Genomic DNA, 72,089 nt, shown 5'->3' with positions numbered 1-72,089 from the left:
ATAATATGGTTATGTAAGATAAATATTAGGGGAAACTCAGTGAAGGGTATATGGGAACTCTTTATTCTATCTTTGTAACACTTCTATAAATCTAAAATTCATTCAAAGTAGAAAGCTTACATATAAAAAAGTAAAATAAATTTCCCTTGACTTCACATCTGACTCTGTTATTATATTTCTCTCCTTTTCTTAGCAAAAATCTCTGGAGAAAACTTTCTAATCTTGAATTTTTTTCTAACGTCTCCGTTGATAGTTTGTGTGTGTGTGTGTGTGTGTGTGTGTGTGGTACACGGGCCTCTCACTGTTGTGGCCTCTCCCATTGCGGAGCACAGGCTCTGGACGTGCAGGCCCAGCGCCCATGGCTCACGGGTCTAGCCGCTCCGCGGCATGTGGGATCTTCCCGGACCGGGGCACAAACCCATGTACCCTGCATCGGCAGGCGGACTCTCAACCACTGCACCACCAGGGGAGCCCCCATACATAACATTTTTTAAAACTATATTTTCCTCCCAATAGTAAGAAGAGTGGCATTGTTTTGTATTTTTGTAAACCTCTCTAATTTTAGACTTAATATAAGATAGCTGGATCCTTTTATCTGCTTCTGCATTCAGTCCGTTACAGTCACATGTCACAGAGCCTCTGGAAAACTTCACTACATACTGTGAGAAAATGAGAATGAAAAAGGCAAATAATGTAGGAATTTTGTTGTGGTATTTTTATGAAGATAGCTTTGATCCTGCAGACCCCTGGAAAGGGTTTGGGGACTTTCAAGGATTCCCCAGACCATACTTTGAGAAGCCCTACACTATATTATTCCTTGTATTCTGATGTCTTTTATTTTTTAATTTATTTTGTATTCTTTGTTCTTTTTATAAATTATTTTGGTTATTCTAGGTCCTTGGACTTTCCAATAAAATTCTAGAATAAGTTTGTCACTTTCTATACAAAAACCTACTGGAATTTTTATTAGGATTGCATTTAACCTATAGATCAATTTAGGAAGTACAGACATCTTAACAATATTGTGTCTTCCAATCCATGAGCATGGTATATGCCTCCAATTATTTAAGTCTTCTTTAGCTTATCTCCAGAATATTTTTATTATTTTATAGTCTTCAACATATAGGTCTTATACCTATTTTATTTATAAGTAAGTATTCATCTTTTTGATGCTATTATAAATGGTTCCCTTTTTAAAAATATTTAATTTCTAGTTGTTTGTCACTAACATGGAAATATAATTGATTTTCCTATTGGCCTTGTACCCTCACTTATTAATTCTAGTAAACTCATGTAGTCCTCTTTTTATATATTATGTGGAATTTTCAACTAGACGATCATGATATCATGAATAAAGTAACTTCTGATCTGTATACTTTTTCTTATCTTGTTGCACTGGGTAGGATCTCCAATACAATGTTGAATATAAGTGATTATAGTGGACATACTTGTCTTGTTCCTGTTCTTAGAGGACATGGTAGGCAGAATTCTAAAAATGTCCCCCAAGATTCCCATCCCCTGATTATTCAATCAAATACAAGCATACCTTGGTTTATTGTGCCTCATTTTATCACCCTTTGCAGATATCGCACTTTTTACAAATTGAAGGTTTGTGGCAACACTGTGTTGAGCAAGTCTATTGGTGTCATTTTTCTAACAGCCTTGCTCACTTCATGTCTCTATGTCACATTTTGATAATTCTTGCAATATTTCAAACTTTTCATTATTATTATATTTGTTATGGTGATGTGTAATCAGTGATCTTTGATGTCACTACAACTTGCTGAGGGCTCAGATGATGGCTGGAATTTTTTAGCAATGAAGTATTTTTTAATTAAGGTATGCACATTTTTTAAGATGTAGTGCTATTGCACACTTACTAGACTATAGTATAGTGTAAATATAACTTTTACATACACTGGGAAACCAAAAAAATTTGTGTGACTTGCTTTATTGTGATATTCACTTTATTGCAGTGGTCTGGGACCAACCCTACAATATCTCCAAGGTATGTATGCATGTCTATACTAACCTAGGTACTGCTGTGTAGGACTCTGAAGATGGAATTAAGGTTACTAATCAGCTTAACCTTAAATTAGGAAGATTATTCTGTTGGGCCCAATGTAATTACATATGCCTTTAAAAGTAGAAGAAGGCAGAAAAGTCAGTCAGAGAGATGTTGAAGGAGCAGTAGATGAAAGACGAAGAAGAATGGGTGGTCAAAGAGATTCAAAGCATAAGAAGGACTTGACTTGCCATTGCTGGTTTTGAAGATGGAGAAAGGGAGCCATGAGCCAAGGAACACAAGTGACCTCTACAAGCTGAGAACAATCTCCATCTGACAGCCATCAAAGAAATAGGGACTCCAGTACTAAAACTGCATAGAACTGAATTCTGCCAACTGAATGAGCCTGGAAGAGGATTCATCCTTAGAGCCTCCAGAAAAAAACACAGCTCTGCTGAAACCTTGAATTTGGCCTGCTAAAATCCAGAGAAAAAACTGTGCAGAGCCACACTGTGCATGTACTTCTGATGTACAGAACTGTATGATTTTAAAATGGGTGTTATTTTAGGGCACTAAATTTGTGGCAATTTGTTACTGCACAATAGAAAAGAAATACAGAGAGAATACATTCAGTCTTTCACCGTTGAATATGATGTTAGTTGTCCACCCCCACCCCACAGGTGTCCTTTATTGGGTTGAAGAAGTTCCTTTACATTTTTAGTTTGCTGTTTCTTTCAGGAAAGGGTATTGAATTTTGTCAAATGCTTTTTCTGCATCCATTAAGATAAGCATATGTTTTTCAACATTTTTCTGTTAATTTGGTTAATTATATTGATTTTTTTCTATGCCCTTTTTATTAATATTCAGGAAAGTCATGATAATAAATGGAGTTTTTCATGTTAGGCATACAAAGGAGTAGGCTTACAAAAGGACCCTCACTATGGTATGGCAAAATTATTTATGCTGAGTGGATGAGTATTAATCCCTACTTTTTATCTTTTCTTAAGTAACAGCTTTATTGAGGTATAATTCATATACCATTTAATTCCCCCTTTAAAGTATACCATTCAGTGATTTTTAGTATATTCAGAGTTGTACAACCATCATATTATCTATTTTCAGTACATTTTCATCACCCCAAAGGAAACCCTGTGCCTATTAGCATTCATTTCTCATTCTCCCCTCCACCCAGGCCCTGGCAACCACTAATCTATTGTCTGATTCTATGTATTTGCCTATTCTAGGCATTTCACATAAATGAAGTCATTCAATATGGAGCCTTTGTGGCTGGCTTTTTTTCATGTAGCAAATCTTTAAGGCTTATCCACATTTACTATTTATATTGGGTTGATCAAAAAGTTCCTTCTTTTTAAGTAAAAATAAAAGACATATTTTTCATTTTCACCAGGAAGTTTATGGAACAAAATATTCACCATTTTGTTCCACTACCTTCTGCCATTTTTCAGGCAACTTCATAATTCCATCTTCCCAAAACTTTGTATCTTTTTGAGCAAAGAACTGTGCCAGGTGCTTTTTTACAGCTTCCAGGGAATTGAAATTTTTTCCATCAAGAGAATTTGGTAAAGACCAAAATAAATGGAAATCCGAAGGTGCAATGTCTGGTGAATACAGCAGATGAATCAGAACTTCCCAGCCAAGCTGTAACAGTTTTTGCCTGGTCATCAAAGAAACATTGGGTCTTGCGTTACAGTGATGGAAGATTATGCATTTTCTGTTGACTAATTGTGGACGTTTTTCATCAAGTGCTGCCTTCAGTTGGTCTAACTGGGAGCAGTACTTGTTGGAATTAATCATTTGGTTTTCCAGAAGGAGCTCATAATAGACGACTCCCTTCCAATCCCACCATATACACAACATTACCTTCTTTAGATGAAGACCAGCCTTTGGTGTGGTTGGTGGTGGTTCTCTTCCATTCCACAGCATTGTACAGTATCCACTTTTCACTGCCCATCACAATTTGTTTTAAAAATGGAACGTTTTCGTTACGTTTAAGTAGAAAATCGCATGTGGAAATACGGTCAAGAAGGTTTCTTTTGTTTAACTTATGTGGAACCCAAACATCAAAGCAATTAATATAACCAAGCTGGTGCAAACAATTTTCAATGCTCGATTTGGATATTTTGAGTATGTTGGCTATCTCCTACATGGTATAACGCTGATTGTTCTCAGTTAATGTCTTGATTTGATCACTATCAACTTCACCTTGTCTACCTGACAGTGGAGCATCATCCAGTGAGAAATCTCCAGCACAAAACTTCTCAAACAACTTTTGACACGTTCGATCAGTCACAGCACCTTCTCCCCACACTGCACAAATCTTTTTTTGCGTTTCAGTTGCATTTTTACCTTTCTTAAAATAATAAAGCACAATATGCTGAAAATATTGCTTTTTTTCTTCCATCTTCAATATTAAAATGGCTACTCAAAAATTCACCAATTTTCTTCAGTTTTTTTTTTTAATGCATGCTGATATGACAGCTGTCACAATACAGTCTAACAAAATTGTTTCAAATGAAGTTAAAGACAACTAAGTGCTACTAGAGCCATCTTATGGAAAAAAACTGAACGAACGTTTTGGCCAACCAATACTTCATTCCTTTTTTATTGTTGAATACTCCATTATATATAATAGCATATTTTGCTTATCCATTCATCAGCTGATGAACAATTAAGTTGTTTCCAGTTTTTACTATGATGAATAATGCTGTTATGAACATTAACGTACAAGTTTTTGGGGGGCAATGTACATTTTCAATTCTCTTGGGGATATAACTAGATGTAGAACTGTTAGGTCACATGCTGTCTCTATGTTTGATATTTTGAGAAACTGCCAAACTGTTTTCCAAAGCAGCTGCGCTACTTTACTATCCCACCAGCAATGTATGACGGTTCCAATTTTTCTACATCTTTGCCAACAATTGGTATTGTCTGCATTTTTATTTCAGCCATCCTAGTGGGTATAAAGTGGTATCTCATTGTGGTTTTGATATGCATTTCCCTAATAAATAGTGATGTTGATAATCTTTTTATGTGCTTAATGGCCATTTCTATATCTTTTTTTTTTTGCGGTATGCGGGCCTCTCACTGTTGTGGCCTCTCCCATTGCGGGGCACGGGCTCCGGACGCGCAGGCTCAGCGGCCATGGCTCAAAGGCCCAGCCGCTCCGCGGCATGTGGGATCTTCCCGGACCGGGGCACGAACCCGCGTCCCCTGCATCGGCAGGGGGACTCTCAACCACTGCGCCACCAGGGAAGCCCTCTATATCTTCTTTGGAGAAATATTTTGTCAATTTTTAAAATTGGGTTATTTGTCTGTTTATTTTTGAGTTGTAAGTGATCTTTATATATTCCATATACAAATCCCTTATCAAATATATGATTTGCAAATATTTTCTCCCATTGCATGGTTTTCTTTTCACTTTCTTGATGGTGTCCTTTGAAGTACAAATGTTTTTAATACTGATGAAGTCCAATTTATCTGTCTCTTTTTCTTTTATTCCTTGTGCTGTTGGTGCCACATCTAAGAAACCATCACCTAATTCAATGTCATGAAAATCCATTTTACTCCTACATTTGTTGAGTTTTAAATGTTGAACAGCCTTTGCATTCCCAAAGTGAAACCCTCTTGACTTCTTGATCATGATGTTATTACCCTTTCGTATATATATGGTGAATTCAACTTGCTAATATTTTGTTAAGGATTTTGACATCTATTTTCATAAGGAATATTAGATTATAATTTTCTTGTAATTGTCAGGAGTTGGAAACAGGATTATGCTGGCCTCAAAAAATGATTTGTGGAATGTACTTTTCTCTAATATCTAAAAGAGTTTGTGTGAAATTGGTGCTATTTCTTTCTTAAAATTTTGATAGAATTCAGCAGAAAACGTCTGGATTTCTTTCTGGAAATATTTTTGATGATGAGTTCAATTTTTAAAAATAGACGTAGGGTTATTCTGATTTTCTGTTTCACCTTGCATCCATGTTGCATTGTTTTAAGGATGTGTTCATTTCACCTAATTTGTTAAAATTATTGCCATAAGTTGTTCATTGTACTTCTATATTACCCATTTATTTTGAAGAATCTATGGCACTAGCCCTTCTTTCATTCCTGATGTTGGTCATTTGTGTATTCTCTTTTTTTGCTGTTTAGAACTCTATCTAGGGTTCAGCATTGGCTATTTTCTCTATTTTTAAAGTACCTCATTGATCCTGTGTTTGTATTTATTCTTTCCTGCCTTTTACTTACTCTAGATCATGGATTTGTGAACTACAACCCACAGGACAAATCTAGCCAACCTCTCACAAATTGCTGTGAGAGGTATTTAAAAATACCCAACTGTGATTGTGAACCTGTCTATGTTTCCATTTAGTTCTATTAGTTTTTGCTTCATGGATTTTTAAGCTCTGTTATTAGGCATATACACACTTAAATTACAGATTTTCCTAAAGATTCAATCCTTTTATCATTATGAAATGTCTCTTTTCCTTTGGTAATACTTTTTGTCTTGAGGTCTACTTTATCTGATATCAATATAGTCACTCCTACATTTTAATGCTAACTGTCTGAATGGCATCTAGTTTTTCATCCCTTTACATTCACCTGTATGTGTCTTTATTTTTAAATAGAGCATTTCTTTTTTTTTTTTTTTTTTTAGATGTTGGGGGTAGGAGTTTATTAATTAATTAATTTATTTTTGGCTGTGTTGGGTCTTCGTTGCTGTGCGAGGGCTTTCTCTAGTTGTGGCGAGCCGGGGCCACTCTTCATCGCGGTGTGCGGGCCTCTTCCTATCGCAGCCTCTCTTGTTGCAGAGCACAGGCTCCAGACGCACAGGCTCAGTAGTTGTGGCTCACGGGCCTAGTTGCTCCGCGGCATGTGGGATCCTCCCAGACCAGGGCTTGAACCCGTGTCCCCTGCATAAGCAGGTAGATTCTCAACCACTGCACCACCAGGGAAGCCCTGTGTCTTTATTTTTAACGTATTTCTTGTAGATGGCATGTATTTTGTGATTCTCCAGTCTGACAATCTCTGCCTTTTAACTGGAATATTTAATCCATTTATATTTAATGTCGTTAGCATGTATTGTGTGATTCTCCAGTCTTACAATCGCTGCCTTTTAACTGGAATGTTTAATCCATTTATATTTAATGTCATCATTGATAAGGTTAAATTTAGTTCTCTCTTTTTGCTATTTGTTTTCTATTTGCCCTAATTATTTGACACTGATAATATATTTTTAATCTAACATATCTAAAATATCATTTCAACATGTAATCAGTATAAGAAATTATTAATGAGATATTTTACATTCTTCTAAAAACTTTAAATTGAGGTATAATTGACAAAGTTGTAAGAAAATTAAAGTGTCCATCATGACGATTTGATACATGTATATGTTGTGAGAAGATTCCCTTCATCTAGTTAATTGGCACATCCATCATGTCATACGTCATACATTTATCTTTTTTTTTTTAATATTCCATGTATAATGAAACCTAAATGCAGTAGTTTTCTTTCTACATCTGGCTTATTTCACTTAGCATGATGCCCTCAAGGTTTATCTATGTGTCAAAAGTGGCAGGATATCCTTCTTTTGCATGACTGAATAATATTTTATTCATTATCCATTCACCCACTGACAAACACTTAGGTTATTTCCATACCTTGAATATGCGAATAATACTGCAATGAACATGGGAGTGCAGATATCTCTTCAGTATCCTGTTTTCATTTCCTTTGGGTATATCCACAAAAGTGGGATTACTAGATCACATGGTAGTTCCATTTTTAATTTTTTGTGGCACCTCCATGATGTTTTCCACAGCAGCTGCACCATTTTACATTCCCCAAAACTGTGCACAAAGGTTCCCTTTTCTCCACATCCTGCTAACACTCGTTATCTCTTGTCTTTTTTATGATGGCCATTTTAACAAGTGTGAGGTGATACTCTAGTGATTCTGACTTGCATTTCGCTGATGATCAGTGATGTTAAGAACCTTTTTATGTACTTGTGGGCCATCTGTATGTATTCTTTGGAAAAGTGTCTATTCTGTTCCTCTGCCTATTTTAAAATCAGTTAGTTTGTTTGTTTGTTTGTTTTGCTATGGAATTGTGTGGATTCTTTATATATTTTGGATACTAACCCCTTAACAGATGTATGATTTGCATACATATTTTTTCCATCCCACACGTTGTCTATTCTGTTCCTCTGCCTATTTTAAAATCAGATTGTTTGGGTTTTTTGCTATTGAATTGTGTGGATTCTTTATATATTTTGGATACTAACCCCTTATCAGATGTACAATTTGCATACATATTTTCTTCCATCCCACAGGTTGTCTTTTCATGTTGTTGATGGTTTCCTTTGCTGTCCAGAAGCTTTTTAGGTTGATGTAGTCCTACTTGTTTATTTTTTCTTTTGTTATTTTTGCTTTTGATGAAATATGCAAAAACAATCATTGCCAAGACCAACTTCAAGAAGCTTACCCCTTATGTTTTCTTCTAGGAGTTTTATGGTTTTGGGTCTTATGTTGACATCTTTAATCTATTTTGAGTTGATTTTTGTGTATGGTATAAGATAGGGGTCTAATTCCATTCTTTTGCATCTGGCTATCCAGTTTTTTCAACATCATTTATTGAAGAGACTATCCTTTCCCCATTGTACATTCCTGGCTCCTCTGTCATAACTTAATTGGCCATATAGCATGGGTTATTTTCTGGGCTACTTTTCTAGTCCATTGATCTATGTGTCTGTTTTTGTACCAATACCATACCGTTTGGATTACTATAGCTTTGTAATATGGTTTGAAATCAGGAAACATGATGTCTCTGGCTTTGTTCTTCTTTCTTTAGATTATTTTGGCTATTTGGGATATTTCCACACAAATTTTAGGATTTTCTATTTATGTGAAAAATGCCATTGGAATTTTAACAGGAACTGTATTGAATCTGCAGATTGGTTTGGGTAGTATGGACATTTTAACAATATTAATTCTTCCAATCCAGGAGCATGGAAAATATTTTATCTGTGTCTTCTTCAATTTCAAAGTCTTAAGAGTTTTCCATGTATATGTCTTTCATCTCCTTGGTTAAATATATTCCTTAGAATTTTATTCTTTTTGATGCAATTATAAATGGGATTGTTTTATTATTTTATTAAAGTATAGCTGATTTACACTATTATGTTAGTTTCAGGTGTACAGCACAGATTCAGTATTTTGGCAGATTATACTCCATTATAGATTATTACAGGTAATGGGTATAATTCCCTGTGCTATATAGTATATCCTTGCTGCTTATCTATTTTATGTACAGTAGTTTTTAATCTGTTAATCCCATACCCCAAATTTGTCCCTTCCCCACCACTTTGATAACCACAAGTTTGTTTTCTATATGTGAGTCTGTTTCTGTTTTGCATATACATTAATTTGTATTATTTTTTTAGATTCCATATACAAGTGATATTATACAGTATTTGTCTTCCTCTGTCTGACTTATTTCAATAAGCATTAATATTCTCTAGGTCCATCCATATTGCTGCAAATAGCAGTATTTCATTTTTATAGCTGTGTAACATTCCAGTGTGTGTGTGTGTGTGTGTGTGTGTGTGTGTGTGTGTGTGTGTGTGTGTAATGCCATATTGTCTCAATTCAACCACCTGTTGACAGACACTGGGTTGCTTTGGAGATTGTTGTTTTAGTTTCCCTTTTTGATAGTCCATTGTTAGAGTGTGGAAACACAACTGTTTTTGAATATGCATCCTGCAACTTTATTGAATTTGTCTACTAGTACTAACAGTTTTTTTGGTGGAGTTTAGGGTTTTCTCCATGTAATATAATGCCACCTGCAAATAGAGACAATTTTACTTCTTCCTTTTCAATTTGAATGTCTTTTATTTCTATTTCTTGCCTAATTTCTCTGGTTAGAACTTCCAGTACTATGTCGAATAAAAGTAGCAAGAGTGGGCATCCTTGTCTCGTTCCTGATCTTAGAGGAAAAGCTTGTAGCTTTTTACCATTGAGTATAATGTTAACTGTGGGTTTGTCATATGTGGCCTTTATTATATTGAGGTACATTCCCACTATAAACAGTTTGTTGAGAGTTTTTATCATGATGGATGTTGAATTTTGTCAAATGCTTTCTCTGTGCCTATTGAGATGATCACATGATTTTTATCTTTCATTTTGTTAATGTGATGTATCACATAGATTGATTTGCAGATGTTGAACCATCCTTGCACCCCTGGAATAGATCTTTCTAATGTACTGAATTCATCTTGCTAATATTTTTGTGGAGGATTTTTGCACTATGTTATTTTCCTTTCTTGTAGTGTCCTTGTCTGGTTTTGGTTATCAGAGTAATGCAGGCCTCATAAAATGAGTCTAGATGTGATCCCTCCTCTTCAATATGTTGGGAAAGTTTATGAAGAATTGGTATTAATTCTTCTTAAATGTTTGGTATACTTCACCAGTGGAGCCATCTGGTTCTGGACTTTTCTTTGTTGGGAGGTTTTGATTACTGATTTAATCTCCTTGCTAGTAATTGATCTGTTCAGATTTTCTATTTTTCATGATTCAGTCTTGGTAGGTTGTATGTTTCCAGTAATTCATCCATTTTTTTCTAGGTTGCCCAATTTGTTGGCATACAACTGTTCATAGTAGTCTCTCATGATCCTTTGTATTTCTGTGGTATCAGTTGTAATGTCTCCTCTTTTGCTTATAATTTTGAGTTTTATCTCTCTTTTTCTTGGTAAGTGTAGCTAAAGCTTTGTCTATATTGTTCATCTTCTTTAAAAAACCTGCTTATTTTCACTGACCTTTTCTATTGTCCTTCTACCCTCTGTTTCATTTATTTCTGCTCTAATCTGTTATTTCCTCCCTCTAGTAACTTTAGGGGTTTTTTTCTGGATTCTTGAGGTGTAAACTTAGGCTGTTTACTTGGGATCTTCTTTTCTTCTTAATTAAGGCACTTATCAGTATAACTTCCTTCCTAGGACTACACTTGTGGCATGACATAAGTTTGGGTATGTTGTGTTTCCATTTTCATTTGCCTCAAGATATTTGTTATTTTTCTTTCGATTTCTTCTGTGATCCATTGGTTGTTCAGTAGCATGTTTAATCTCCACATACTTGTGAATTTTCCAGTTTTACTGCAATTGATTTCTAGTTTCATACCACTGTGGTTGGAAATGTTGCTTGATATAATTTCAATTTTAAATTTATTAAGATTTGTTTTGTGGCCTTTGATGGATATGTTTATCCATCCTGAGGAATGGTCCACGTGTTCTTGAGAAGAATGTGTTTTCTGCTGCTATCAGGTGGAATGTTTTGTAACTGTTAAGTCCATCGGGTCCAACATGTAGTTTTTTTTTGTTTTTGTTTTGTTTTTTTTGTGGTACATGGGCCTCTCACTGTTGTGGCCTCTCCCGTTGCGGAGCACAGGCTCCGGATGCGCAGGCTCAGCGGCCATGGCCCACGGGCCCAGCCGCTCCGCGGCATGTGGGATCCTCCTGGACCGGGTCACGAACCTGCGTCCCCTGCATCGACAGGCAGAGTCTCAACCACTGCGCCACCAGGGAAGCCCCAAACGTGTAGTTTTAGTCCAATGTTTCCTTATTTGTTTTCTGTCTGGATCATCTATCCACTGTGAAAGTGGGATATTGAAGTCCCCTACTATTATTGTATTGCTGTCTACTCCTCCCTTTAGGTCTGTTAATATTTGTCTTATATATTTAGGTGCTCCCATGCTGGGTGCATAAATATTTACCAACATTAATCCATTTTCTGGGATTGACTCTGATATCCTTATATGACTTTCTTTTCCTCTTATTACAGTCTTCGTCTTAAAGTCTATTTTGTCTAAGTACAGCTACCCCAGATTTATTTTGGTTTCCATTTTCATGGAATATCTTTCTCCATCCCTTCACTTTCAGTCTGTGTCCTTAAAGCTGTGAGTCTCTTGCTTTAGCATTAATCACCATCTATATACTGATGATTCACATACGTCCATCTCTATTTAACATATAACTCTCTCCCACAGGAACCTTAAACTTGATCTACCTAAAAGTGAACTCAATTTTCCCTGGAAACTTGTTTTTTCTCTTATATTTTCTATCTCAACAAATGGTGCCACCATCTTTCCAGTTTTTAATTTGACTCTTTCCTCTTCTTCACATCCTGTGTCTCCCTTCCCTTTTGACCCTCAACATTCAATTAATTATGACATTCTTTCCATTTTCTCTTACAATTCTCTTGAATCTGTCTTCTCTATATTCTCATAGCCACCACCTTTGTTCACCAACATTAACTATTTCTTCCTAATTGGTTTCATATTTCCAATATTTTCTCCCCCTTAAAAATTCACCTTATCACAACCAGAATGGTCTTTCTAAATAAAAAATATGTTCTTGTCATTTTCTTATGTACCATTTCACTGTTTCTCTATTGCCTTTGGGAGAAAATCCAAATTCACCCATTTCTTTTTAGAGTACACACCAGTCACACTAAACCACATGCAGTCCAGGATGATGCCACAATTCTGACACCTATAGGCCTTTGTACTCCCAATCCTTTTGCCTAAAATGACATTTCCAAACTCCTCCTCATTGCTTTCACTCATTTTTCAGATCTCAAATTAAGGTATCACCCCCAGAGAAGTAATCTTTAAATCTTCTAGACCTGTGATGTTCGATATGGTAGCCACCAGTCACACATAGCTATTGTGCACTTGAATATGGCTAGTCTTAATTGAGATGTAATCTATAGCAGATTTTGAAGGCTTAGTATAAGAAATGTAAAATTATCTTATTAATAATTTTTATATTGGTGATATGTGAAATAATATTTTGAATGTATTGGCTTAAATAAAATATATTATTGAAATTAATTTCACCTTTTATACTTTTTTATGTGGCTACAATAAAACTCAAAATTACATGTTGCTTGCATTATACTTCAATTGGACAATACCTAGACCAGATGAGGATGACCAAGCCCTTTATTCCAGCACCCTGTAGTTATTTCTTTAGCAGTATTCTATCTGTTAAAATTGCTAGATGGTATCGTGCACTGGTTGGCAAGCATCTAATGAACAAGGGGCTATCTTGGTCCACAGAGTAATTCCAGTGCTGAGAGCGCTAAGATAAAAAGTCAATCCTCATTTTTCATAGATTCCATATTTGTGAATATGCCTAGTCACTAAAATTTACTTGTAACCCCAAAATCAATACTCACTGTGCTTTCGTGGTCATTTGTGGACATTCACAGAATAGCAGAAGATTTGAGTCATCCAATACACATTTTCCTAGCCAGGTCAAACAAGGCAATGCTCTGCCTTCTTGTTTGAGCTATCAAACTGTAAACAAGTGCTCTTTTCACAGTCTATTAGTGCCACTTTTCACATTTTTGTGACTTCTGTTGATGACTTGGCTATATAAAATGGTCCCCAAGCATAGTACTGAAGTGCTGTCTAGTGTTTCTAAGCACGTGAAGGCTGTGATGTGCCTTACAAAGAACAAATATGTGTTAGATAAGCTTCCTTTCGGTATGAATTACAGTGCTGTTGGCTGCAAGTTAAATGTTAATGAACCAATATATATTAAATAAAGTGTCTTCAAACAGAAACACACATAAAGCAAGATTATATATTAGCTGACCAAAATGTTGTCATGCTCACAGGAACGTACTATGTACTTCCTCTAGTAGCAATAGTGCAGTATTTGCTAATTCAATGTTCCAGCAACTTTACTAGAATCAGCTATATTGAATGAATGACGCTGGATCATTCGACCAAATCCAAATCTTGTGTGAATGCAATATATGGTGGTATATAGGCAGCAAGTGGTAGTATACGGTGGTAGCAGTGATTGTGGAGCCAAACTGCCTTAGAGTTCAATCCTGGCTCTCTGACTCGCTAGCTGTGTAATTTGGGGCAAATTACTCAACTTTTCTCTGCCTTTTTCCACAACTGAAAATGTAGACTAAAGAGTAGTTGCTAATGGTTGCCAGGGGCTGGGTGTGGCGGGAGGGGACTGACCACAAAGAGGCACAAAGAAACTTCTGAAATGAGGGAAATATCCTATATCTTGTTTATAGGATTATAGTGGTAGTTACTTATGCCTATGTTTTTCAAAACTCATAGAACTAAAAAGGGTAAATTCCACTTTGTATAAGTTATAACTTAGTAAATTTGAAGTTAAAAAAGGAGTAACAGTCAAAATTAAAGCAATAATGCACTACCTGCTTACATAAATACTCTTTAAATATTTGTAACTGTCCTAATAATAATAGGGAAAGGTTAGGTGGTGTAAGGAAAAGCAGAGTGGACTCATGAACCAGGGTTCTAATCTGGCTCTTTCACATATTAGGTAAAGGCTGAGCTCAGTTTAGAGAGTTCACTTACTTATTGTAAAGGTTAGATTAGACAACATGTGTGAAATACCTGTGAAAAAACTTAGAGCCACATAGGAAAGTGAGAAATGGGATTTTTCATGAGACAGCAATACAAAGTCACAGGGCCACATAAACTGGGGTAAAGGTCACCTCTCCAAGGTAGGAGAATGTGGTGGGTTGTGAAACCACTGAGAAAAGGAGAACGCATCTCTTTCTAAGAATCTCGATCCTGATCCTATTCAAGTCGCTATTGGCTCCACATTGATTCCAAGACAACCCAACTGGTCTCATGAGGTACGGACATACCTCAAACTCAAAGGAATGCCAATGCCAGGAGGAAGGAAGAGCTGCGTCTGGCAGAACATCTTTTGTCTGGACAATGCAGTAGGAGTCAGACACCCATTCGCCTCCAAAACTCCATAACAGCCTCTGATGTGAAGAGTGAGTTAGGTCATTTCACCGCTGCTTTTTAGGTCGTGGACGTCTCAGGAGTTCCCACCCCTGGGAGCGCGGTGGATCGTGGCGGAGCGGCAGCGGCAGTGGCTGCTGGAATCTCATCATGGGTGGCTAGGGTCCCCCGCAAAACCCACAGCAGGAGCCACGTAATAAAATACTGCACTCGCGCTCTTCCTCGAGGAACAAGCATGGTTTTCAATGCCAAGTATGGCTGCAAGTTGGGCCAGAAGTTGGAACACAAAGTTCCCTCCACAGTCACGAGGCACAACCGTTGAAGGCCCATGCGTCGCGAGTTCTGGCAGCCGTCACATGACAACCGCCACGCACCTGACGTCAAGGGCCACCGAGTGCGTGGCTTGGTTCCCATTAACTTCGACTGGGACCCGAACGTAACGAACCTAAAAGTTTGAGGGAGCAAGTTTCCTTGCCGGCTAGTTTACCCTCAGCAACCGAACTCCAGAAAGTGCTCTTCACGCCGGAAGTGCACTAATCCGCAGCACGTGGGGTTGCCAGGGCGCTCTTCACGTGACTGGGAGGGGCCTCGGGAACCTTGTAGCCAATGGTAGCGCGAGAGGGCGGTGCCTATGACGCGCCGGGACCTATCCCGGAAGTAGGGCTGATGTGGGGGCGGGAAAGGGCGGGGAGGCCGGGGTGTGGGAAGTGTGGCGGCCCCGCCCCGTGTCTTGGAACTGCCGAGGTCGCCACCGCTGCCGCCGCGGCAGCTGTGGGAGACTGGCGCGGTTACGCAGGCGAAAGGCGCTCTTTCCCTGCTGAAAGGTGAAGACTCTGGGAAAAGGTGGTGGGGCTGCGACCGGAGCGAGGCAGGGCCGGGGAAGGCGGCCGGAGCCGAGCCCCGACCGTGGAGAGGAGGAAGGATGGAAGGGGGACCGAGGCGAGCGCGGGACCCGCCAAGGCTCAGGCCCGTGAGGCGCCGGGCCGGGCCGGGGATGCCGGCAGGACAGGGGGCGTCTGAGAGGTCGAAGTGACGGCGCTGCGGGCTGGGGGGAGAAGTGCTCTCCCGCTGCCCGAGGGCCAGGTGCTGCTGGCCAGGTCCTGTTATCTCCATCCTTCGTGGGGACATGAGGCCTGGGCTGGGCCCCCCGCAGTGAGGATCCGGGCGGCGGCGGAGGGCCGGGAGGCGCGGCGCGGTGCGGGAAAGTCACCGGCTCCTCCTGCAGTGGGACGGTGGGGCCGGGATTTGCTGCCCCCAGCGCGGGTGAGCGCCCTGGGCGGGTATTCCCCCCCCTTCAACGAGCTCTTCTGCGACTTCCCTCCCACCTCCCCACCGAAGGATGGAAAAGTTTGTAAGGCCGGAGTTAGAAAGTCCCCACTATTCTGGGTGGGTGTTCTATAAATGCAAAAATAATAGATCCATGATGCGTGGCTCGTAACCTCTCCGAAATGAGGCGTTTCCCTGCCTGCATGCCAGTTGTTAAAAAGCAAACAAACTTTTTGCATAGTACCCTCAGAAAAGCAACCATCTCCCCAGCCCACCATGGCGGACGAAATTGATTTCACTACTGGAGATGCTGGGGCTTCCAGCACTTACCCTATGCAGTGTTCGGCCCTGCGCAAAAACGGCTTCGTGGTGCTCAAAGGACGACCATGCAAAATAGTGGAGATGTCAACTTCCAAAACTGGAAAGCACGGTCATGCGAAGGTAAATGCCCTTCCAGGTCTTTCTTGGTGTTGGGATTTTGATCATTTGTATTCCATTACAGAACATGAGGTTTCTGTAGTTATAAGAGTGTATAATGACACTTTTTTTTTTCTTCCCACAATTACTGGGTGATCAGCTATTTGAATACTGAAAGGTAACATTTCCTTCTTGGGCCCTTATAATGTTTCATTAACTGGGAACTGAAACTTTCCTGAATCCTAGTGACTTAGACAATCTATTCAGTTTACAAATGAGAAAACCTGTTCTAACATTCTAACGAACCTAAATTCATTGTTCTTAATCACTCTTATGATTGAATTACTAGACTATATGATATTGGGTCTTGATATGTCATGATACTGTTTAGTTGTTCACTGCTTCTCAGTTGTATGACCACTACATTTTTTTTTTAAGAAAGTAAAATTAGATGACCTTGGAAGGAGAAAGAATCTGTCATAATCAGCTTTAGTATTATGCGTCTGTGTATGTAATGAGTGATATCTTGGCAAAGATTAAACAGTTTCCTGTTCTCTCGTCTCTGTTAGGTTCACCTTGTTGGAATTGATATTTTCACGGGCAAAAAATATGAAGATATTTGCCCTTCTACTCACAACATGGATGTTCCAAATATTAAGAGAAATGATTATCAAGTAAGTACTAATTTCCTTTAGAATGCTGCTTGTTTCCTGAAGGTGCAAATACTTTCTACTGTCCATTGTAATTTAATAAAACCCACAAGTAGTTTTGTAGGTTTTTCTAACCAATTGTTAAGTACCACTTATTTTAGAAATTGGAGAAATAGATAGTGCTATTTAACACTTGGTACCTTATCTAGGATGACTGCTAGTTTGCCACTTTTTAACATTCTTGCATTTTAAAAAATTTGAACACTTATTATTTCTCAAATCAAGTGACTCCATATTGTGAGTCCAATGTTTAGTAAAATTACTATTTTCCATGTTGTAAATTATTTCTCTTTGTTGTAAATACTTTCCAGGTATTTCTTTTCCCTTACCAGACCTAAGACTCAAGAAATTGTTGGAATTCATGTTCCACCAACCAAATTTGTATTAGTGAATGTGTGTCAGAATTTGGTATTCTTAAATAGGGAAATAAGTTGAAAGCCATAAATACAAAGGATAAAGTGTATGGTCACTGAATATGGTGAAGAAGATACAAAAACTTCGTAATTGTTTTATTTGTATTCAGTGACCATGCTGTGACCTTTTGTTAAATTATAGATATAAACTGCAAGTTTTAGTTCCAATTATGCATTTGGATAAGTCATGTTTAATGATAGCGTTTTCTTGTTTGGAGTATTGATGGTAACCAAACCACTGACCTCATAGAATGTGGGAGCTCAGATTAATCATAACTAAAGTCTTTCTTGAAAGTCTGCAATTTCTTTATCAAGCATATTATATATAGAACTCTTTTCATTTTACATAGTGAAAAATACAAGTGTGACACTCGAATTCGTTTTACCCAATTTAAACTTGTTCCTTTCTATACCTCATATTGTGTTGTATAATTTTTAAAGAATGTCACCATTAACTGCAATTATCCAATGATTTCCTTTTACTTTTTGTCCATATGTAAACATATTTTTGCACAGTTTTAATCTAGTAAGCAGTTTTATGTTTTCATTTTCCCACTTACAAATGTTTTCTAGGTTGCTTTGAAGTCTTCATAGAAATTTGAATTGTCTTAGTATAATAATAGCAAGATTTTTTTTAAGTCAGGCAGACCTGAGTTTTGATCTAGTTCTGCCACTTTCAAGCTGGGTGATGTTGGACAAATTACGCAACCTCTCTGAGCCTCAGTCTTCTCATCTACAAAGGAGGGATAATATGAAGATTAATGAGAAAATGTACTCCATAATTCCCTCAAAGTAGTTTTTTTTTCTGCTTCCCCTTTTTCTGTATAAAAACTTCACTTAATCATTCCATTATTCTTGGAGCACCTAATTTAGACATGGCATATAGTGGATGCTCAATAAACATTTGTTAAATGAATACATGATTACTCAATGAGGTAAAGATAGTACAGCCAACTAAAGCTAAGCATAGAATTTTCTTTTGCCAAAAATAGATTTCTGTTTTCATTCTTAACGTGTGAATGCTTTGAATATTCAATATTCATTAATATTCATTCAATATACAAAGCTTTTACCCTTGAGTGTTTCAGAAAGATGGTATAAGTAGTTCAGATGACTACTACAGTGATCAAATTAGCCAGTCATTGATTGGAGCTCAAGATTTAACATAAAGGAAAATTTTGGTTTGGGTTTTATTTTGAGATAAAGCAGGACCTGGACTAGGATGAGGGGTATAAGATGAGTGAGGCCCTTGCCTCAAGCATAAAATTTTAAATAAAGACAGTACCAGAAACAATGCCAAGCCACACAGGGGCCTGATCCTGTCTGATATTTTGTTCATTATAGAATTTATGCATTAATTCTAATTTTTAAAAATATTACATTAACCTGATCACTGAGGGGGGTGTGTGTGTGTGTGCGCGTGCCACCTTAAATTTTGCACCCAAGACAAGTGCCTCACTTGCCTCGCCGTAGTCCCAGCCTTTGGTATGTAGTCTGTGTTCCAGAGCGGATCAGAGAATGACTCAAGCCTAACAGTCTGGGTCCAGATCCTTGCTTTGGCACTTACTAACTGCATGACCTTGGTTGGCAAGTTATTTAATCTCTCACCTGCCTTTCTTTATAAAATAAGGATAAGAATAATAAACTCCTCATGGAATCACTGTGAGGTTTAATTAGTTAATTCTTAGAATAGTGCCTTGCAGAGTGAGCACTCAGTGATCACATCCCTTCATTATCAAGTCACCATAGAATACTTATTTCTGTTCATTAAAAAAAATTAGCCTTTTTTTAGCCATGAGCCTTTCCAGTTATATTTATTGTCCTATGGTGGTCTTCACTCACCTTTCCAAGTGCCTTGATTAAATTTCTACTTATTATTTAGCTACATGTAGTCCTTTGTATTTGCTGAATTCAGTATTTCAAGTGCCAGTTTGACAGCTAAAGTGAAATATATATATCTGTTCATTATAATAATTAAAAAGTAAGTCTTTGTTTAGGAAAAGAAATGTATCAATATTTACAATTTTAATTTTACATATTTTAACATAAGTTCAGAATGAAAGGAAAATTGTCTCCTGAATTCCATTCCAAGATGTAGCTTGGATTGGAATTGCTAATTTCCATCACTTCTCCCAAAAGTAGTTATGGTTATCTGGGGCTCACTGATGGTGTAAAATACAAATACACCCAGATACCTTTGGGAATCCCAAGACTCTTAAATATAGAAACACTTGTTCAAACTCTGGTACACACTTGAGTCATATTTCTTTAGAAAGTTCTGTGTTCCTGTGCACTACACCACAAGTTGAATGCCTTTTCTGCATTTACTAAAGTTTAACCTGTCATTTAAAGACCACTTTTCAGAAGGAAAACTAATCACTACAGGACATGTTGAAGTGTATATTGTGCATCTTTGGATTATTGATGAATTGCCAAAACTGTGAATATTAAATCCTAGTATATTCTTCAAATAAGTGGTATGTCTTTTGGATATGGAGTTGAATTTTGTTGTTGCAACTAAAATAGAACAACAAAGAAAATAATGATGCTATGAATTCCTTGTGCCTAAAGTCTTTTTATAATTTATACCTGTTCTGTGCAATCTTTGTGTTCCCTGGTAAAAGCAGTCTTTCTTTGGAGTAGAAAACCTCTAAACCAGCAGATCCCAGTACTGCAGGGACAAGAAACAGATATTTTGCTACAGTATCATTGAGGGTAATAGTGAGAAGAGTCTCCTACCTTTGGTTCCTAGACCTATATATTCTACCTATGGGAGAAATAGTACCATATATTGGAATATATTTAACCTGTAAAATAGCACCCAGGCCCAGAGTGTGTCATTCAGCAGGAGGCAAAGATGAGTCTTCAATAGGCAAATGCACACAGGCAAACTGTCTTAGAATGATGGAGGACATGGACCACCAGTGAATTCTCTGAGCATTGTCCTGTTGTCTTTTTATTTTGCCTGTTAAATGAATTTTTTAGCCAGAAATGATACTATGTGAGGTACTGACAGTAATGTGACAGTTTACAAATCCACACATGAGATTTTAGCAGAAGCACTGCAGGCAGCAGAGGCAAGTTTATATGTGGAGTAAGGATCTATTACAGTGAGCACAAACTGCTGCCTCTTCCATGAGGGAGGGAGTACAATGTTACCAGGTAGCTGGCTCTTCCCCTGGGGAAATGGTGCCATATCAGGGACTCTGTATTGGTCTCTGCTATGAGGTACCAGCAGTGGCTGTAGTCAGATCAGCCTTGGTGAGAGAAAACCGGTGTCATTGAGCCCATGCCACTGTGGCCAATTGTTCGTGAGCCAATTGAACAAGGACTGGGAAGACTACAAAAAGAAGCTGAATGACATTCACAGGTAGAATCATCTTGTCACCTAATTGTCTGCCTCCTCGGTAGCATGTCCCCTTGGTAAGCATTTATATGGACACATTCTCTAACTATTTGGAGAGGACCCTCCGCGTACCACTTTCCCAGACCTTATTGTCAGCAATTTTCCCATCTTTTTCTTTCAGTTTTGTTGACCTTCCATCCATACTCTTAGCCCTTGCCCATAATCAGTGTAAATCCAAACCTTTGGTTCTCTCCTCTTTCAAGTCCAGTACATGAAGTTCTCATCCCCACTGTCTTTCAGGGCCACCTCTGAATAGTTTCATCAGACTACGCATAACCATCTAGAAACCATTCTGAATTTTGTTTTTCAGTCAGGTGGTAATAGGGAACTCCCCACAAAGTCATCGGTACAAGTTGAGGGAGAAATTGTGGATGTTGCAGAAGAAGGTGCTTCCAAGTCTCATACAACTTGTTGGTGCTTTCAGGAGCTGCTCAAGTTGATCTCACATATGCAGCTTCTACTTAATGATGGAGTGCTGCTGTGCATACCCAACTTTATGGCTTGGTGTGTCAGATAACACTCTAGTTGATGATAGTGTTATTTCCTTGTGTTGTCTGATAACAATGATCAAACATTCAGTTCTCCCCAGGGACCAGCAGCTCTAAAGAAGTAGTTTGAGAGTGCTGCCGGAAGAGGAAAAGGAAGAAGGAGAAAGGAGGAGGTCTCACCTAAAAGTCTGACTGTTTTGAAATAGATTGAGAAATAAAATTAAATTCAGAAATTAGGGCTAAGCCACCTGTAATGATGCTATTCCTTCTCCAGCCTTCTTCTGTTGTATACCAGTAATACAAATACAAGCAAAAAAGTTCCCCCATAATTCTCCTTTTTCATGTTCTTTCTTACCAGACCACATCATGGATAGAATCTGCAGTCACTTACTCTCCCCATATCCTTCCTTTCAGTTCATGCTTTGCTTCCTCAGCTCCCTGTACCCCCCACTATTTAGTGGTTACAGTGCTCTTTCTAGAATTCTGATATACTATAGCATTTTTCTTTTTTACTTTTTATTGTGAACATTTTCAAAATCTGATGAACCTCACGTACCCATCATCCACCTTCCACAATTATCAGTACATAACCAATCTTGTTTCATCTGTACCCCACCATCTATTTTTATTTGCTGTACCCTTTACCTCTTGGTTATTTTGATGCTAATCCCAGATGTTATATCATTTATCATTTCATCTGCAAATATTTTGCTACACATTTTTAAAAGGTATGGGCTGTAAAAAACAGCATACTGTGGCACCCCCAAAATTAGTAATTCCTTAATATCTTCAAATATCCAATCAATATCTACATTTTCCTAATTGTCTTTGTTCTTTTGTTTGCGTTTTGCTTTTTCAGATGTGATAGTTACTGTTTTTGTTTTACAGTTTTTCTAAATCAGGACCTAAATAAAAGTCCACGCATTGAAATTGGTTGAGGTAACTCTTAAATCTACTTTATAGGTTCTCCTCTCTCAGACATGCATTTGAGCCTCTCTTCCCTCTCTTTCCTCCCTTCTTTCTCCCTCTCTCTCTCTCTCTTCCCCTCCATTTTTGATGAAGAAACTAGATAAGTTGTTCTGTAGACTTTCACGCAGTCTGTATTTTGCTAATTGCATTTCCTTTGTCCCACGTATTTCCTGAAAATTGATAATTAGATGTACAGACTTGATCAGATCCAGTTTAGATTTTTATTTTCTTCTTCTTTTCTTTAACAAAAATTACTCCGTAGGTGATATTCTGTGCAACCATCAAGTAAATGAGTCTGATGGTGTCTTTTTTTTTTTTTAATTTTTTTAAATTTATTTTTGGCTGCATTGAGTCTTCGTTGCTGTGTGTGGGCTTTCTCTAGTTGTGGTGAGCGGAGGCTACTCTGCGTTGCTGTGCGCAGGCTTCTCGTTGTGGCTGCTCTTGTTGCAGAGCACAGGCTCTAGGCACACGGGCATCAGTAGTTGTGGCACGTGGGCTCAGTAGTTGTGGCTTGTGGGCTCTAAAGCGCAGGCTCAGTAGTTGTGGCACAAGGGCTTAGTTGCTCTGCAGCATGTGAGACCTTCCTGGACCAGGGCTCAAACCCATGTCCCCTGCACTGGCAGGCAGATTCTTAACCACTGCCCCATGAGGGAAGCCCCTGATGGGTTTTTTTTTTTGTGATGTTATTAGATATATAATTGCCTTAATCCATTAATTTATTAAAGGAGACAAAGTAATCATCTGTTACTTTTTTTTTCTTTAAAAGCCAGAACACTTCTATAAGAGAAGGTTTCCTTCAGCTTTTTTGTTTACCCTGTGGTACAGTGTATAATAGGAAAGCCAATATAAATACTTGATTCTTTCCCTTTAAGTACCAGTTTTCAAAATTAGTTGGTTTCCTGGTATCTACTGAAGATGACCAGTGAAATTTTTTTTTCACTATGAACTCAAGCATTTAAACACATTTATGTTTCAATCCATTGTAGTTATTATCATTATTGATTATCAAATTGTTCTTTCTTTATTCCAGACCTTATTCTGGTTAGCTCCTGAATCCCTTTGATATGGACCTAGTGGTCTTTAATAGCACCATGCTTTCTGATCTTGTATACTTCCTACTGTGGACCTGGAATTATCCATTTTCCCAGGAGCCCTATGGAGAGAAATAGCACCATACATTGGATTCTTTTAGTAGGAAATGACAGATACCACATTCTGGTACTACTATTTTGGGTGTATGGTATAATTTCAAATGTCATTCAGCAGCTTGCTACACCACTGCATGCCTGAATCCTCTATTACAAGTTTTCTGACTCTGCCCTCTCCTGTCTCCTTGCTTTCTATTAGCAAAATGATTACTCTCTCTACCAAAAAAAAAATTGTTCATAAACATCTCAAAGTTATCAAATAAGTAGATTGCTTACAGGTGAAGAATCAGAAGGAAATATTTAGAATTGACTTATAACTGTTTTCTTACCATCCTCTCCTTCCAGCTCTACAGCGTCAGAGAGGGCTTTGAGGGAAGATTGAAAAAGTTGCACAAAAATATGCTTGAAACAAAAAAATGACACCGTTAGCTTTTTTTTTCAAGATTGAAAATTACAAAAGGGGAAGTGATACCTTGAGAGAGGAAAAATCTTGCAGATACTACCTTAGCCAGGTGATCAAAGTTAATATCACCAGTAATAGGACATAGTGACATAATTTGTCTCTTGATGTGATACTCTGAGGACACATCATATATGTAGTAATCCTTCCAAAAATGCGCTAGCTGACTCATTAGAAAACAAACTCAAACTGAGCAACATTCTATAATACAGTAAACCTGTACTCGTCAAAAATGTCAATGTCATGCAACACAAAGGGTCAGGAACTGTTCCAAATTAAGAGACTAAACTGACATGACAGCCAAATAAATACAAGGCATGATCCTGGAGTTGAAAGGGAAAAATTGTTATCGAAGACAATATTGGGACAATTGGCAAATTTGAATATGGACTATATATTGAATAATATGTTAGCAATATTGAATTTCCTGATTTTGAAAAATAAACTGTGGCTATGTAAGAATATGTCCTTGTTCTTGGGAAAAACACACTGAAGTATTATTGCTGAAGAGTCATGATGTTTGAAACTTACTCTCAAATGGTTCAGCAAAAATAAGAAAAGAATAAGAATGTGTATGGTATGCATTTTATATATTCCATATATACAGAGAGGGAAAAACAGCACATGTGGTTAAATGTTAACAAAGAGTAAATCTAGGTAAAAGATAAAGGATTTTATTGCATTATTTTTGCAACTTTTCTCAATATCTGAAAAATTTTAAATTTATTTAAGATCAAATAATTCATTTTTATTATTTAATTTTACTTTTCTGTAGCTTAGCTTATTTTTGAAATTTTATTTCTTATAGCAATTTATTTTAATATTTAATATTTATAAATATATATTTTAGATGTTTTATAATATGTCTGTATCTTTTTGTATTTGAAATGCTTTATATTTCATCCCATGGCTTATTTTATTAATTCCCTTTAAAAAATAAAATACCATATAAATACCAAAATATCAGTATTATTATTTGGTTTATGTGGTTCAGTCACTAGTGGAGTGGGAACCTTTAACTCTTGAAATTGACAAGTTCTACTTCAGGGAATTGTTAAAAGAGCTGAAATAAAAAAAGATGAGCCTGTGGTTAATTGTTTAAAAATTACACTTCTGTCTCAACTCAACCTCCTTGCTTCCCGCTTTTCTGCCAACTACCTCACAAATGTTTGAGTGACCAAAAGATTAATTAAAAGTGTTTGTGGTGGCTCAGTAGGATGGTTTTTTGTTTTTGAGATTGTAGACATGTGTAAAAACTGAAATCTCCGGTGGTAGGTGGGGTTTCTGTGGAAAGCCATTGCCAGAGTTGGTAGTGCCATAGAGGAGAGCTTTGAAACTCTACCTCTGTGGTATGCCTGTGTTATGTCATAGGGGCTAAAGGGGACCAGGGACCATGTCTTTAACTCTTTTTGTGTATGTCAATGGTAGCATCTGGTATGCTGGGTGATTGCCTTTTATAAAACCTGTTAGACAAATGGGACCTAATGAAACTTAAAAGCTTCTGCACAGCAAAGGAAACCATAAACAAGACAAAAAAACAACTCCCAGAAAAAAAAAAAAAAAAAGACCACTCCCAGAATGGGAGAAAATAATTGCAAACGAATCAACAGACAAAGGATTAATCTCCAAAATATACAAACAGCTCATGCAGCTCAATATCACAAAAACAAACAATGCAATCAAAAAATGGGCAGAAGACCTAAATAGACATTTCTCCAAAGAAGACATACAGATGGCCAAGAGGCACATGAAAAGATGCTCAACATCGCTAATTATTAGAGAAAAGCAAATCAAAACTACAGTGAGGTATCACCTCACACTGGTCAAAATGGCCATCATCACAAAATCTACAAACAATAAATGCCAGAGAGGGTGTGGAGAAAGGGGAACCCTCTTGCACTGTTGGTGGGAGTGTAAATTGATACAGCCACTATGGAGAACAGTATGGAGGTTCCTTAAAAAACTAAAAATAGAATTACCATATGACCCAGCAATCCCACTACTGGGCATATACCCAGAGAAAACTATAACTCAAAAAGACACATGCACCCCAATGTTCATTGCAGCCCTATTTACAATAGCCAGGTCATGGAAGCAACCTAAAGGCCCATTGACAGACGAATGGATGAAGAAGATGTGGTACATATATACAATGGAATATTACTCAGCCACAGAAAGGAATGAAATTGGGTCATTTGTAGAGATGTGGATGGACCTAGAGACTGTCATACAGAGTGAAATAAGTCAGAAAGAGAAAACTAAATATCATATATTAACGCATATACGTGGAATCTAGAAAAATGGTACAGATGAACCTGTTTGCAAGACAGAAATAGAGACACAGATGTAGAGAACAAATGTACGGACACCAAGTGGGGAAAGGGCAGGTGGGATGAATTGGGAGATTGGGATTGACATACATACACTAACTAATATGTATAAAATAGGTAACTACTGAGAACCTGCTGTATAGCACAGGGAACTCCACTTCGTTGTGTAGTAGAAACTAACACAACATTGTAAAGCAATAATACCCCAATTTTAAAAAAAAACCTTAAAATTCTAGGCACACTGATGGTGTACATGCTTTTAGAATAAATTAATGTGGCCTGGCTGTTTCCTCATACCTGTAATGAAAGAAATTCAATGATATCAATACTGTGCTTTTTTGCAGGTTAGGTTGATGACTGGTTTTGTTTCATTAATGTCATCAGCAAGCTAATGTTTTTCTTTTTTAAAAAATCTAGTGTTGTTAGCAGTGAGCTGGAGACCAAAAATTTTCCACTTCAGTTTGTTCATAATCAAATTATAAAACACATTGTTTGTAATCATGAAAAACTGAAAATAACTTTTATGCCCACTAATACAAAAAATGGTTAAATCAGTTACAGTATAACTTTGCAGTTGTGAAGTGATTAGAGAGACTAAGGTAGGTCCATATTTTCCAAAACGGAAAGATTTCTAAGATATATTAAGTGAAAACAACTTGCTGAAAAATACTTGTAATATCTCATTTATTTTTTAAAGCAACTATATATTGTGTACGTAACTTCAGGATACTCTATAAAAAAGCCTAAACTGTTTAATAACCTAGAGATTTGCGGGAGGGGAGAGTGCAGGAAGGAATGAACTTATATTTTTTGTCTGTACCTATTTTATGCTTTTGTATGTGTAGCATTCTTAAGCACCAAAATGTATTACTGTGTACTGATAAAAATTAATATAATTGGCAATTTATGTAAAAATTACAAAGGAGTGGGTGTAATCTAATCAGTGCAAATGATATAATTTCTTTCAATAGCTGATATGCATTCAGGATGGTTACCTTTCCCTGCTGACAGAAACTGGTGAAGTTCGTGAGGATCTTAAGCTGCCAGAAGGTGAACTAGGCAAAGAAATAGAAGGAAAATATAATGCAGGTGAAGATGTACAGGTAAAGACTTATGGAGAGATTGTTTTTTTAAATCATTTTATAAAAACTTTGACCTAAACTAGTTAGCATAAAATACTATATGTGAAATACAGCTTTTAAATACTGCTGAAATGTTGAAAATGATCTCTAGAACTAGGCAGTTTTCCCATGATACCTTTTACCATGGCCATTACCAAAGAAAGTATCAAAGTTCATTTTTTACTACATAGACACTGTCAATTCCAAATTTGTTTTGAAGATCAGCCTGAACTATTCTTAAGGATGAGAAAGGATGTTATGGGAATACTAAAGAGTGAAGGTGGCTTACTTTATCTTGTTGTAACTCTCAGAAGTATAACGTCTAATAAGTATTGAAACATTTATAGTTCTTATTCTCCTGTTCCCTGAAAGTTTTCTTAAAAACCACAATTTGAGAAATTTAGCTTTAGAAAACTGTAAAAAAAGGTAGATTATTTGATCTTGGAATACCTCTTTACAAAATCAGTATGTATAAAATATCCACAAATATCCAATGTATGATGAATTAACTATATCTTATATATGTATTGCCTTTTGAATACATTTTTGCCTGCATTTTTTTCCTTCTAGGTGTCTGTCATGTGTGCAATGAGTGAAGAATGTGCTGTAGCCATAAAGCCCTGCAAATAAACGGGAACATCAGGCATGAGCAAAATGTTTAGGTCTGGATCAACTGCAGATCTAAAGTTTGGTTCTAAGTTGTCACCAAAGCTATGGCGTTCATAAGCAACCTCATTTCTTTTTTAATTGTTTTGAAATTGTGCTGAGTTAGTTTTGCAGGCAATTCGTAATTTAAAAAAATGATCAAGATGTATAATTCTTTTTTTTAAATTTTGTAGGTGTCTTTCCTATAACTTTCTTCTGGTTTTCAGTATGTAAGTCTAAGAAACAGACAAGATAGCTTCAGCAGATGTGATTTGTCTGAGCAAATCGTTCCTAAATTTTAGTTAAATGATAAATAAACCAGGGTTTTAAATCAAACAATGTAGCATCTAGTGGTATTGAAGCACCACATTTAAGTTAAATTGCTCTGCATTAATTTCGAACTTAATATCATAGAATAAGTAGATTATGGATTGGAATTGTCAGTTTCAGCATGGGTGTGGCAAGTACAGATCCTTAAACAAAAATCATGTTATCAAAGAGTGCCAGTTATCTTAGTAACCATGTGCAGCCCACCTGTATTACCTCAGTCATTCTGTTCTTTGCCAAATTGCTGGTAGACTTAATATAACCTATATTATGGGGATTTTAGTACTTTCTTGTGGTTGACAGAGGCATTAAACTGTTTTGTGATAGTTAGCAAGTCATATTGTAAGGAAGACACAAAGGACAGTGGCAAAGGAGGTTGGTTAAAACTATAGGTTTTTATTTGTGGCCTTTGTATTCAACATAAAAATAGGAAGTTTCCATTTGTGTTTTTGCCTTTAACTCTTGTTTTCTCTCTTTATTAAAGGGAGTGACCTGCTTTACAGGATACTATGTAGCACTTTTTATCAATTATGTTGAATAAATGTTGGTATTTGTAGTAGTCACTCCTTTTCAGCCATTTTTAAGTAGACTTTTTTGACATCAAAATATTTGTTAGACAAAACTGGAAATTCTTACTTTAAATTGATTTGGAACATTTGTTAAATTTATGTATATTTTTTCTAACATGAAAGTGAATCATAGAAGAAAAGTCACTTTATGTGATGATTATTATTTAACTTAAGAAGTATATGTATTTTATCTGATTGTCTTGTGACTTGATTCAGTTACTGGTGTGAAATATATCTAGGAAAGAATTCTATAAACAATTATTTTAAAAAGTATTTTAGGTGATTCTGCTACATTTCTGTTTAGTCTTTTGGATCATATATCTATATTTCCAGAATTCTAGGCATTGTCACAGGGTTTGTGAGGACCTTTGACTCAATACCAGTCATTATATTGCAGTGAAACTTAGAACAAAATCACCATTTCAGTAATAACTTCATTCTCTAAGACTCATTATGAGACCTCTCCCATCATACTTTGACTTCTAAAAGGCCTTTGTACCTATCATCTAGAGGAAAATATGTATGATGCTGTAACTGGTCTACTCAGTGACTGGAAATAGCATTAGGAACAGAAGATCCCAAAGTTTTAGTTACTTAGTTTGCACACACTTTTAAATCTTGTATTGGCCTCAGCAAACCCATTTGGAGAAGAAGCAAGATACTTTAAGGAAATGCAAGAGGAATTCTAAAGCACAAGAAATATTGAGGTTGTAGTTAATCATTTTTAGTGTAACATTTTAGTTTTTCCCATCCAAAGCACAGTTAGTAACTAGACTAAATTCTTTCCAGTATTCCATTTAAGTATCTACTACATACTGCTCTAGTTTTTTAGTACTCTGTAATATGTATCTTACTTGGGACTGGTTGGCATTGTTACCCACAGGAGCTCCAAAAAGTTATCAGTCTGTGTTACTTGCTGGTCATTCATATGACCTCAGTTAACCACACTGATGTTCTGGTTTAGTATTAATTCTGGATTGGCATGCCCTTGTTCTTCATAATTTGTCAAACTTCACATAAACATATTTTCAATTGTGAGGTAAGTGTATATAAATTATAATAATGCATCTGTACCTTCATATCTTGAATGGCAAAAGCTATTTATGCTTAAATATTTCATTTTAATTACTATAATGAGTATAAATACTCTTCTGTCATATAATTAATTATAAGTATAGATTTTAAAGATATGGGACTGTTTATTTTCACATAAGTCAGTACATGTTTCTCTAGAACAATATATTTCATTTAGAAAAGCTTTATAAATTGTATTAAAAGGAAGCAGGAAACATATTTTTTAACAGAACAGAAGTGACTTCATTCTTTTTTGACATCAGAAATGTTAAAAGTTGATTCCTAGTATTTGTTGTACTTTTTTGTAGCAAATGTGTTAAATGTCAAAGTTACCATATATAGAATGTAGACTGTCACATTGATAGATTATACAGTGACACCTTTTTGTCTGTAGGCATTTCACCAATTTATATACAATATTATAGTAACAAGTGGAATATTTGTTTCTTTCTAGAACAACATATTTTATTTCTACTGTGAAGACTTTGTTTTACCTTATTTGCTACAAAGTTGTATACCCTCTGAAATAGATCAAATTATTGCTACTTTGACTTAGCATTTGCATCATAAACATAATTATGATGTTTCTTTTATGCTCCCCTCCAAGGGCTGTCAGTCACTTGAAATTATTGCTAACCAAGCTCTTGAATACGTTTCCATTTATGGTACAAAATTCTGTACCAATGCTTTATAACAATTATCAGAACTCTCCTGCAGCCAGAGCATGAAATCTTTAATAGGAGATGCTGCAATAAAATGTTTAGGCTATAAAATTTGGGGACACAACTTTTCATTATAGCACAATTAGTGTGCATGTGCACACATAGCTTTGTATGTTTGTTCTTTTTACAACGTCATTCCAACTCTTAAAAGTACTGTAGTCTGGTAGTGCCTCAAATGTTGGTAACTGTTTTTTTTTTTTAATTTACAGCTTTTCCAGAATTTGTTTTTGTACTTTAAAGTTTCTCAATTAGATTATTTCTAGTTGAACTGTAATTTGAATGCATTGTTCTCAGGGCTCTTTGTGCTAAGTGCTGAAGTTTCATTATTTCAAAGCTAACTGCCTGAAAGTATATTACAAATTTTTCCCAAATTATAATAGAGTGATACATACAAACAAAAATCCATAATATCAACATACTTAAACCATATACTAAATATTCAAGAAAAAAATGAGAACATTAGTAACATCTATACTGGAATCTTGCCATATTTTTTTTCATTTTAGAAAATAATTTGGTAGTCTTATCTTAGACCCTTATCCTTAATGATATATCTGAAAGCATTCCTTTGGCCCAGAACCCAGAGATAGTTTTAGAGCCAAACTTTGATGTGATTCTCAAACATATTTAGGGACAACAGAACAAAAATTCATAGTACTTTTTTGGGTACACTAAAATGTTTACATATTGAATTCTGTAATACGAACTAGGAACAAATTTATTATGAGAAAATATGGCTCTTAAGCAGAAAATGTGTGAACTATAAGCATATTTCCATAAACAGTATATTATATTGAACTGGTCAACAGTTTAAAATTTTCTGATATCATCTAAGCAGAGTACTTTATAGTTTTCAAGCCTTTTTTTTTCCCTACCATTCAGGCAAGTAACAGGCAACAAAAGCTTAAGAAAAATTTATTGTGGAAAATCTTAAAATTGAGAAAATTCAATCTATTAACTTTATTAAATTTTTTTCTCTGAATTGGGTATATGGCATTATTTGATTTTAGCAGGGAACATTTGGATTTAGCTTACGGAACACAGATGTTCTGTGGGAACATGACTTGAAGTTCTATATAATGTTTTTTCATTAAATAACCATCTGAACATCAAGGTAACTACCAAGTGAGGTCAAGTGCCTGAAAAGTGCTGTATACATCTAATTAGCATGTTTTCCTTTCATGAAAGATGCATCTTATAGCAATGCATATCAGGCTTTCACCTTCTAAAAACATACTTGCCAAACTTTACCATCCACCACTATCTCTGTCTCCTTAGAACAGGTCGAAACCTATTTTACAATTGAGAGAGATTGCTTTATTTATATAAAGTCCCTAAAACTGTGTCTTGATATTGGTAGACTTAAGTTTATCTTAGTTCAAGATTGCACATTTTTAAAGCTCTGGATATAAACTTTATTCAGTGATGACTATACAGCTTGTCATAAGTCATAGTTGTGACCATTCTTGAAAGGAATTCTTTATTGTGGTTAATATCTACTATAAATAAGCACTCTTGTGCTTGTTACAAAGTATAGTGCAAATTACTAGCTCTATACTGTTTTTGTCCTCCTCTCCAAAAAGAAAATAGTTGAAATGGCATTGTCTAATCCAGTGGCACTTTATTAGTAATACATTTTATTTGTCATAGGTATAAGAGAACTTATGCTTTTACCTGCAGAGACTTATATGTTTTAGCTAAAACTTTAAAACTGTAAGATATGTAGTATGGGTATTATTATAATCATGTATTTTACATTTCAAAAATGGGTAAAATTAAAATATTAAGCCTTTGTCTATATTAAAATAATTGTGAAATCCTTTAAAATATAGATGGTAAACTTAGCAATTATAATTTTTGTTACATTAAAATATATTTGTCTGTTAACATCATCAGTTATATTAAATAAAAATAAAGTTAATTTAACAGCTTACACTATTCTTGTATATATACATTCCTAGAAACATTTTCATACTAGAAATTAATTTGTATATTACTGTTAAAAGAAAATCTAACTTGTATTTTTATTTTTTTTATATTTTAGGTTCTTACTATACAGCACCCTAGCTTTACAGCTGGGAATGTTAATTTCTAGATTTTAGTTCCAGATTTAGGTACACTTCTTTTAATCTTTAAATTTTTAATAGTTTTTAAGAATACATAAAATACATGGTTCAAAATTCTATAGGTACAAGAATAAATGCATCTTCCCATCTTCGTCCTCTTTCTGTGCATTCTTCCAGAGATACACAATGCAAGAGAGTTTAGTGGTCCCTTCCCCACCCCTGATCTCCCAGGATCTGAAGTGTTCCTTCTTTACGAGAGTTGCTGTTCTCTTTCCACAGCGATGTGAATGGTGTGATGAGTCCCTGAAGCAAACTCTTCACCCTTTTCCCAATCCTCACCATATCTAATCAACACCATCTGGACAGATTCATCCTCAGGGGCTCAGCAGTTTCTTCCTTTTACACACTGTACTATTCTAGAACATCTCTGTCACTTCCTGACTTGTGGACCATACCAAGACTTCCAGTGTAGTTGTCACCTCGTATCCATGATCAGTATCACTGTTACCCATAATCTTCCATATCCAGCAAGCATAATTGGGCAGTGGGAGAAGCACCAAATTAAAGTCTTCCACCCGTCAGCCCCACTCTTTTTTGCCACTTGCAAATACCAGTAGCTTGTTTCCCAGAAGTAGGCATGAGAAGGGTAAAAGAAGAGTGAAAAGGGACTAATTGTATGTTATGTATCAGCCTGTCTGAGTTTCTTCTTCCCACCACCCCAACCTCATATTTAAACATTCTATCCAAACAGGAGGTGTCCTATGGAATTGCCACTTTAAAAACCCTACTGCTTGTCTAAAGTGTGTGTTCCACTGGGAGCTTAAAGTATCCATTGCCACAGTACATTCAGCAGGATCAGTTACAATCACTGGATGTGTATCAGCTCAAAAGAACCCACCTACAAGGTTTTATCAATCCATTTTCCAATTTGAGAGTTATTTCTGAGTCCATTCAAAATAATTTCCCGCCACCCACGGGTACTACCTGGCATCACAATGACTTGTGTTCCAGTGTTTAGGAGGGCCCCAAAGGCTCGGCAACCACATTTGCTATCAGATTCGCAACAAAGATCCTAACTGGGAGAATGGAGGTTTATCTACCTAATAATGATAGTGTGTCTGCCTTTTTTGGTTCACAGTTTATGTGTGTGTTTCACTTAAATTATTGTCACTCTAGTTCGTTGTAATTCCTATACATTCAGTGAGGTAAATCTTGGAGAAAAAAATATATACATGGAACCTTCGGAAAAAAAAGGACATTTAGGACACAAAACAGTTTCTATAAAGTGGAAATATTAAAAATAACACCCTGATACCAGTCCTAAGTGAAATTAAAAACAAAACTAGATGTAGGTTTTGTACCTTGTTAAATTTATTTCAAAATATTTTAAAGTAAAAAAAAACTAGAAAATAAAAAGACTCTTCTACCTGGAAATTTTAAAACCTATTATGTAATTCTATGATGAAAGGGGTACTACAAACAAAGAATTCCTGAAAGATAATGAAAACACTATATATCAGAATCCATGTAAAGCAGTATAGATGAAAATTTGTAGCCTTAACACCTATATCAATAAAAATGAAAGAATGAACATAAATGAATTAAATTCCTAAATCAAATAACTAGGAAAAAAAACAGCAAAATAAACCAAAAGGGAGCACAAGGGAAGAAATGATAAAAACAGAATTAGGTGAATAGAAAAACAGCAAATTAAAAAAATAAAATTCTGGTTTCTTGAAAAATTAACAAACCACTGGCTAATTTAAGGTAAATAAAGGAAGAAAACACAAATGTAAAAAATGAGAAATGACAAGGAGTGACTAATGCAGAGAAAATAAAAAATTCTATGCAGATAAATTTGAAAACCTAAATGATATAATTTTTAAGGAAAATATGGTTATTAGAATCAACCTCAGTAGAAACAAAATTTAAACAGAACAATTTTAATAAAAGAAATAGAGAAACTGTTCACAAAAAACAAACCAACAGCCAAAAACCAAAACCAGGCAAATTGTTTCACTGGAGAATTTTACCAAACTTTTGGAGACCAGATGGTTTCAAAGTTACATAGATTGTTTTAGAGCATAGAAAATCAGAACTTCTAAATTATTTTTACAAAACAAATATAACATTGATACCTAAACTTGATAAAGTTAACCAAAATAAATACGAATGCTTATGCAAATATCCTAATATACTATACTAGTAGTGATAGACTCAAACCCCACATGAAGAAAATGATACCCATGCCCACATGGAGTTTATATCAGAGATGCAAGAATAACTCAATATTATGAAATCTATTAATTCACTCCCGTAGAAACAGGTTAATATCTAGGAAATCTCTCTTAATAGTATTCACTATATTATGAGTCTACAGAGATAGGTCATATTATTTTCTCCATAGATACTGAAAAAAACTGGACAAAACAATACCCATCCTTAAAACATCTCTCGGAAAACAAGGAACAAAAAACAACAGGTGGGGTTTCCCTGGTGGTGCAGTGGTTGAGAGTCCGCCTGCCGATGCAGGGGACACGGGTTCGTGCCCCGGTCCGGGAAGATCCCACATGCCGCGGAGCGGCTAGGCCCGTGAGCCATGGCCGCTGAGCCTGCACGTCCGGAGCCTGTGCTCCGCAATGGGAGAGGCCACAACAGTGAGAGGCCCGCGTACCGCAAAAAAAAAAAAAAAAAAAGCAGGTGGATGAATAACATAAATATATCTACGTTTATACATGATAATATGGTATATATAACATTTTATGTGTGTATGTGTGTGCATGCCCACGTGTGTGTGTGTTTGTAAAATTGTAAAAGCTAGCCTTTTACCTAATGGAAAAACACTAAAGGCATTCTCAGTAAGGTCAAGAACTAGCTAGGCAAGAATGCCCACTATCTTGACCACTATTATATTGTTCTGAAAGTATTAGCCAATACTATCGGACAGTTAAGAAAACAGTAATAGAAAACTAATAGAAAACAGTTAAGACACATTAGACTTGTAAAAGTAAGAGAAAAAACTTCTATTTTCAGATGATCTGATAGTATACCTGGAAAATCCCAGGTAATCAATGATAAACTCAAAAAATAAAATTATTCATTAAAGTAGCAGGATATAAGATTAACATGCAAAAATCAATAGTTTTTATAAACAAAAATAACCAATTAGAAGATAAAATGGAAGGAAAACCTCATTTACAGTAGCAACAAAAAGATGAAATATAATGAAGAAACATACAAAGAAATGTTCAAAACGTATATGAGGAAAACTATAAAACACTCCTGAAAGACACAAAGTTGACTTAAACAAATGGAAAGACATTCCTTATTCTTGGCTGATATTTCAACGTTATTGAGATGGTAGTTCTACCTCTTTTGATTTATAAATTTAATGCAGCCCCCTCAAAAATACAAGCTTTTTTATGGAGTTAAGCAAGTTGCTAAAAAGTTCTTATGGAAATATAAACATGCAAGAAATAGCTAAGAAAATACTGAAAAGAAAGAGCTATGAGTGGGGACTAGCATTACCAGAAATTAAAACTACTACAAAGTCTCTATAATGCAAAGAGTGAGGTACTGGCAAATGAACAGGCAAACCAATAGAGTGGAATATAAAGTCTAGAAATAGACCCAAATACATACAGAAATTTAGTATTTGATAAAAGTGGTATTGCAAACCACTGGACAAATGTTGATTTAGCTAAATTGTGCTGGGACAATTGGGAAAAAATAAATTTGGAAAAAATAAAATGAATTCCATACAACATACACAAGAATAAACTCCAAATGAAGCAGTGGTCCAAATGGAGACAATAAACTAAGTCCTAGAAGGCAGTATGGGTGAATTTCTCTATAACTTGACTTCTTTTCAACTATGACTGAAATTGCAGATATAATAAAAAGATTTATAGATATATAGATATACTGTAAAGAAAAAATAATAAATGGAGCAAAATGCTAACAATAGGTAAAAATCTAAAGGATATATAGACACACACATATATATTTATATATTCTTTATCCAGATTTTTATGCATTTATAGTTATATGTTTATAATGTATGTGTGTGCGTTTTGAACTATTTTTACAGTTTTCAGTAAGTTTGAAATAATTTATAAATAAAAAGTTTTTTAAATTTCAAAAAACTGTGTATAGTACCAACCAATATTTACAAATGTATGTAATTACTTGTGTAATCCAAATGATATAGATATACAAATACACATTCATAAACATTCAAGCCCCAAAGCATTAAATAGCTATTTCTAAGCAGGTGGGATTTTAGATATTTTTATGCATTATCTTTTTTGCTTCTCTATATTTCCTTTCATGAGCATTTCTTTCGGCATAAGAGGATAATAATTTTGTTATTTACAAGTTCCTCAAGCATTGTCTATAGTAGTGAAAAGTGGAAATACTCCAAATGGACACAAACAGGTGAATGACTAAGCTAAAAATGACAAGTAATAAAATTAAGCAATGAAAAAAGATACTTGCTCTCATTTTAAAGGCTGATCAACTATTCAGAATTCCTGTGGCACTGTGTAACGAGAAAATCTTACTTCTGAAACTGCAATTGTTAAAAATAATTTAAAAATTACTTAGGTTTTTCTAAATACATACTGAGAGAAGAGATGAATTGAAGCAAGTATACATTTTTTTAATCATAGGTTTTCATGCTTTCCTATCAAATTAGTAAAGGGCAAGCAGCGACTTCAGTTCCTATTTCCCCTGCCTGATACCCTTAACTTTCATTTATGAGTATCTAACGAAGAACATTCTTAAGTTGGAGGAGTTAGAAGCAATATTCTTCAGTAGTAATAAGTTTCTCCTCAGCACTTGACTGTTGTTTGCACAGAAGGGCTATAGCACATCCTTTGTCAAAGCTGTGCAGTTTACTTCCATAGGACTGTTTGTCTGCAATGTCATTTGAGGATTCTTTTTGGAGATGGGTAGTGCAATGCCTCATGACACTCAACATGCTCCATTTTGTAGCACATGGTGCAGAAAGAAAAAATTCCATAAAAAAAACAATGAAATGGTATTTTTCCTACATATACAAAATCTTTTTTTTTTTTAATACAATGCTTGAATGGTGGTAACATTGAATACTGGTAGGTTTGGATAAAGGGAAATTTACAGATTCCAGTTTCATAAATAAGCTTCTAGCAAATAAAGTGAGTTTTAATAATAAGTAAATTTCAGATATGCAGAATACTGTCTACTTTCTATGTTACAGTGTGATCCTTTGTGATGTTAACAGTCCTGAGGTCTTCCAAAAGAGAACGCTGTAAGACTGAGGTACACCATCTGATCCTGTAAGATATTTTGTGTGATGCCCAAACCCAGTACAGACACAGAGCTGCAGGAAAAGCAGATGTATGAAATACTAATGCACCATGACAGAAAACTCTGTTCAGAGCCTGTTTGCCTAAATGTCATAACATTGTGTGTGTGTGTGTGTGTGTGTGTGTGTGTGTGTGTGTGGTTCAAAATACATATTGGTACTTACATGGATAAATGTTTATTAGACTATTACAAACATTCATTAAAATATCTAAAATCTTTCCAGTACAAAATATTAGGGTGGATTTTAAAGTTTTACGTTGACTGCAAGGTTTATGTTTTTGCAGGTGTACATGGATTTGCATATTAGAAAAATAATTAGAAAAAAAATGATGGTTGTGAGAACTTTTTCCCCACTGTTCTTAAGTGCCATTTTGTCATAAATGGCAAAAACACACATTTGTGTGTGCTTATTTCTGGGCTCTCTATTTTATTGGTCTGTAAGTCTAACCATGAAACAATATCCAATTGTTTTAATTATAGTATCCTTAAAATAATCTTAATCTATAGAGCAAGTCCTCCCACTTTATTTTTCCTTCTTCAAGTATATTCTGGCTATTCTGGTATCTGTGTTTCCATACAAATTTTCAAATTGGTTTCAAGAGAGAGGGAAGGAAGGATGGATAGATGGATGGATGGAAAGAAGGGGAAAAAGGAGAGAGAAAGAGGAGGGAGGGAGGAAGGAAGGAAGGAAGGAAGGAAGGAAGGAAGGAAGGAAGGAAGGAAGGAAGGAAGGAAAGAAACATCTGTTAAGCTACTGTTTGTGATCACATTGAACCTATAATTCAGTTTGGAGAGAATTGACATCTTTATTATATTGGTTCTTCCAGTCAAGGCACAATGAATGTCTACTTATTTAGTCTTCTTTAATTTTTCTCAATTATATTTTATAGTTCTGTGTAGAGGTCTTGTACATTTTTTATTTTTTCATAGGTATTTGATATATTTATGTTATTGAAAATATCTTCTTTACTTTTCATCTTCTAATGTATTGCTGGTTTATAGATATGCAATTGAGTTTTATACCTAAACTTTGTATCCAGCAATCCTGATAAATTCACATATTAATTCTGATAATTTATCTGCAGATTATTTTAAATTTTGTACATATGCAATTGCATATCCACTAGAAATAATGGCCCAACTTGCTGCATAAAAGATTGCTAGATATGGTTTTATTAATAATATATCTGTGATTATAGTATATTAAAATAAATATTTCTACTAATATAAACAAGTTGATGACTTAAAGAGTTTGTGTAAACTTGGTGTCTTAGCCTTCATACATTTGGTTTATTTGGGGAAATGATCCCAGGTAACAGAAATAAGGAACCAGGAAGTGGGAAAGAGCAAAAGCAAAAAGGAATGTGCTGGGGACAAGTGAGGCTTAATCCTGCTGGGATCTTCCATGCAATGATGTAGAATGTACTTCTTTTTTTTTTTTTTAATTAATTAATTTATTTATTTATTTATTTATTTTTGGCTGCGTTGGGTCTTCGTTTCTGAACGCAGGCTTTCTCCAGTTGCGGCGAGCGGGGCCTACTCTTCGTTGCGGTGCGTGGGCTTCTCAACGCGGTGGCTTCGCTTCGCCTGTTGTGGAGCATGGGTTCTAGGGTGTGCGGGCTTCAGTAGTTGTGGCTCACGGGCTCCAGAGCGCAGACTCAGTAGTTGTGGCACACGGGCTTAGTTGCTCCGCGGCATGTGGGATCTTCTGGGACCAGGGCTTGAACCCGTGTGCCCTGCATTGGCAGGTGGGTTCTTAACCACTGCACCACCAGGGAAGCCCTAGAATGTACTTCTGAACTGTCCACTCAAGAGAAAGAAGAAGGGAGCGGCAATTTGGGGCAGGTGTAACTTGGCAGTGTCTCCCCATATATTTTCCACCTTTTATCTCTATGGCTTCTCTGAGGAGAGGCGTGGGAATCTCCCTACTAACACTCATTTACACATGTACAACCTGGAAATACAAGGCAGTTAACACCCCATGTATAACCATTGACCAGTGGGGGACAGGAAACTGTGGATAAATGCTCCCCTCTTCTGGATTAAAAGGGAAGCTGCCATTGTAAAGCAATTATACCCCAATAAAGATGTTAAAAAAAAAAAAAAAAGGGAAGCTGACCAAATGTGAGTTTGGGCATAAAAGGTGTCTATTAAAATTAGCATCATTTTTTCCTCAGATGTGTGGTAGCACTCACTGGTGAAGCTATATGGGTGTTTTTCTTGTGGGAAGGTTTTAATTACAAATTCAATTTAGTTAAAAGATAGAGGACTATCAGATAGTGTGTTTTTTCTTGTGTAAATTCTAAGTTGTATTTTTCAGTATTCATTTCTTCTAATTGGGCATACAGTAATTTAAACTATTCTCATTTTTAATTGTAATGTAAAATATACATATATAGAAAAGCACACAGATTATAAATTTACAGCTTGATGAATTTTCACAAACTACACACACTCATATAACCGCCACCAAGATCAAGAAACAGAACATTACTAGCACCCTAAGCCCACAAAATAAACATGTTATTTTTTTATACAGTAGGTGTTTGTTTAGATTCACTCACAAGTTAGCCATTTTCTTTGCTCACTATTTCTTTTGGCCCATAGGCCTTCTTTCTAGGATTCTTTTCCTTTATCCTGAAGTATATTTCTCAGAGTTCCTTTCCTGGGGGTCTGCTGATAGCAGATTTTCCGTTGTGTTATCTAAAAATGTCTTAAATGCATCTTTACTCTTGAAAGATAGTTTTATACTTTTTAGTTCTAGGGAGACAGCTATTTTCTCTTAGCACTTTGAAGATAATAATCCTCTGCTTCTGGCTTCCATTATTGCTTATGTGAAGTCAGCTGTTTATATAACCCCTGTTAGTAAATACTTTGGTTTTACTTTCGGGATGCTTTCAAAATAATTTTGCATTTGTGTTTTGAAGTTTCACTACAATGTGTTTAGGTGTGCGTTTCTTTTCAGTCATCCTGCTTGAGGTCTATTGCGCTTCCTGAATCTAAGAATTCAGCTGTTATTTCTCTAAATTTTCCCTTTCCCCCATTTTCTCTATTGTGTCCTTTTAGATCTCCCATTTGACATAACTGGAACATTCTTACTCTGACATCCTTGTCTCTTAACCTGCCTGTTATATTTTCTATCTCTTTGGTTTTCTATGTTTTATTCTAAGTAATTTCCCATTCACTAATTTTTTCTGCAGTTGTTGTCTACTCTCCTGTTTAACTCATCCACTTTTCTAATTAAAGATCTTCTATTTTTAATTTCTAGAAGTTCTACTTTGTTCTTTTTTTAAAAAGAAAATTCCTGGCCAATTTCGACTGTCCCTGGTTCCCTTATCGTATTTTAAATAGTTTTAGCTTTTAAATATATTAAAGATACTTATTTGCATTTGCTTCTGCCTGGCACTACCAAGCCAAGCATACTTTTAAACTGCATTTTTAGGCTGGAGCTTTCTCATGCTAGTTGAGCAGACCTAATTCTAGCCCTAAACTTGTATGAGCATGAGGACTGGTCATTTCTGTCTCCAAAAAAATTCTTTTACTTTTCCACCAACTTAACCATACATTAGAAATTATTGATAAAACTATATGTTAGCCAGTTTTTTAAGGTGGCTACATATGGGAGGGTTTCCCTGTGAATCTAATCTGCCATATCCTTCTATGTTTTATTTTACTGCTCTATTCAGGCTCCATTATCATAGAGATCCAATGACTGAAGTTTATAATATATCAGAAATGTATCTATCATATATTACAGGATCTTATATTTGAATTGCAGAAAAGACAACTTCCCTTCATTGTTCTAAATTGTCTTGGCTCTTTTTAGACACCTATTATTTCATATGTTTTAGAATCTATTGTCAAAATAAAAAATATCTATGGGGTGTTGACAGGCATTGTATATACATATATACATACATATATATACATGGAGAGAGAGAGAAAAAGAGAGAGAGAGACAGGGAGAGAGACCCTGTGTAAAATTTGGTTATTTACAATATTTAACCTTACTATCTTATCTGCATATTTCCGGTTAATATATTTTTTAGGTTTTTTTATTTCTTAATTAAGAGGGTTTTTTTTCAGTTATAACTTCCATTTAGTTATTTTGGGATTACTAGTTATTTTGAAACACATGTTGTTTTTAATACCCACTTTGTACAAATGGCTTAATAGTTCTTAAGGATTTTTTGTCATGACATGGAAGCCTGCCAAAAACAAGCAACAAAGTAATGAGTGCCTCAATTAATGGCTTATTTTCAAAACATCCAATAGTACAAGGATCATTTCTGCTTTTCAGCCTGGGCAGCCCTCAAGGAGAAAATGCCAATGGCTCTTCTTTCCCCTTAATGTTTGGAAAACAAATGAAGTCATGGTGGTTCTTAAGGCAAACAAGCAAAAAATCTTGAAACGTATTTCTTCTAGGAATTCAACACCTCTTTTTAGAACCTACACGTTGTATGCTTCATTAAAGTATAGTTCTCACTATTACTAATCAGTGTCATAAAGGAAATACACAGCTGTCGCTTTCTAGGGTCACCGTCCAAATTAACAACAAAAGTCCACCCCATCTGCTACCCCTGGTCCCCCGCATGACAGTTTAACCTCACCAAAAAATATTGCAAACGCTAAGAGGCATGCCACTTTTCTGAAACGACGTCAACTTACAATCCTTCAAAATTCAAAAACTACTTCTTTTTTCCTTTTGTCATCGAGACTATCACCACTGCACATCCATCCTGGTGTGTCTTTTACATTTTAGTAGTTAGGTCTCAGCAAATATTCCTTGAATATTAACTGCGAGGCATTTTGGATGAAAGTTAGGAGTCCTAGGATTAACTCTAAAACCTATAAAATAGAATAAATTACACACAATGTGTGAACAAGTGAGCACTATGTATTCTTCGCTGAAAGGTTTTTTGGGGTTGTTTTTTGGTTTTGGGGTTTTTTTTCCCCTCAAGAACTAAGTTTGTTTTGGCTCCCTGAAACACTGATTTCCCTCAACAGTCATTTAGAAAACAAGACTTAAAAACATATATACAGAAATACTTTTTTTGGCTGGAAGATTATAATTGCAACATAAGACAGGAGATCCCAAAGGAACCTGAGACATTGCCTTGACCTGATTGGAAAAAAGATCCAGGCGATTAGTGAAAAATGTTTCCTGTATCCCTCGGGTGTGTGCATCTGGAGCGGCCTCCCAGCAAGCAACCGCAGAGACCTCTGTGGTCAACCAGCGTTTGTCGTCACCAGCGTAAAATCGTGAATGATTTCAGCTACCGCCGCTGGTGGGCGCTCAGGAAAAGTGACTGCCTACTGCCCTCCAGGCTACGCCCCCGGTTTCCTGGGTTACTAGCCTCCGCGCTCCTCCCAAGTTCTCTTCCGGGAGGCGGCGATCTTACGTTCTCGGCGCGTGACGCAGCACGCTTTGCTATAAATATGTGCCGCCGGCCCTCGCTTTCTCTCTGATCGCGCTGCCGGCGTGCAAGATGGCCGTGGTGAGTGACGTTGGTCTCGCTGGGAGAATATTACTCCGATGTAGATGATTTTTGCAGCTGGCGAGCTGGGAGCGTCAAACTCTAGGTCGAGGATAAAAATGGAGACTTGGGTCAGGAACACAACCAGGATGTTAAGATTATAAGTTTCTGACTCCTGGCAACTGCCATGTGGTCTGGAGGAGTTCGAGCTGGGCCCAGAATTGGGTTAGGATGGGCGGTCGTGGGAGCGCAGGGAAGGAGGAGGCACGACGGTGAACGAGGCTAGTGGGACAGAATTTGGGCCATTGCTTTTCTCCCTCGTGCCTGGTAACGCCGATGATAACCTGTTTATTTGCACTAGGAAGCAAATGTGGGTAATTGGGCAGGCCCGGTCGAATGGCCTTGCCAGGGCGGAGGGGGACCCGAGACACTCAACTCCCGGGATAGCCGCGGTTGCAGAAGTTTCAGAGAACTTTAAAACTAAGTTGGGGAAGAAGTTTCTTCATTATCTCATAACGAGTTTTTTTTTTAAAGGTGAAAGCCACGACTCTTAAATAGAAAAGGAACATGCTTCAGAGACTTTATTTATTAATAAGGGAACCAGTAATACGTTAAAGCCGGTCCAAAGAACATTTGATGTTAGGGTAAAATTGCTGGGTTAAATACGAAAGTAGATAATGTCCAAAGCCCTCTGGGCTTATCTCTCCCCCCAGATAAATTACTTGCCTTTCTGAAGTTAAGTGATGCCCCAACAAAGGTATAAATTAACCAGGCAAGGCCAGTTCCTAGTCTTCTCTTTTACCAGTTCTAAGTTCGGGATAAATTTTTTTGGCACAAAGTATGCCACTGCCTAAGAAAACAAACTGGCTTTAGTGCTTGGTATCCATTTGGTTGGATTTTACGTGTAGCCTTATTCCGCGGTATTGGCCTAAAAGTTTTGGGTATGGAAAACTTAAGTAATGCATGTTTTAAAGGTAACTCTCCCTTCTCCTTTCCTCACCCATAACAGCATTAAGGATTGAATTCCCTACACATTAGTGGGCAGAATATCCTATTCTGGCATGCAGCTGAGCTTGGACTAGGTGGTACACTACCTGTTTCCCCATCTGCAGTGGGCATGGCAGTACTAAAGTAGTGCCTTTAGTCATTTAAAATTGAACATCTGTGGTCTGGAAAATATCAATAATAGAAGCCCACAAAACTTAAGTCTTGATAACTTGAACAAAATGGGCCTGGTTAGCGGTTCAAACCAAGCTAGGTGGGTATTTTTTAGTTTTGTATTTTTTAGTTTTAACTTGTAGTAGAAAGTAGATTGATTCTCTTATTCTTTTCCATTTGCAAAATAGAATTCTTTGGAATCTTCTGATGAAGGAAACTAGTAGTAGCTCAGCATATACTTTGCGCTTTCTTGAGCTTTGCACTTGTGAGGCACTTATGTGGTGAACGGGAAATTTCCATCGGATTTCATGAAACTTGATTTTAACCAAGTTAATGAGTGTACTCCCCCTACACATAGCCTGGTTAAAAAAAGTTAGGGTATATCTGATAAGTATTAAGCAATTTTTTTAGAATTTTGCACCATTTCATGTATATAGCCTCATTGTACAATACTGCACTGATACAGATCTTTGATTTTGTATATAAAGTGAATAAATTCTTGTAGAGAGCCATAATTATATTAACTTTCTGTAGAAGAAAGACAAGAAGCCTAAGAAGTCAACCTGGAAGTTTAATTTGGACCTTACTCATCCAGTAGAAGATGGAATTTTTGATTCTGGAAATTTTGTAAGTATCACTCTCTTCAGCTTGTTTTTTATCATCTTAAAAATGAATTGTGTATGTAATATTTGATTTTAACCTAAGCTCTGTTCCTAGGGTACCTTCCCTAGTGAATATCTAGGGTTTTCTTCCCTAGTGTGGCATTTTTTCTGTTTTAAAATAGGAACAGTTTCTACGGGAGAAGGTTAAAGTGAATGGAAAAACTGGAAATCTTGGGAATGTCGTTCACATTGAACGCTTCAAGAGTAAAATCACAGTTGCTTCTGAGAAACAGTTCTCTAAAAGGTTGGTATTTGTTTTCCATGGTATTTTTTTTTTTTAACAATGTTGGGTGCTTTAATATTAGAATACGTTTGAAGAAACATATCTGTTGTGTAACTTGGGAGTAGTGTCCCAACTTTCTTAGTTTTGGTTGTCTAGTAGAAGCAGCCAATCAAAGGTAAAGTCTTTAACGTTGATGTTGCAGCCAGTTTTCGTTTATTCAAGTTACTTGGCAAATAGTAAATAATACATGGCAGCACTTGCAGGACTGAGTAGCCTAGCAGTGAACCAAGCAGACTAAGTACCCACTACCAAGGAACTTAAATTATAGTGGAGAAGAGAGAGAATGAAATGCAATATTAAGTAGTTGATAAGTGCTGTGTAAGTGCATAAAGAAGGTTGATGTATAAAGTGGTCAGGGGAAGCTTCATCTCAATGAAATGCAGTAGTGAGCCGTGCAAATTAAGGAATTGATTGTTGTGGCTGAGGAAGATTGATGGTGGAAACTGAAGACTTACGAGCCTGTTGTGGTAGGAAGTGGTGGCTTGGATTAAGGTGGTAGCAGTGCATGTTAGCTGTGGTCATGAATTAATCACTAGGTATTTGGAGATGACACATCTGTCTTCAAGGATCTTATAGACATGCAGATAATTGTTATAAATGCAGTACTGTAACTGTTACATTGAAGGTAGAGATTGGTAAAGCAAGAATTTGCAGAGAACCTGAGAATAAGCTTAGCGTTGCCAGTGGAATGAAGTATTTCTAACAGGGAGCAACATTAACAAAGGGCAGGGAGGCTTGAGACAAATGCTTGCGAGTTCAGGATTGCTGTAAAATGTAAATGGTGAGAATGGCTGGAATGGTGAAATTAGGCCTGCTGTAAGCTCTTTTATAAGGACTGAGCCATATGCTAGTTGCAAGACTGGATAATCTTAAACTTGTGAATTGGATTCAGCGCTGTTGACGGGTTGCCTCTTGTTTATCCAAGGTGGGATTAAGGTTAGGGAGGTTGATAGTGGGGAGGAGAATGTTGACATTTTAGTACATAACATTTGAAGAATAAGATCGTATATTGTTTAAAAAATCTAATGTGGCAGTAAGACAGAAGAGGAAACTACTATTACGCTCTTAAGCATAAAGTTTATTTGGGGAGGGGAGAAATAAGGGTTTTGATAGGGCAGAAACTGATTTTAATTGGGGTTGAGATGCTGCCATATTTATATCCCTAGCAACCTTGCTAATGCTTAATACAAATGAAAGGAAAGATTTTGGAGGGAACTGGGAACACAGAAGACGAATATGACAGTGCATATTTTATATAATAAGCCTTTACACAGTAGGTATTTTATGAAATTCATGTCTTTATTTTGAAGGTATTTGAAATACCTCACCAAGAAATACCTTAAGAAGAACAATCTTCGTGATTGGCTTCGTGTGGTTGCATCCGACAAGGAGACTTATGAACTTCGTTACTTCCAGATTAGTCAAGATGAAGATGGATCCGAGTCTGAGGACTAGATGAAGCCATCCCTTTCAGGGCTTTGCTTGCTAACAAAACAAATGAAGTATACAAGAGAAACATCTGGAAATGGACCTTCAGTTTATCAGTGAATAAAAAACATTACTCTGTATGTTAAGCATTCATCTCTTTGATTTAAGTGTATGCTGTTTATATGGTGCTGGCTTTCCTTTAATACTTTTTTTTGTTTGTTTTTCTTCGGCGCCGGCCTCTCACTGTTGTGGCCCCTCCCGCAGGCTCCGGATGCGCAGGCTCAGCGGCCATGGCCCACGGGCCCAGCCGCTCCCAGCCGCTCCGTGGCACGTGGGATCCTCCCGGACCGGGGCACAAACCCATGTCCCCTGCATCAGCAGGCGGACTCTCAACCACTGGCGCCACCAGGGAAGCCCCCCTTTAATACTTTTTTTTAAAAAAATTTATTGGAGTATAGTTGATTTACAATGTTTTGTTGGTTTCGGGTGTACAGCAAAGTGAATCAATTATACACGTGCACTCCTTTTCTTTTTTAAGATTCTTTTCCCATATAGGCCATTACAGAGTATTGAGTAGAGTTCCCTGTGCTATACAGCAGGTTCTTACTAGTTATCTGTTTTATGTATAGTACTGTGTACATGTCAGTCCCAATCTCCCAGTTTATCCCCACACCCCACCCCCGCTGCCCTTATCCCCTGGTAACCATAAGTTTGTATTCTACATCTGTTACTCTACTTCTGTTTTGTAAACAAGTTCTTTGGTACTCATCTGTTGTTGTTTTTAATACTTTCTGTAAGCAGTATTTAAATAGCCTATAGCTAGTGGAATTTCTTCCAGGATTTCTGAAGTGTACTACTTTTACAACTGTCCTTGAGTTAAAGTATATAGTGAAAAAATGAAGCACAATTTTGGGTATAACTTTATATAATAAAGTATTTAAATTCTCTTGACAGTCTCAAATATCGTTGTACAGTTTATAAATGAAATCCTGAGTGCCTAGAACAGTTCTGGCACATAGGTGCTCAATATTGAATCACTCCTGCCCTTTGCTTCAAAGGAGCAACTTTCCTAATTAGCCTAAAGGCTCTATGGGTTGAGCATAGTACTGCTCTAAACCAGCTTGCCTATTAGAGGTCTCTGTCCAGATGCCTTGTGGGCACTAGAAACTCAAAACCTTCAAATCTGAATTCATTATCTTGCCCAGTACACTTTCTGTGTTCCTTGTCTGAATAATAATTCACTCAGCCTGTTGGAATCTTCTCTCTCCTCTCAACTCCCCTCCTGATCATGCTAAAAATGGTGGTCTTCTGTTGCTTAAAACTTTTTAGTAGATAGACCCTTTATCCCAAGTAAAGCAACCTTTGAGAGCTCTAAGCAGCACGGTTTGTCAAAATTGTAGATGAGAATTATGGGAGCCGTATAAGTTTACTTTTCCGTTGGTCCCAAGGTAGTATTAGTACCTCAGGCATGGGCTGTGAGTCCTGATAGTAGAATCATGTTGCCAGATCTTGAGTATACCGACCTAATACAGATGAATATAATTGGTTTGGGGAGTGTTAAAAGTTTAATTCTCTTAAGACCTTGTTTTACGTACTCACCAGTGTTACACAGCAACTCCCTAACTGCCCCATTTGAATTGTTCATGTTTTTCACCAGTAGTTACCTACATCCTGCTATGTGCTTGCTCTTGAGCATTGTGGATGCAATGGAGAAAAAACACCCTGTTTCCAGGTATGGTGAGGGAAACTGTCCAAATAATCATGTAAAGTACAACAAAGAAGAGGGATTTTAAAAAGGAATTTGATGCAGTCAAGGGAAGTAACTGAGGGTGTTTGAGCTGACCTAGAACAGGCCAGGTAATCTCTGGGTAAACGGAAAAGGGTGTTGTAGCCAGAGGGAACAGCATAGGTAAAATTCTTGGGACATTGAGGATCTGGTTGGCATCCAGTGCATCTGGAATGGAATGATTGGTTATGAGAAGAATCTGGAAAGGTAAGCAGAAACCAGCACATGCAGGACAGAAGTTGATGCTTGCCTTTAATCGAGAGAAATGGTAAGCTACTGAATTTTAAGTGGAGTGTAATGAGATGAGCGTTTTGAAAAAGATGAGTGTCTGCATTACGAAAAATGGTTTTCAGTGGCAGTCATTGGATGCAGGGAGACAGGAGGCTTATGGCTGTATCCATGATGGTAGGTAAGAGGTGTTGGAGATGGGAGAAGTAGATAGATTTTAGAGATTTTTCAGAGGATAAAATTTGTGGGACTTGGTGATGGACATTGGTGGAAAGGGAGAAATGTCAAGGATGACATACAGTGGGCTTAGATGGTGGCATTTGCCAAGTTTGGTAACATTGGAAGAAGGCAAGAGTAGGTTTAGGCCATGCTGAATTTGAGGTCCAGAAGGTGTCAAGCATGAAGTTGAATATAGCGTAGCTTTAGAGCTCAGAGGAAGGATCTAGGTGAAGATGCCTGCTGGTCTTGTGCACACGGGTAGTACTGAACAGTGGGCATGGGTGAAGCCGCCTATGGAGAGCGCAGAGTGAGGATCAAGTGTTGCAAACACCAGCTGCCTCCTTAATTTCTCCCCTAGAGTAATCTTTCAGAAACAGTTAATTTAGCATTTGATGTTGTGTGCTAGGACCTGGGTACACTATGCCAGGTAAGATATGCATGCCTTTAAGGAGTTGGCAGGTTAGTTGAGACAAGCGCATTCATTTAACAAATTTATTGAGAGCAACTGCTTGCTAGCATTGGGGATACTGCAGTACAAAATAGAAACATTTGTCTTCGTGAAGCTTACACTCCAGTGGAGGAAGACAAAGCAAAATGTATGATACATGGTGGTAAATGTTACGAAGGAAAATCAGAGATAAGGGATGTAGGGAGGGAGGCATGTTGAATTTGTCTATAGGGTCAGGAAAGGCTTTACTGAGAAGGGCTCAATTGAGGAAAGACCTGAAGGAGCTAGTGGATCCAACTAGATACCTGGGGGAGAAGCATCCAGACACAATAACAGAACAAAGGCTCTGAGGCAGGAGTGCCTCTGCTACATTCAAGGAACAACAAAGGGGCTGCTGAGCTGAGTGTGTGGTGGAGAGTAGAAGGATGAGGTAAAGCTAGAAAGGTGAAGGGGTATGTGTGTTGCGGGGTGGGCGGTGATAGGGGAGGGTGTGTTATTTCCCTTATGCCAAGCGTAGCAGATTAAAACAGTGAACTTACAGTTTCTGAGGATCGGGAATCTAAGGAGCAGCTTACCAGGGTGGTCCTCGTTCAGGGTTTCACGATATTGCTGTCAAGCTGTGGGCCTCTGGCTGCAGTCATGCAAAAGTTAACAAACTACTGCCTCTTTTTGTAAATAAAGTTTTATTGGAACACAGCCATACCCATTATTTTTTGTTTGCTTACAAAGGTAGAGTTGAGTAGTTTGCGGTAGGGACAATATGATCTGCAAGGACCAAATTATTTACTGCCTGGCCCTTTAAGAAAAACTTTCCTTTAGGCTTAACTGGAGCTCAAGGATCAGCCTCTAAGCTCCCTCCCGAGGTTGTTGGTAGGAAAATTGAGTTCCTTGCCAGGTGGGCTCTACATGGATCTGTTCATGACATGGCAGCTGGTTTTTACCCAGAATGAGTGATTCACGGGAGAGAGAAAGCAACCAAGGTGGCAACTGCAGTGTCTATAACCTAATCTCAGAAATAACATGCCATCACTTCTGCTTTATTCTATTGATCACACAGGGCTACCTTGGAACAGAGTGGGAGGGGATTACATAAGAGTTCAAATACCAGGAGGTGGAGATCATTGGGGTCACCTTCAGGCTGGCTACTACAGGGGATGGCAAGTAGGGGGAGCTTTGTAGACCACTGAAAGGGCTTCAGCTATTTTTCTGAGTTCTATGAGGAGCTACTGAGAGACTTTAGCAGAGAAGTGTCACGATCTGACATTTTAAATGAATGATTATAGTGAAGTATTTTGTTAGTCTATGAGAAGTGTCACGATCTGACATTTTAAATGAATGATTATAGTGAAGTATTTTGTTAGTCTATGGTAAATTTCAGAAATTCAGAGAATCTCAGACTAGGCATTCTGGGCAGGTGACTTCACAGTTTGGAAGTTGACTTTATTTTGAAGGGCTGAGAGAGTCTCGGATTGCCTTACAGGGTCTCTGCATCAACTGGAAATTGGCTTGTTTTTAACATTATTGTTTTTATTTATTTTTAACTTTTTATTTATTATGGAGAAAGAGAAAACTTATTTACTCTGTGCTCCTATCTACTCCCCACACACCCAGATAATTTTAAAGCAAATTCCCAACATATCATTTCACCCATAAACTTCTGTTTGTTTCTCTAAACTTTAGTATCTAAAAGATAAGGACTCTTTAAAGCTAACTACCGTACCATTATCACACCTATAACAAATTAACAATATTTTCTTATATTATTCATTGTCAAATCAGTGTTTAAATTTCCCCAAATAACTTTTTAACTGTGCAATTCAGGCTTGTAATTACATAATGGCTCTTAAACCTCCTTTAATCTAGAGTTTTTTCTCTGTTTCTGTCTCTCTCTCTGCCTCTCTCCCTCTTCCTTTCCCAATTTATTTGTTGACCAAACTGGGTCATTTGCCCTGTAGAATTTACCACAATCTGCATTTTCATGATTCCTCACCTCCCAGCCTCAGTAGTGTCATTTAACATATTCCTGTGTCCACTGTGTTTCCTGTGAATTGCTAGTTTGTTCTAGAAGCTTGATCAAATATTAGACTGAAGTTTGATTTGGGGGGGCTAGAATACTTATAGGTGTTATTGTGCACATCTGTTAAGAAGTGTATGATGTTTGATTTCCTCTTGTCACGTTAGTACCACTGAAACCACTGCCTAGGTTCATTATTTCCCTAGAGGTGTCCAAATGGTGATACTCTATCATTCTTTTAAAATTTATGGGCTGAAATACCCTAGAAGAAGTGCCCCTCATCAAACCCAAGCTACAACTATAAGAAAGATAGGATAAGTGCTTGCTTATTTTCTTTTATGTATTACTTTTCAAGTTAATCTCCAAGCAGATTGCTTCTAAAGGTGATCAATGAAGGGTTTTGTTTCTTTGGTTTTTTTGTTTGTTTTGTTTTATTTTAGTGTCATACTGAACCTATGGTGTAAAAGTATTGAATATTTGGTATGTTCTAATCCATTGTAATCACTTTTATTGACTCAAATGGTTCCATTTTGACCAATGAGAGCCTCTTCAAATTGGCTCCTGAGTTTTTTTTTGACATGACCTCAGTAGTGTTTTATTTCTTCCATGGTTTCTGACATGATAACATGTTCCAGGCTCTTCCAAATTTCCTTCCCCAGATCTGGAATCATCCGTTTCTCTAAACAGCTCTGGATCATGTTCCAGGTGTCAGAGGTGCTCATTGCTACTGGTTTGATCATTGTTTCTAGACATATTCAGTGGACAGAGAAAGGAAATATATTTTTGTTTTTCAAGACAGTATAGTATACTTAATGAGTTTATACTGATGCTTCCAATTCAAATTCAGGATGACAGGGTTTTTACCTCATCTATTGCATAGACATATTTCCTTTTTCCATGCTGAAAATTTCAGTGACACCAACACCAGTACTCGTTTGCTTTACCTTACTATCCACACATAATAGTCTCAAAAAGGCAATACCAGCATTACTACCTATAATATAATACTTTACAGTTTAAGATTGTTTCACAGTTCTTTTTGTCCTTACGGTATATCCACTAGGAATGAACAAAGTCCTATGTTTTAAAGTCACTGGAGATGATTCATCTCTCCATGGCTGTGGCACAGACTTGATACACGGGTTCATTTATTTCATTTTTGTTTTGATTTTTAAAGTTTGCTTAAAATCTTTTTATGTTTTATAATTCTTTAAAATATTTACAAGTTTCCAAAGTCCAAAACAAAGTATGTTTAAAGAAGTCTAGCTCCTGTATTAGTCCCCTCCATTCAGTTTCATCCCTTCCCTTACAGGTAACTATTTAAAAAGGATATTTTGGTTTATCTGTCCTTTTTTTTTTCTTTTTTTTTTGGCTGTGTTGGGTCTTCGTTGCTGCGCCTGGGCTTTCTCTAGTTGCGCCAAGTGGGGACTACTCTTTGTTGCGGTGCGTGGGCTTCTCATTGCGGTGGCTTCTCTTCTTGAGAAGCATGGGCTTTAGGCATGCAGGCTTCAGTAGTTGTGGCGCGCAGGCTAAGTAGTTGTGGCTCGTGGGCTCTAGAGCGCAGGCTCAGTAGTTTTGGCGCATGGGCTTAGTTGCTCCGCAGCATGTGGGATCTTCTCCGACCAGGGCTCGAACCCGTGTCCCCTGCACTGGCAGATGGATTCTTAACCACTGCACCACCAGGGAATCCTCCATCCATTTTTAAAAAGATATGCACCATTACTTAAATGATAGCTTACTGTACTCACTTTTCTACACATTACTTTTATTTCACTTAATAGTATTGTGGAGTCATCACTCCCACGTGGATGCACTGAACTTTATCCAACCAGCTCTCCACGGATGGGCATTTGAGTTGTTCCAAGCTTTTGCTACTATAAATAGTGCTGCAATTAGCCTCATGCACATGCCTTTTCGTATTGTTGCCATCAAATCTTTGGAGTGGATTTCCAGAAGTGAGATTCTTAGGTCAAAAGATAAATGAATGTATAATTTCACTATATATTGCCAAATTTTCCTCCATGAGGGTTTTACCATTTTACCCTCCTGCTGGCCTTCCCACCAGCAACATATGGAAATGTCCATGGACTCACTAACAGATTTTGTTGTCCAGTTTGGGTATTTTTGTCTGATGGGTAAGACATTGTTTTCAGGATAGTTTAATTTGCATTTCTCTTATGAGTGAGGTTGAGTGTAATAAGTTAAAGACCGTTTGCATTTCTTTTTCTGTGGGCTGCTTGTTTATATCTCTAGGATGTATATGGGATTCTTGGTCTTTTTATTCTTTCTTTTTTTTAAAGTTGTTTATTTTTGGCTGCATCAGGTCTTAGGTGCTGCACGCGGACTCTTCGTTGTGGTGCACGGGCTTTTCTCTAGTTGTGGCGCGGGCTCCAGAGTGTGTGGGCTCTGTAGTTTGTGGCACGCAGGCTCTAGGTGAGGCGCATGAGCTCAGTAGTTGTGGTGTGCGAGCTTAGTTGCTGTGCAGCATGTGGGATCTTAGTTCCCCGACCAGGGATCAAACCCACATCCCCTGTGTTGGAAAGTGGATTCTTTACCACTGGACCACCAGGAAAGTTCCTTATTCTTTAATTTTAGAAGCTCACTCTATATTAAGGCTATTAAACTCTTGCCTATGATATAAGTTGCACATTTTCTTTTTAATTTGAATCTTTTCCTTATATTTATGGTATTTTTTGTTTTATCTTGTTGAAGTGTTATTTTTCTGCAATTGAATCCTAATCTTTTCCTCATTGTTTCAGAATTTTTGAGTCAAGGTTGGGAAAGTTTTCCCTTTTTCCAGGTTATACAAGAATTCATTCATGTTTTCTTCTAGTGCTTGTACGGTTTTATTTTTAAAATTTAGGTCTCTGTTCTATTTAGAATTTATCCTGGTTTACAATTTGAGAAGTAGATGTAATTTTACCTTTTTTTCCCCCATGTGGCTACCCATTTATACCATTACCCCTGATTAAAAAGTGCTCAGGAAGTTTTGGGCTTCCCTGGTGGCGCAGTGGTTGAGAACCCGCCTGCCAGTGCAGGGGACACAGGTTCGAGCCCTGGTCTGGGAGGATCCCACATGCCGCGGAGCAGCTGGGCCCGTGCACCACAACTACTGAGCCTGAGCTCTAGAGCCCGTGAGCCACAACTACTGAAGCCCACGCACCTGGAGCCCGTGCTCCACAACGGGAGAGGCCACCGCAGTGAGAAGCCCCCACTCGCTGCAACTGGAGAGAGCCCGCACACAGCGGCGAAGACACAACGCAGCCAAAAATAAATAATTAAAAAAAAAAAAGTGCTCAGGAAGTTTTGATTAGCATTAATTTTCCTACTTGTCTGGAAATCCTTGTTTGTGGTTATGCTGAAGTGGAGAGTCTATATTTATAGCTTTAGTGTGCCGTTCTTTTACAAGGTGGATGATTTAAATGCCAGAAAGGCCACTTTTAAATAATGTTTTGCAGTATATAAAGGAATTTCTCTTCTCCTTTGACCCTTCAGCAGCCCTGTGTGATAGAACATTACCTTCCCCATTTTGTATGTGAGCATATGACCACTGGCTTTCCCAGGATCACACGCCTTCCACCTCTCAGTCCTCAACCCAGTGGTCCTCCTGCCCTAGGGCCGTGCCACTTCTTTATCACACAAGGCCATGGTGAGGCTGAGATGTAGTGGGGGAACACTAATCTGGGGGTCACAAATCCTGCCTCTGCTGCCTACAAGCTGTGTCTCCTTGGACACACCTCTTTATCCCCCTGGGCCTCAGTTTCCTCATATGTACGCAAATAAATGGTTGAAAATAGATCAGCGTTTGTCAGACTTCAGTAATGCCTGCCTCTTTTTGATAGATACAGATACCTCATGTTTCCCTGCCCCAGTTCTGATTGCCTTCCCCATGATATGACTGATGTGTAAATATCCCCACCAACCAAGGGTTTTTGGGTTTTCCATTCCAAAACACAACGAAGTGAAGTCCCTCTTTGACTTTTCCAAATATAATCTTATCATGTCGAATACATGTTTTAAGGCACACAAGCTCCTCGAGATATTCCCCCCTCCCACCATGATGAGGCACTCTCTAAAGGAAAAACCTGCCTTAGAGTTATATGGTTCAAAGAACCAGACTGGGAATCAGGGATCTGCCATCTCAATTTTGATTGATTGGATATGTTTTCTCCCAAGGGAGGGAATCAGTGACATAGGCTGCTCTTGCCCTATCTCGGAGGTTGGATGGTGCCCACATATGTCATAAATGTCAGGTCATTGATGACTGTTCTTCCAGGCCCTGTCCTGAGAGCTGTACTCGCAGAAGTACAGTGTTCTCTGTATTCAAGGAGCCCACAGTTCTAATGGGGGAAGCGACTTTACAGTTTCAGTGAAGTGTGGTTAGTGCCAAAATATGGATATCACAAGATGCTTTGGAAGCACCTATACCATAATGAGGGGGAAAGGGAGTCCATGAAAGCCTCCTGGAAAGGGTGACTGACTCTGAGCTATCTTTTTCACTGCTGTGGCCTCTCCCGCTGTGGAGCACAGGCTCCGGACGCACAGGCTCAGCGGCCATGGCTCATGGGCCCAGCCGTTCCGCAGCATGTGGGATCCTCCCAGACCGGGGCACGAACCCGCGTCCCCTGCATCGGCAGGCGGACTCTCAACCACTGCGCCATGGAAGCCACCATGGGAAGCCCTCTGAGCTATCTTTAAGGAAGAGTGGGAATTAATGGGGCAGGGAGAAGGAGGAGGGAGTTCTAGGCTGAGGAAGGATGGTGATGGTGGCGATAACACGTAGAGGGCCGTCTGTTTCACAGTCTTTTACATACATTTCATTTGATCTCTACAGCCATCCTTCAAGTTAGCTATTATTTCCCTTTTACAAGTCAGAAAACCAAGGGCTTAGAGTGACAAACTGTCTGCCCGTGGTCACACAGCTAATAAACTCCAGGTCTGTCTGACTTCAATGGTCATTCTGTGTAAAAGATTTAGTGTAAAAATGTTTCTAAACTTCTCTCTCTGCCGGGCAGTTCTTTCTCATAGTGATACACATTCAACTGGTTCCATTCAGCTGCTCAGGAGAACCAATATTTTGTTTTGTTTTGTTTACTGCTTGAGACCCACAAACTGGCTTAAAGCGGTTGTCTGGCACATACCTTCGTTGCAATAAAGTCAATCATGGGAGCTGGCCCACTGCTTTCTAGAAGCAGCATGGAAGATTCCATATTTCATCACTCCTACACTTTTCTTCTAGGCATGAAACAAGCTTTTACAGTGAGACTTTTTCTCTTTCCTTTCAGCTGAGATCCCAAAAACTGAGAACAAAGTTAAATGTGTCAAGTTTTCCCACTTCCAAAGTAAGGTGCTTATAGTCTCTGTAGAGCTTGCAAAGGAGGTGCTCAGATTCCAGTTTTACAAGCCTTAGTTCACTACCTACGTCCAGGACCTATGAGAAGTTGAAGACTCCCGGGTGTTTGACTCATCCTTGAGAAATTAAGGCCCACGGTAGTGGCCGGAGCAGTTTACCTACAGCAGAGCAATGAGAAATGCATGTCCACAGATGCAAGGATGAACAAATGTTTCTCTGGACCAAATGTGGTCCATGAAGAAGGACCAGGCCTGGGTTAAATTTTTGTCTGCTTAAGAGGACTACTTGGGAGAGAGAGGGGACCCCAAATAAAAAGAATCTGTGTAGAATGAACCACCAAGTACTCAGAGGCTACAAGTGGTAAGTGAAAGTTCTAAGAAAAAGCATTGCCCATGCCACAAATGTTGTAGATAAAGATTCTCAGTGATAAATCTTTGAGAAATTCAGATATGTATTGTCTACTGAAATGGAAACATATAACATAAAAGTTATGAGTTAAGTTTCATTCATGGACGTTACTGAGGACTATAGCCCAGGAAACAGCCTCTCAGACAGCTTTGAGGAATTGCTCTGAAGAGGTAAAGGAGGAACCAGGATATATATGAGGGTTTTTGCTGTAAAAAAACATGTAGTCAAATGTCAAAAGATTATTGCTATTCACAAAGAACAGACATCTCAGATTAATGATTTTAGTGCTTTTCTATGTATGGGAAGGTGCAAGAAGCTGGGTTCATTGAAATTATTCCTTAGATGTGCATCTTAACTATCTAGGGCTAGTATACCAAAGCACAGAATATTTCCTGTTTTTCTCCATCCTGAATTCCCCTAAGGGCGACTGCGGTGGCTAATGGCTTAACCCCTGTAGAACTGGAATGGTGGACATCGTTCTTTGTTTACAGTATCCTTTGAGATAAAGAATAAGGCTTGAACTTTCTTCTTGTCCAGAGAACCATGCCACCAACCGTTGCTCTTAAGTCTGACCTTTCTACCCTTACCTTTTCTCTGCCAGCCCCTCCATTTCCAGCCCGACCCAGGAAGAGCCAGAGGCCCCTACTGAAGTTGTATGAGGGGCACACTTGGAATCTCCTGGCACACAAACTGATACCACCACCTTTTCTTTCTGCTTAAGCTGCACTATAGGCATTTTGACCCTCTGACAGAATTTTTGGTTTACTCATTATCCTCCCTCACGAGACTGTGAATACCTCAAGGTCAAGTTTTTCCCTCTGTGCCTTTCTATGTAAAGAAATCTATATAACTACAGATGAATCCCAAGCCAGATCATAGACAGGACCTTTCATTCATAAATGTGGAAGGATCAACTAAAGGTGACCCAAAATGAATAAAACGTCAAAGATAAAACGACTGGATGAACAAATGGAAACAACTGGTCTAGATATAGAAATGCAAGGAAATGACGAAGTTTCCCTGAGCCTAAGGAAACTTGGATCTTCATATTAAAAAGTCTGACTGTAAGCCAGGCAGAATGAAGGGAAAAGCTCAGACTTAGACACACCTTGGAGAAATTTTAGAACTCCAAAGTATAAAGAAAAAATCCTAAAAGCTTCCAGAGAGAAGACAAAACGAAACAGTTTACCTACAACAAAAATAATTTTGAAAGGGACTTTTTCAGGGTATTATTAAATTTAGCAGCAGGCAAAAAAAAAAAAAGCAAACATTATTTAGGGCTTCCCTGGTGGTGCAGCAGTTGAGAGTCTGCCTGCCGATGCAGGGGACAGGGGTTCGTGTCCCGGTCCGGGAAGATCCCACATGACGCAGAGCGGCTGGGCCCGTGAGCCATGGCCGCTGAGCCTGCGCGTCCGGAGCCTGTGCTCCGCAACGGGAGAGGCCATAACAGTGAGAGGCCCGCGTACCGCAAAAAAAAAAAAAAAAAAAAAATTTAGCAGCAGGAACAGCTGGGTTTTAGTTCTAAGATGTGTCCCTCATTTAGTTCTAAGCTGTTATTGAGAGGCCTTTCCTGTTCCTGGGCTTCGTGTCCTCTGTAAATGAAGAGACTAGACTGGATGATTTCTGGGGTCTTTTTCAGCTCTGACTTGCTGCCAATTCTTGTTGCTCAGCTGAGCTGACCTCAGCACTGGAGCTTACCCCCAGTGAACCCCACCAGGCCTTCCTCTCCATGACTGCAATCTACACAGCAGATTTTTTTTTACTGCCTTATCCTTTAAATGAGCACAGTGCCTTTGCTTCCTGGACACCTGCTGATTCATTAACTCAGTCTTATTTCTTGAGAACAAGAATAGTGTTTTCATGTATAGTACCCTATAAATAGAAAACACTCAGTAAATGTCCGCAGGATCAATCTATCAGCAAACCTTTATGAACATCTGCCGTGTGTCTTGCACCATACAAAATTATGGAATGCTGAGAAGGCCATTCAGATCTTTTCCTCCAGTGTATATAGAGTGTGTAAAACAGGACTCTAGCTCCATGTGAGTGTAATAGGTAGTACGACAACAATAACAACAACAAAACACATGAGAAATGCACGGTTAAGCAAAATTAAACATTTCCTCACTTTGGAACTTTTCAGGTCTTTATTTGTAAATCTCCATGTGTTGATTTATAAAAATATACAGGGCTTCCCTGGCGGCACAGTGGTTGAGAGTCCTCCTGCCGATGCAGGGGACACGGGTTCATGCCCCAGTCCGGGAAGATCCCACATGCCGCGGAGCGGCTGGGCCCGTGAGCCATGGCCGCTGAGCCTGCGCGTCTGGAGCCTGTGCTCCGCAACGGGAGAGGCCCCAACAGTGAGAGGCCCATGTACCACACACACACACACACACACACACAAATATATATATATATATATATATATATATATATATATATATATATATATATAGCATTTCCCAAACATACTGCATCATAGAGCACTTTTATTTACCAACTCAAGAAAGCACATCGAGTCTCTAGGTCTGTCTGCTGGCTTACAAAAAATACAGCGGATGAAGATGTGTTAAACAACACCAGGAGGATTCAACCAGCCATATGCAGAATGTGAGAAATTCTAAGATAAATGACCAGTTTCTTCAACAACAAAGAAGTAGCATTAACCAAAAGGGATGGGATTTTACAGAATAAAAAGATTTAAGAGAAAAATCAACCAAATATAATATGTGGACCTTTCTGGATCATGATTCAAACAAATCAAATGTAAACAGACATTTTTGAGATAAGCAAAAAACACTGAACGTGAACTGGGTATTAAAAAATTTAAGCATTAAATATTTAAAATTCTAATTACTGTTAATTTTATTGGGTGTGATAATGGTATTATAGTTATGCTTTTAAATGTTTTATTATTAATGGTATTATGGTATATGTTGAATATCAGTCTAAATAAAGAGGTAAACTGAGGCAGGCTCGAGTTGTTAGAAATTGAGTTCATTTGGAAATAGCAGGAGAATTGCAAGTTGGGACACACCAAGCTACACGTGAGTCTGTTGAGGTTTTGGGGCAGGTGGTATTCATGGGCAAAAAGTGCAAAGAGTGGGGAGTTCAGCCAGAGTTCAGGCAGTAAGTTCATAGAAAATGGGGAGGGATTCTTGGTGGATGTTCATTGGTCAGGAGATAAGTTTCGGGAAATCAGTCTTTCCGTTCTTAAGTTTTATTTTCCTGAGGGTACATGCCTGAGAGTCTCCATTTCACATCCTCCCGTTCCACTTTAGGCTGAAATCTTTTCTCAAGAGATACGTACTGAAATATTTACAGGTAAAATTTTTAAATGGCTGGGATTTTCTTTTAAATATACATTAGCAGCGCTCTTTTTCTTGATATGTGTTTTTGTTACTTGCTTATGTTAACTTTATGGAAATTTGTTGTCCTTCACACTTAAGATTTGTACATTTCTTTATATGTAAGTTCTTTTTAAAAAACTTTAGGGAATTCCCTGGCAGTCCAGAGGTTAGGACTCCCTGCTTCCACTGCGGGGGGCAAGGGTTCAATCCCTGGTCGGGGAACTAAAGCTCCCACATGCCACGTGGCATGGCCAAAAATAAATAAATAAATAAAATTAAATTAAAATAAAAATTTTACAAAGCATTGAATTTATTAGATTTTTGATTTACAGAAAATACATATAGATGGTTTAAAAAATCTGTTTATAAGGAAAGGGTATACAATGAAAATTATGTCTTCCTCCCCCTGACCCATTTCTTCTCTCAGAGGCAATAGCTATTACCAGCATTCATCTGGAGGTATTTTTATATGTGTACAAGTATGTGTGTACAAGCATGTCTTGGAGATAATTCTATGTCAGTATATATAGATTTTCTAACTTTTAATAGTTACATGTATTTCACTGTATGCCTTATACTTGTAACCTAGTGCTGGACATTTAGGTGGCTTACAGTTTTGGTGACTCTACATAGCGCTTGTGTGACTGTCCTTGCCTATAGGTTTTAGTACTCATGGGTTTTGAAATGTTAATAGATGTTGCCAAGTTGTCCTCCAAGATGTTTGTATTAATGTATTTCTGTTTCCACCCACCGGTATGTATCAGAGGGCTGCAGTTTAAAAGTATATTGGTGCATAAATAGTAATGCCCTCAAGAGGGAGATATTTTCAAAATAAATGGACCATTTTCTAACAGTTCTTATTCAAGTACCTTAAACAAGGAGGACATGGCTTGTTTGTTTATAAAATTAGTACTGAGAAACGTCAACTGAAGTACTTCCAGAGTGAAAGGTTTTCTCTTCTAAATGGTGTGATAAATAAATATAAATTTTGGAAAAATAAAATAAAATCAGTAAGGAAACTTTGAATTATCCTTATTTAACAAGAAGACTAATGAGATAAACACAAAATTTTGAAGGAATGGACTTTGATGCCTTTTCTCTCTGACCTTACCCTTGCTATTGGGTAGATCTTGCTGTTGTCCGGTTCAAAACAAATGCACATAAACCTTATGTGGCAGGCCTAGTTATAGGATTGCATCTTGTGTTAGGTGATGCAGGGAGGGTTTAAAATAAGCAACTGGCTCAAGTTTGGGTGCTATCAGAAGTAGGAATAATTCTGTGATTGGGTTTCTTTCTGAATCTTACCTAGGAGGTAGGAAGAATTAATTGGGGCTAAAACTGTAATAATAAAGTAACAACAGTTCCTTATATTAGCCAGAAAATGGGAATATTTGATCCTTTTTGAGGTTTGGAAAGTGTTGTTGTTTTTGCCTTTGCTCAGACATGATTACTAAATTGCCTTATTTTTGTCTTGCTCTCTCATGGTCACAGCGTGACTTTGTCTGATGCTAATATTTTATGAATTTTTTAATGTTTTACAGAATACCTTTGTCGGCCTGTGAGTGCCAGGCCAGCTCCTGACTGTTTTTCTCTTTTTCAAGAGGTAAGACTCATGAAGTTGCAAAGGACATAAAACCCCAACCAAATTGACTTAAGCAAAAAGGTAAGTCCAGGGCTATACTGTTTATATTACATATATATTATATTTTTATAGATGAAGTAATTGAGGCTCAGAGTGATTAAGTAGCTGAGCTTGAGTCTGAACAGTCTGATTCCACGAACTTTTTTTGTTTCATTACTGCCAGGGGCTAAAGTATGAATGAGCAGAAGGAAATGGAGCTACCGACATGGCGTGAATGGATGGAAATGGGAAGCAGGATGGGAAAAGTTTGGATGGTTAGGTTGGGGTGAGAGTAAGGAACAAAATGAAATGGAGATGTGTGTTTTAAGGCCGAGCAATGAAATGATGAAGGCCATGTTTTAGGAAATTTAGTCTGAAAATAACATGCAGAATGTGTTATTAGTTGGGAGAGAATGAAGGCTGGGAAAATAGCCCCCCTCAAAAAAAATTAGCTAAGAGACACTAGTAGTTACCTGGGCAGGAGGCATTGAGGGTTTGGTTTGAGAGGAAGGAATAGGTGGATCCCAGAGATCCCAATTTCATTTATTTAGTCCAAATCTAAGGGAAAGAGCAGATCTTGCAAAAACTATGACTAAGTACGTTTGGGTCCTATCTGGTTTCAAAAAACAAAGCGGCACGGAAAAGCACGTGTGTGTGTGTGTGTCTGTGGCCTACACATACTTTCTAGTTTTACTAACGCTCATGGAAATATTCCTAGCTCCATGAAGGGGTGTAATTGGATGTTTTTTTCCATTAGATGGAGCTATATCTTTGTTACAGGAGAATTTATGAATTTTTATAAAAGGAATGCTTGATAGGTAATGAACTTTAATGTGAAACAGGCAAGAACTACATATTAAAATGGGTTTTAGAGTAACCATTTTATTTATAATTTTTGAACTATCTTGAGTTGTTAACATAGGTCTTATATTTTACATACTCTGTTCATATAAAGCATATTTAATAAAACTTTGCTTCTTGTGACTCCCTTCAAAAGGGCCCAAACCAAACCCTACCCCCGGAACAGTAGTACCTATAATAGTATTTCAGTTAGGATATTTCTCGATACAAGTCCACAATCACTTGTTTGCAATTCTGAAATTCAAAAAGCCAGAGTTTGCAAATAAAAAACCAGGAAACTCAGTTGAATTTGAATTCTAGATAAATACCGAATAACTTCTCTAGCACAAGTGTGTTCCATGCAATATTTGGGACATATGCTAAAAAATTATTTGTTGTTTATCTGAAATTCAAATTCATCTGGACATTCTGTATCTTATCTTGTAACCCATTCTGAAAACCAAAGGTTTTTGTAACTTACTTGGTTGGAAAATGTAACCTAGATTGATGCGAGGCTATTCATACTCTTTACCTCACTTAGTGCAAATATTTGTATGAATAACTGCAGAAATATTAATATGTTTGATTATGGATACTGCCTCAGCTTCACTGGGAGTGCTACATAATATATGATATTTGTACCATGTTATTGTTTCAAAATCAGAAAAGTACTGAATTTTAAAATACAGTTGTCTCCAAGGCTTTTAGAAAAGAGATCATGAAACTGTGATAAGTTTTATTTTATTTTAGTAAGCAAGAAAAATAAGTATGCAAAAAATTATTTCTGCGGGCTTCCCTGGTGGCGCAGTGGTTAAGAATCCGCTTGCCAATGCAGGGGACATGGGTTCGAGCCCTGGTCCAGGAGGATCCCACATGCCGCAGAGCAACTAAGCTCGTGCACCACAACTACTGAGCCTGCGCTCTAGAGGCCGTGAGCCACAACTACTGAGCCTGCATGCCACAACTACTGAAGCCCGTGGACCTAGAGCCCGTGCTCCGCAACAAGAGAAGCCACCGCAATGAGAAGCCCGTGCACCGCAACAAAGAGTAGCCCCCACTTGCCGCAACTAGAGAAAGCCCGTGCTCAGCAACAAAGACCCAACACAACCAAAAATAAATAAATAAATAAATTTAAAAAAATTATTTCTGAAGGTACTGTAAGAAAATTTTTTTTAATCCAAAATTAGTTCATCATAAGTAATATGACTGAGAATAAACCTAATTGCTTTTGAAAAGAGTGTCTTGGTTTTCTCTGCTTCAAAAAAGTCAGAAAAGTAATGTAGAGAGCAGGGCATCTCCAGTTCAAACTGAAAAAACAACTGAGAAATCATTTAGTCATCCCCAGCCCAAACAAAATTACCTCAGATTCTGAAAGAGAGGTGGCCATCTTCCCGTTCCTTCAAACAAAAGAAACCTTATGGAGGGACACTGCCGAATTTCCTTGGCATTATATTCCAGAATGTTGTTACTTTGCTACTTAGGAAATGCTTTCTAATTTGTCTTAAATCTGTCTGCTTTCATCAGATATTTGATAGAGTCGATGTTAAGGACCGTTAAAAGAACTGCTCATTAACATTTTCACAAATATACCTTTACCTCATTGAATATTGATTTCCTTCTCAGCTTCTATTTCCAGCTTAAATAATCTCAATTCCCTTCAAGATTTTTCCATTGTAACCATTTAAGAAACTTTATAATTATTAAAAAACAACTAGCCTCGGGCTTCCCTGGTAGCGCAGTGGTTGAGAGTCCGCCTGCCGATGCAGGGGACGCGGGTTCGTGCTCCGGTCCGGGAGGATCCCACATGCCGCGGAGCGGCTGTGCCCATGAGCCATGGCCGCTGAGCCTGCGCGTCCGGAGCCTGTGCTCCGCAACGGGAGAGGCCACAACAGTGAGAGGCCCGCGTACGGCAAACAACAACAACAACAACAACAACAACAACAAAACCAACTAGCCTCAATCTTGTATGCATCGGTGTATTAAGGGCATAATATATAGGAGGATTACTTTTCTGTAGGCATCTATTAATATATACACACATCCCAGAATTATGCTCCAGAACAGTCTCAGTGTTTATAATGTATCTACTAGGTCTTTTCCGGCTAGGCCTTTTTATACTGAATCAATTTCTTCTGATAACTTTGAAAATCGGTTTTTGCCAAATAAGTTACCTAGTGTTCTCTTTTTTATATATGTGTTTGCCTCTATCTTCCAATTTTCTAAAATCAGCTTAACATCTATTACATACCCTCACATCGTCAGCACGTTGGTGTTGGTCTGTGTCTCTAATTAAGAAATAATGCTAGTCCTTCAGTTGTGCACTTATAACATGAATCATATCCAAAGGGAAACAGGTCTTGTTTAGGACCATTGTACGAAGTGGTCTGCTCACAATGAATGTCAAAGTATGTACAAAAATATATATGTATAGGTACATTCAACATATTTGTGATCACACTGTATGAATAATTTTGTACACTTATCTTTTAGTTAATGTTACAATGTAATCACTTTCCCCACAAACAATTTTTATTGGGTACCTCATGTAGATTTACCATAATTTTCTTAAATTACTTCTCTATTATTGGACATTTTTGGATTATTTTAAATTAATTTACTACTATCAACATTATGACAATGAACATAATGTTTTGTTTTTAAACATTTGGGATTGTTTAGGATAGATTTCCAACAGTTGAATTGCTGGGTAAAAAAATGAGAGGTAATTTAAGGCTCTCGATACATATTGCCACATTTCTTTCCAAAACGATTGTGTCAAGTGATATTTTAACCAGCAGTATATGAAAGTGAATATTAAGAATCTTAAATGCAATTATCAGGTATCTAAATAGGATGGTCCCTTTCTTATCACTTTTTGATATGACTCTTCACTCAAGATTTTTACCTAAAGATAACTAAAAGCATTACCTAGAAATGAATAAATCCACCCTTAGAATGAATGATATGCAATTTACTAAACCCAACGTTGATATATGGGTTTTAGTTAATATAGAGTTAGAAGTACAGAGAGTTGCTGATGCTAATTATAATCCCTCTTCATTAAAGAATGGTGAGGCTAATCCAACATGGCTGATCCAACATGGGGGCACGTGGACAGCCTTTCTCCCCTTCCTTGGAGGCAGAGAAATTGAGGAAGGACAGCCTGCCACCTCTGCCTTATTAAAATAGCATTGAGGTTCCTAGTGGTACTCATCAGGCCTGTTCCCAAAAATTCCACCTCTCTTTCTGGACACATGATGAGATTGCACCTTCCCAACTCCCTTTGAGGTTAACTGTGGCCATATGACTTGCCTGAGCCAATGAAATATGAGAGGAAAGTCACAGATGTCACTTCCGGGTGATTGTGGAAGCACATGTTGAGATGGCATCTCCATCAGCCTTGGTCCCTGATGGCTCAGTGAGCATCCTTGCCAATCTGTGATGGATACGGAAGTGTGAGTGAGAAATAAACACTGTTTTAAGCCACAGAAATGTTTTTGTTTGTTTGTTTGTTTGTTTTTGCGGTACGTGGGCCTCTCACTGCTGTGGCCTCTCCCGTTGCGGAGCACAGGCTCCGGACGTACAGGCTCAGCGGCCATGGCTCATGGGCCCAGCCGCTCCGCGGCATGTGGGATCTTCCCAGACCGGGGCACGAACCCCTGTCCCCTGCATCGGCAGGCGGACTCCCAACCACTGCGCCACCAGGGAAGCCCCACAGAGATTTTTGAAGTTTGTTTCTACAGCAAAATCTAGCCCCTTCTGACGGATACACGTCTTTCAACCCAGCTGCATATGGGATGGTGGCTCTTTCCCCATCAACGGTGAGTCAGAGCATGTGGGTAGTCTCACTCCTGTGGATAGCTCCCTGGCAGCTTCGATAGCCAATTCCTGTGCAGCGTCTTTCTTCTCCAAAGTACATAAGCCATCTTTTCCCCTCATCACATCATACCTAGTTTTTGCTTTGTCAACTTTGCTTCCTCTGTTCAAAGGCAAGAAAAAGGAAGCTCTTCTGGTTATATTCAAGGGTGTAGAGCAAGGTGGGAGTGTGGTGCAGGGGAAGGCATTGAGAGTTTGCATCAGGACTCATTTTTACTAGTAAAACTTCTACTCATTTTACTGGGTCTAATCCTGTCTTTACCCAGGTTCATTCGTCGTTGTCCTTTTATCTCACATGGTTGCTCACACCTCAGGCAAGTCACAGTTCCTTTACTCGATAAGGCCTGATAATAAAGGTGCAGATTTTCTTAGTCTCTTTTTCCACAGTTCTCAATTCCAGATTTTAAAGTGTAGAATCTTCACAAACCATATATCTATTTCTATTGCACCACCACGCAATTTATTTACTACTACATGCATCTTTATAAATACTGGAAGTTAAGAATGTTTGGCTTAATGTTACTCTGCATACCAGCTTGGTGCAGCAAAATGATTTCTTTTATTTATGTGACTTTGATAGGTGGGGTGTATAGGCTGTCCAAGCATTGTTTTCTTAAGGGAGACAACCTCAGAGTTGGACTTGACCTTGAGATGTTTTCCTTCATTATTAGAACAAAGAGACAAACAAAAACATAATTCTGTGGTTATTTCTTGTCTTGCATCATATAATCCATTACTGCATCTGTAGCTGCCTGGATTTTGATGTTTGGGTATTTCACACTGATTTATGTGAGGGTTATAGAGACATCTTTTGATTATACAAGGAAATAGACATTGTATAGTAGTTTAGAATGATGCTCTAGAGAGAGAAAACCTGGGTTTATACCCTGGACTTCCTCAGTGTAAATTAGAGATGCTGAAACCTATCATGAAGGCTTGTTGCGAGTACTTAGTGTGAACGTAACAAGAGAAAATAAAATTGTTGTTCATAAACCCCCTCCACTTTATAAAGAAGGGTCTTAATTTGCTGACAACTGGGTATGTAAGTATGCAGGTTGGAGGTGAGAGATTGGAGGAAGGAAAGGGAGCCAGAGGGGCTGGGGGCTCTTTGAAGGATGAAGGGTGATAAGGAAAACCCCAGCTGGCAGCAAAGCTGGGGAGTGAGGGAGGAGAGACAGCACTGATTTGGATGTTTGCTGCAGTATTCTGAGAATGTGTAATGTAAGACCTCTTTTCTATTTCCCATTTAAAATCTGTAGTAAAAAAAAATCTCAAAGTGCTAGGAATGACTGTCAATTGTGTAAAATGGGGCAGGGGCCTAAGTGCCTACTGCTGTTGGGTGAAAACAGAGTCAGCCTCTGAGGATGAGTGACAGCCTATATCTTCATTGTAAAGAAAACTACTGCACTGCCTGGCAGGTCCAGGAGTCTAAACCCCCTGTGCACTCATTGTCTGAGAGAGAAGAAGGTGTTTTGTACCAGGAACAACAGTGGACATTTATGGCATTTGAACAGAGTCATATCTGCAAAGGTCTGTGATACAGCAATTAGAGACTGAAGTAGCTGGTGACTAGCAATATAATTAAAGAAGACATTGTTTCTTGAAGTCTGAGACTTGAACAATTGGAGACAGAAAGACCAAGAATTCAAGCACAATATAAAGAAACAAAACGTTTGAGTGAGGACTGAGACTAGCATGTGATACAGTCCAGCAAGGGGCACAGAGCTGTAGCCCTCCAATGATATTGAACAAGGCTTTGAGAATCCAAGACTCTAGATGGGACCATGGCTTCCCTAGTAATTTCTCTAATCATTTCTGATTCATGGTTTCTTCTGTATCCTAGAGAGAACAGTTTAGGGATAATACTGTTTTGTTTGTATACTATTTATATGATATTGTTTTTGTTTTAATATTTATTTGTTTATTTATTTGGTTGCATCAGGTCTTAGTTGCGGCAGGCGGGCTCCTTAGTTGTGGCATGCGAACTCTTAGTTGAGGCATGCATGTGGGATCTAGATCGAACTCAGGCCCCCTGCATTGGGAGCGCAGAGTCTTAACCACTGTGCCACCAGGGAAATCCTTTGTTTTGGGGCTTTGTTTAAAGCTTTTTTGGCCTCTGTTATTAGCTTTATCACAAGTCATTTTATTTGGTTCTTTATTTTTATTTATTACTATCTTTTTATTGAAGTATAGTTGATTTACAATGTTGTGTTAATTTCTGCTGTACAGCCAAGTGACTCAGTTGTACACATATACACATTCTTTTTTTATGTTCTTTTCCATTATGGTTTATCACAGGATATTGAATATAGTTCCCTGTGCTATACAGTAGGGCCTTGTTGTTTATCCATTCTAAATGTAATAGTTTGCATCTACCAACCCTAAACTTGCAGTCCACTCCTCTCCCTATTTTCTTCTTAACTGAACTTTTAATAAAATTCTCAGAAAAGACACTCAGGTACCTAACCTAGATGGATACAAGATTACATCTATGGCTATGTTTTTGAATCCCAGAATGTAGAGTAGGTCAGTAGCCATCCTTATGAAACCTTGTCTCAACAAAACTCCTTTCTTCACCATTGTGCCATGACTTGTAAACTGCACAGTGTGTATTTGGTAACCCAGGATTTTTTTTTTCCCGTATCCTTCCCCCAAATTATGAAAGTGATAACCACTATAAAAACCATACAAAATAGGAAAGCATAAAGAAGAAAATGAAAATCATACTTAATCCCACCACCCAGAAATTAACATTTTGTTTCCTACAATGTTAAATTTGAGTTTTGGAAACTAAGTTGATGAGCTCTATAAAGAACAACCCTGGAAATCAAAGATTTGCTCTTGGTCAATATTGAGGTTTATGTCCTATAAATATCCTTAAAATTTGCAGGAGAAATCTTCAGTTTTTAAAATTATTTCTTTCTTTCTTTCTTTTTTTTTTTTTTTGTGGCCTCTCCCATTGCGGAGCACAGGCTCCGGACGCGCAGCCTCAGCGGCCATGGCTAACGGGCCCAGCCGCTCCGCGGCATGTGGGATCTTCCCGGACCGTGGCATGAACCCGTGTCCCCTGCATTGGCAGGCGGACTCTCAACCACTGCGCCACCAGGGAAGCCCTTAAAATTATTTCTTAAGCACCCTAGGATTTAAGTATTTGGAACTGCAGAAATGAACATTTGATTTATTAAAATAATTAGGTATTTACTTCCTTGCTGAATTTGCTTAACTACCAAACTAGAAATGTATTCATTGCTCTAGGTGCTCTATCACAGCTGATATTTGTGTGTGCAGAAACAGGGAAAAAGTACCCACTTTCTCCCTTATTATCATGAAAAAAGGGGACTTTTCTCTTTTTTTAAAATTATATATCTTTTATTGAGAGTACACTGTTTATTATAGTGTTCCTTAACCTCTTTACCTGTTGTCTTCATTCTTTGTGTTGCTTTTCTGATTTTAGTCTGAGAAATAAGATGGAAATGAATGAATAATGTCATTTTAAATAATTAGGACTCGATATATTGACCCATCTCACCCCGTAGTCACTTAGAAATTATTAAATTCTATGGATAAGGTCACAAAGCACTAAGTCTACTAAGGACTTAGTAGACTGCTTTAGGGTGTTTGATATAGTGCTTTGGTAAGACAGAGGCCTTGCCTAGAAAGATAAAGTTCAGTGAGAGCAATGTTTCTGGTGATGTGTCTAGTGGAGAGGAAGAAATGTAGGGAAATTCCCCAACTATTTTGATTAGCCTAAAAAAGTTTATCTAATTAGATGATTTTCTCCAAGCACATTAAACTTTTAAATTAATTTTCACTTAATTTAACTAGAGAAAGCTGGTCACCATTAAAAAAACCCCTCTCACTCCCTACACATGTATAAACTAGATCATCTTTATGAAGATGTTTAGAAATGAACTGAAATGTCATTAGCATATTTCATTTCTTAGTCAAACCAAATAAGGCAGAACACTGATACAGAAAACATGCCACTTCATCTTGAGCTAAACTTAAAAAAAAAATCTGTCTTTGACCAGATTTCTTCTCAAATCACTATTTTAGGACCACGTCTTATTTCTAACAAAAATCATCAACCAAAGACGAAAAAACATCAGTGATTTTGAAAACATCCTTGCTACTGCTGTGTTGAAGAAAAAAAAATGTGTCTTATTAAGGCATCTTCGGCTGGCATTTTTCACGAACTGATGGACGTCTATTCAGCCTGGGCACTGTGCAGCTCAAAACACGTTTTTTCTCTCAGCATTCTTAAGGGGCTCTGTGCACTCACTGGATGCCAAAGATAACATCTAGATCAGCAATTTCTCATAAATCATTGGAACACGGAACATGAAACAAAGAGAAGAAATCAGGAATTCAATAATAAATATGGCAAGGTGCACAAACAAGAGAATTGAAACCAGATGAAAAGGAGCCTTTCAGAACAGAAGGTCAAGAAACGTGTTTCCCCTGCTCCCTCAAAGCCTTAGAGTAATCCCTCTGTGCTTCCCATCCAGCCATCAGCTTACTGCTCTGAGTTGGTTTTGGAATATTTATGTGGTGGATTTAAGGCTTCAACATATAACTGAAAAATTAGTGTCGTTTATTTTAGTTTGCTCAAGGCCCCAGGCTCTTATGCAATG

General features: G+C 37.7%; 2 protein-coding genes and 1 long non-coding RNA gene across 3 annotated transcripts; all 3 read left to right on the top strand.

Moving 5' to 3' along the window:
• Nucleotides 1–15,502: 15,502 nt before the first annotated feature.
• EIF5A2 (eukaryotic translation initiation factor 5A2) lies at nucleotides 15,503–32,476 on the top strand. The gene is made up of 5 exons (XM_004327884.4): nucleotides 15,503–15,648; nucleotides 16,332–16,531; nucleotides 17,077–17,181; nucleotides 27,403–27,534; nucleotides 28,123–32,476. The coding sequence occupies exons 2-5, from the start codon at nucleotides 16,367–16,369 to the stop codon at nucleotides 28,180–28,182; spliced, it is 462 nt and encodes a 153-aa protein (XP_004327932.1). The 5' UTR covers nucleotides 15,503–15,648; nucleotides 16,332–16,366; the 3' UTR covers nucleotides 28,183–32,476.
• Nucleotides 32,477–43,758: 11,282 nt separating this feature from the next.
• RPL22L1 (ribosomal protein L22 like 1) lies at nucleotides 43,759–47,452 on the top strand. Its single transcript, XM_004325734.3, has 4 exons — nucleotides 43,759–43,802; nucleotides 45,474–45,566; nucleotides 45,724–45,845; nucleotides 47,195–47,452. The coding sequence occupies exons 1-4, from the start codon at nucleotides 43,794–43,796 to the stop codon at nucleotides 47,337–47,339; spliced, it is 369 nt and encodes a 122-aa protein (XP_004325782.1). The 5' UTR covers nucleotides 43,759–43,793; the 3' UTR covers nucleotides 47,340–47,452.
• A 9,695-nt stretch (nucleotides 47,453–57,147) lies between these two features.
• Nucleotides 57,148–64,808, top strand: LOC141278464 (uncharacterized). Its single transcript, XR_012331219.1, has 3 exons — nucleotides 57,148–57,720; nucleotides 62,660–62,781; nucleotides 64,415–64,808. It is a non-coding gene; the product is annotated as an uncharacterized lncRNA (long non-coding RNA).
• The last annotated feature ends 7,281 nt before the right edge of the window (nucleotides 64,809–72,089 follow it).

The sequence above is a fragment of the Tursiops truncatus genome, chromosome 4 (genome assembly GCF_011762595.2).
Source record: "Tursiops truncatus isolate mTurTru1 chromosome 4, mTurTru1.mat.Y, whole genome shotgun sequence".
Taxonomy (NCBI): domain Eukaryota; kingdom Metazoa; phylum Chordata; class Mammalia; order Artiodactyla; family Delphinidae; genus Tursiops; species Tursiops truncatus.
Note: the sequence above shows the minus strand (reverse complement) of the source record. Positions and strands in the feature narration are given on the sequence as shown.

What these genes read in the sequence shown, in the direction of transcription:
- EIF5A2 (XM_004327884.4), top strand. Translation starts at nt 16,367, where the DNA reads ATGGCGGACGAAATTGATTTCACTACTGGAGATGCTGGGGCTTCCAGC. An exon ending in GAAAGCACGGTCATGCGAAG is followed by an intron (nt 16,532 to 17,076) that starts GTAAATGCCCTT and finishes CGTCTCTGTTAG; the next exon opens with GTTCACCTTGTTGGAATTGA. An exon ending in TTAAGAGAAATGATTATCAA is followed by an intron (nt 17,182 to 27,402) that starts GTAAGTACTAAT and finishes TTCTTTCAATAG; the next exon opens with CTGATATGCATTCAGGATGG.
- RPL22L1 (XM_004325734.3), top strand. An exon ending in TTTTTGATTCTGGAAATTTT is followed by an intron (nt 45,567 to 45,723) that starts GTAAGTATCACT and finishes GTTTTAAAATAG; the next exon opens with GAACAGTTTCTACGGGAGAA. An exon ending in GAGAAACAGTTCTCTAAAAG is followed by an intron (nt 45,846 to 47,194) that starts GTTGGTATTTGT and finishes TTTATTTTGAAG; the next exon opens with GTATTTGAAATACCTCACCA.